Consider the following 69,124-nt stretch of genomic DNA (forward strand, 5'->3'; position numbering starts at 1 on the left):
CTCCCAGGTATCCCGGTTCCCCAAGCCCTGTGCCGGTGACATTGGCGCTGCCGGTGGCAGCAGTGGCGGAGCTGCGGTGGGCTCCGGTGCAGCCGGGGGTTGGCGAGTCCCGGTGTGCGGCAGCCAGCCGGCAAGTGACGGGGACAAACGGCTCGCGCTGGCGTCCCCGCGCAGAGGAGAGGCGAAGGGCAGCGCGGCACACGCCGCCTCCCCCAGCCCAGGTGCGGAGCCGGGGAGCAGCTGGCGGCAGTGAAGGGTGAGAGGGGAAGGACGGGGTGCTGGGCCCCCCACCCCACCCACGGGGGCTGCCCGGGATGGGGGTGTCGCGGTGAGGGAGGCAGCCGCGTGGAGACGAGCTCTGCCGCTGCCCTGGATTCACCGCCTGCATCCCTTCCCCCTGCTGCTGTCCCCAAACCGTCCCCGTTCCCCCCCCGCGCTGCCATTCCCTCCCCAGGCCATGCCAAGGGCAAATCCTGGGGAGCAGGATGGGCACGAGCATCGACCAACAACCCAGTAGCTGCAGGGGGGGACGAGACCCTGCAGACATCCAACAAGGGGGCTTCAGCACCCCCAAATTCCAGGGAGCCCTTCACATCCCAGCAGGTGAAGAGTGGGGAGCCCGGGAAGCAGGACGGGGGGGACCCCCCACCCCACCCTCCGCCTGGGCACGGCGCTTTGGAAAGCAATGGCGAAAACCTCCGGACTGTTATGATAATGCCTTGTGGGGGAGGGAGGGCAGCGCTGACATTTCAAAGAAACCTCCAAAGAAGGAAGCGGAGCACGGGGAGCCAGCTGGCCTCCATCAGCCGCATCCCGGGACCACCTCGGGACACCACCCGCCAGCCATTGCATCATTCACCTGCTCCTCCCCACAGCCAGTGCCCTGAATTCCAGCCCTGCTGGCCGCCTGGCCCAGGCGAGCTGGCTCAGCACCAGTGCCCGGCTCAGGGATGCTCCCGCTGCCCCTGCTCCTGCCATGTCCCCACCACGGGCAGAGGATGCGCCAACAGAGCGGCATTATTGCTCCCAAACACCAAAATCCACCATTTTAGGACACCCCGCGCCGGAGCTGCTCTCTGGGCACGGGGGAGCTGAGCGGTGTGGCCACTGCTGGCCACACACAGAGAAACCTGCCCACCACAACACAGCAGCACCAGCCCCCCGCCTGCGGCCAGCCCCCGGGCCGGCTGGCCCCGCTCACTGCTCCCCCACCACCGCGGCGAAGCAGCCGGGGGTCAAGGTCCCCCAACGGCCCGTGGGCGCATGCCAGCCCTCTGCCAAAGACCGTGCTCACGTGGTGCTGTGGCCACCGTGGAGGATGGGGAGCCACCAGACAAAGCTGTGGCCCCTTTTGGGGACAGCAGCCCCAGGGGACGGTGTGGCAGGAGCAGGGAAGGCAGAAGCCACAGCATCCACCCGCGGCTGCACCGGAGACACCATCCCTCTCAGCATAGGGGTGTCACCCCACCAGTCACCCCAGTTCAGTGGCACAGGGGGCTCTGCTGGGCTCACTGGCTGCCCTGGGAGCCTTTAAGCCGAGTTCAACCCAGGAGCCGCTCTCCCTGCACCAGCTGCGCCATTTCACAGGCGTTAGCGTCCGGGGGTGAGCAGCGACACAGCACGTCCAACACGGCACCTCCACCGACACGGCACGTCCACCGACACGGCACGTCCACCGACACGGCACCGCCACCGACACGGCACCGCCACCGACACGCTTCAGGACTCCCAACAGCAGCTTGTGGTGGGGTCTCCCCCAGACCTCCCAGGAGAGAAAAGCTGGTGCTTTTTCTTGGGATAAACATCAAAGAAAAAACCCTCTAAACCCCCTCTTGCTTTTTCACACAGGTAAGGAGCAAGAGAAGGGAATAGCTGCAATAACTGCAGAACAAAACTTTCACTCAACACTGCTTTTGTTCCTCCTTCCCAAAGCTGCAGCTTGTTGAGAGCAGGACACCCCCCCTGCCCTTCCACAGCCCACCAAGGTCACGGCTTTCCAGCTCTTGCAAACCACAAACCGTGGTTGGGACGTGTCCCCAAGCGAAGCCCGAGGAATCCGCGCCGGGTGCACCCCGGGGCAGCAGCAGGGTGCTGGGGGGGTGCCGCTCTGTAGCCGCCCTTGGCAGCAGCTGAAGCTGCGAGAGAGTTAATTCTGCCCCGACTGGGGAGGAGCAGGTGAAACGGTGACAGGAGGGAGCGATTTCCCAGCACCAACCCACGCCGGTTCGGAGCATCCAGGGTGCCGGCAGCCAGCTCTGGGGGAGCGGGAGCAGCGACCCCCCGCACGCCTCGCCATGGGGACAGCCCTGGGGGGTGATGCCATGGGGGATTCCCACCGGCTGCTTCAGGACCTCCTCTCAACGGGGAGAGCCCCCCCACCACACAGGGCTGGTCGGATGCGCTGGGGGCGTTGGAAAAAGGGGGTACAGGGGGGTCCTCTCCAAGAGCAGACAGCAAGCCCAGCTCGGCCGGCTGGGTGCAGCCAAGCAGCCTCCAAGCCCCCCCAGCGTGGGGCAGACATCAGCTAATGGGAACCATTCGTGTGCGAGGAGGGGGGTCAGGCCCAGGCTCCCCACCCAGGCGCTGCAGCCTGCCAAGCCATAAATCTGAGCAGACCGAATGGGCAGGGGGGTTATGGGGAGCCCGAGCATCCCCCCACACGCACTGGCCGGGGTGTGATGCTGGAGCCGTGGGGCTCCCCTCGGAGCCAACACAGCCCCAGCTCCGCTGGCTGTGTGCCATGGGGATCCAACCGCCTTGTCCTCTCACGCTCCAACCCCAAGTTCAGCTGCAGCTCCTCACCATCCCCACCGCCCTTGGGGGGCTCACGGGGTGACCATGGCCCAGCACCACCCCAGCACCACGGCGGCCGGAGGAGGAGGAGGAGGAGGAGGAGGAGGAGGCAGGCGGCCACAGCTGCCTGCAACCCCCCTCCGAAGCGATAATGAAAACCCTTCGTCTGGATGTTTTACCCGCGTTCTCGGGGCGAACATCCAGGCAGCTCCCAAGCAAGGGGCTTGCATGGCCACCGGCCAAACACGCCCTGCGCGCTGGCCTCCTTCCACTGTTTTTCTAGCCCTTTCTTCACCTCTCCTCCTCCTCCTGAGCCACATCCCTCTTCTCCAACTGCAGCCCTTGAAAACCCTTTTTTTCCCAGTTCGCTGCAGTGCTCAGCACCCATGGGAAGGGACGTGGGGTCACCCCATTGCCATGGTCCCTGCAAGGGGCTGGCGGCTGGCAGAGAAAATCCACCCTCAGATGAGCAAGTGCAAACTACCGAGTCTTGTCTTGCAAGGGGAGCCCAGGGCAGGAGCAAATGCATTATAATGCACTAATAAAGCGGACCCTCCACACCGTCCCGCGGGGTGCAGGGGCTGCAGGGGGCTCGGCTCTGCCCCTCGGGCCAGTGCAGCATGTGCTCGAGATGCTATAGGGAAAAAAATAATGAATAAGTAAATTGAATTGTGCAGGCGCAGCGCGAGCGGGGCTGGCAGAGCCGCGGCAGCCAGGGGACAAGGCCAGCAGCTCGGCTGCTCCAGCGCCTCTTGCGGGTTGTCCCCAGCCCCGGCTCTGCCGAGCGAGGCCCCGGCACCGCGGCAGCTACTTCAGCCCCGCTGGATGACTCAAGGAGGGAAAAAGACAAAGCCAGCCCTGCGCGCTCCCCACAGCCCCAGCAGAGCCAGGCACGGGGTGTCCTGTGCCAGCCCCGGCCAAAATCCTGGGCCACAACCCGGTGGGAAATGGCTTGGCGTATCTGAATTGCCCTGGACTCATCAGAGTTACACGCCAGCCTGAGAGAGGGCAGAGAAAGGAGAAAAGGTTGCAGGGGAAGAGCAGACGGAGGCAAAGGTGGGATGGAGAGCTGCAAGAAACCCCCGTGTGCCCAGCTGGGCACCGCCAGGGCTCATCAGAGCCGACCGGCAGCCCCGGGCAACCCAGCGCTGGGGGATTTGCAGCCAGATCAGCCTTTGGGAAGAAACTCGCGGGCATTAGAAAACCACACGAGGGTGCGGAGCCACTGCTGAAGTTTTGTTCCAGCTGTGAAGCAGCCCAAGAGGGAGGATGCCCAAGCAGCCTTAGGAGGGAGGAGGGTGCCGGTCCCAGCGCCCATTCCCTCTGCCACCTCACCCCTATGACAAACCGCACACGTCAGCTGCCACTGCGGTGCCCAGGCGGGGAACACCCTGGGCTCACCACCCACCGCCGATGCCGGAGAGAACCTCCCTGGAGCCGCAGCCTTCTCCGGGGGCTTTGCCCCGCGCACCCCGGGCGGGTTTCGGCTGCAGCCAGCGAGCAGCACGGCCAGGCCAGGCTTTCCCACCCGCTTCTGCACGCACACGCTCCACACCGGCCCTGCGGGTCCCGTGGGAGCCGCGCCGGGAGGGAAGGCAGCAAAGCCTGAGCTGGATCCAGCCGGGAAGGCGCAGGGCGGCTGTGCCGGGCCCGCCAAGCCGGGGCAAAGTCCTCGCCAAGGGCGGCCGGCGGCTCCCGCGCACCCACAGCCCGCGGGGAGCGTCACCGCCGCCAAGGAGCCACAGTGGTCCCGAGCGGGGACATCCCGGCTGGCCAGAGTCCACGGGGATGGAGAGGAGCCCCCGCCGTCCTCAGCGCAGCAGCGGGATGGCCGGGAGCAGGGGGAAGTCAGGGGATTTCCAGAGAACAAAGCGGCTGCTGGCAGCCAGCACCGCGGGGAGGGCGAGTCCCCCGCTCCGCTCCAGCTGGGGTCGGGAAAATGCACAAAAAGCGCCGGGAGTTTGTGTTTTATCTCCCTGGCAACCCCGGCTCCATCACAGGGGTGGCCGGGCCAAAACGTCCTGCTGCGGGAGGCGGAGAGACGGGGGCAGGCGCAGCAGCATCCCGTACACATGGGGTGACATTTGGGGGGTGTCACAGTGGTGTGACAGGGGGGCCAGGATCTGGGGCAGAGCGGGTCACAATTCACCCCCTGGCAGCACTGAGTGCACGGCTCTGCTTACACCACATGGCTCCATCATCCCCCCTTGGGGACAGAGCCCAAATCCCATGTGCACGGCTTGTGCCTGGGCTTGGTGCAGCCACCAACACCCAGCCGGGGGGTCCGGGGGTGCCTGGGCAGCTGTGACACCTCTGCCGAATGTGATCCACTAATGCAGCCTCCAAACCGCAAGCCAAATCCAGACCTGGAGGGTTGAAACCTCTCGCTAAGCTCTTTAAGAAACCACTTCCAGTGGGCAGAAGTACCTGTCCTAAGCAATTGCTGGTACAAGGCGTCAAAACAAACCCGGCCCCAAGGCCTCCTGAGCCAGGTCGGGTCAGGAGCGGGGATTACAGCAGCGCTGGGGAAATCCCGCCAGGACAAATCCTCCGCACCTGCTTAACCCATCGCACACGATAATCCAGCATCATCCCGACGGTGATGGGCGCTGTGGTGCTTTCCGCGCCACGATCCGTGCCTGCCACATTTCCTGCTGCGCCCGTCACCGTGCCAGCCACCTCGGGTTCCTGGCAGCTCTTGGCCACCTCCAGGCACCGGCCACAGCAGACAATGGCCCACGTGTGCCACGGCCGGGCTCCTGCCGACGCTGCGCGCACACGGAAACACGCACAGTCACCGGTGCCACTGCGACACGCACACACTCACCAGTGCCATCGCGCGTCCCCTCCGTCTGCGCCGCTTGCCAAGCCGGCGGCTCTCCCTGTGGCTCTCCCGCAGCCGGGGTGGATGATTTCCTTCCAAGCCCACGGAGACTGTCATTGGTATCAATCATTAACAGCCAGGGCAGCTGCCGGCAGCCTTAACCCCCTCGGCACCGCGCCGCCGCGGGGCGAGCACGGGAAGGCGTCCACCCTCGGCTCGCGCTGGAAGCCGCTTTAACGGCACCGCAGGCCACGGCAGCCCAGCCCGACGGGTGCAAGGGGGTTTGCACGGGGCTCCGCACCCCATGGACCCACGGTCGTTCCTGCAGCGTCATGTTGCTCCGCAGCCCAAATTGCATGGGCCCCGGGAGCAACCCCGCGTATCCCCATCCAGCCCCGTGTGTCCCCAACCAGCCCCAGGGACTGAGTCCCACCCCTGCGGAGCCGGGGCAGGACAGGATCTCTCAGCTCAGGGGTCCCCGCGCTCTCTGAGCAGCTTTTCCAAGGAACATCAATGGCTGTAACTTTATCCGAGCATGTTTACAGCCCAGCTCTTGGCTCCCTCGTCTGCTGCTCAGCCGGCACACGGTGCTGCCAGCGCCCTGACGCTGGGGTCTCCCGCACGCCGTGGTACCCATGGGGCTGCCCACATCACCAGCACGTGCATCCCCAGGGAGAGGGGGCTCAGGCCCCCGGCGCTGCAGGAGGAGCACAGGGGCTGTCCCTGTGTCTCAGCTCCAGGAAGCGGATGGACAGATGTCCCCTCCCGCGCCCCACTGGCTGTGCCACCCCACCTGCAAAGGGGTTGAATGATTAACCTGCATCACCAGGAGCGGGTAGAGCCCTGCTCTGCTCATGCACATCCCCAGGGCACAACAGCACCTGGGGAGCAAACCCCTGTCCCCCAGTGTCACCCCCGCTGTCCCCAGAGCATCCCGTGCCAGGCTCCGCTGGTTTGGCCAGCCCGGGGCAGCCACCACGTCTCCCGCCGATGCAGAAGGACACAGAAGGGGCTCAGGCCCCGTCCTTGTCCCCATCCGGGCTCCCACAGCTCTGGATGTACTCACAGCCCGCGTCGGGTGGCACCGCAGCCCGGCTCCGGCGATCAGACACCAACAGAAAGGGAATTTTGCATTCGCAGCCCCAGCTGCGGCCCCGGGGGCGTCCGGGCTGCGAGCGCTCACAAATAGCCTTGGACAAACATCTGCGCGGCACCACCCCGCGCAGGCTGGAAAGCGGAGGGCTGCTGCGGGGATGGTTTTAATCATGATATAAGACCATCAAATGGCTAAAAAACCACACAGACGGGAGGGAGCTGTAAATAAGCGCAGACACGCAACTGATAAGAGCCGCTGGCAGTGGGGCTCGGCTCCTCGCAGCCGCACGGCTTTGGATTTCCCATTCCCCACGCTCACGCAGGACAAGAAGCCACAAGCTCCTTGTAACACGCCGAGCTGGGAGCGCTCGGAGGGCGCAGGGCCCGGGCAGGGTGCAGCGATGCTCCGGTGCAGGGTGGCTCTGCAGTCCCCTGTCACCACCGAGCCCCCCGGCACAGGGAGCGGGGTGACCCCAGCCTGGGCTCCACGGCAGCTTGTGCTGCTCCTTGCAGAGGCTTTTGATTGGTTTTGTCTAAACTACCGATTTTCCGCTGTCAGATCTCCCACGGGCAGCTCTCACTCGAGCGATTTAGCAAATGAGTGCGCTCATATGGATGAAAAATAAAGTCGTAAAAGCAGCACCCTGGGGTGCAGGAGGCGCGGTATGGTGTGTTGCTCTGCTAACACCGCAGTTTCCAGCCTGCGTGACCCCGGCAGAGCGCTGCCGGCACGCTGCCCGTGGGCGCTTGGGTTCGGGGAGGCTCTGGGTTCGGGGGTTTTGGCGGTTTTGGCTGCCCCCCAGCTCACGAGCTTCACCGCGCCGCTGCCAGCCCTCCGAGTGACTCACAGGCTGCTCTGCGCCCCGACATCCCGCCGTCAAGTCCCGACACATTCGGCACATTCCTGGCATAGCCGGCTGTGCCTTGCCGGCGCCAAGCCCTGCACCTGCCGGAGCAGCGAGGCCGGGGGGACGCCAGGAGCACCCCGGGCTTTGTCATGGTCTGGTGGCCAGGACGGCCCAGGGTGGCCATGTGTGCCCATGGGGATTTCCCCGAGGCAGGAGCAGCTCAGCTCTGCCTCCCGTGCCACGGTGGAGCTGGCCCGGCCGGCCGGTTGTCACCGCGGGCAGCCTGTCATCCGCCGCCCCAGTTGCCTTCCTGGTGCAATGTCACCCTTCCCTTACGTCGGCATGGGTGTGATAGCGGCGTATGGGGAAACTCTTCATTTTTAGATCTGATCCTGTACCTTCGTGGGCCTCGGAACAGCTTGTAACCGAGCACTGACGCAACAGCGCACGCGTCGCGGTTGTGCAAGTGCGTTGCACCAAACAGCTCCCAAGGACGGGGCCACCAGCCCCCTCCAGCAGCCACTAAACCCTCAGCCTGGCCGGGAACACACAGCAATTCCCTCGCCCCGATTTCATCGCCATCTCCAGCCCAGCGTACCCCGGTGCGGCAGGGCCATGGCACAGTCAGGCACAGCTCCCAGGTGAATCACTGCTCGTTTCCAGCTTCCCAAACACGTCCTAATTAGCACACAAAGCTGACAGCAGCCCGGGGGGCAGCTGCATGGGAAAAGCAAGAAATTTACTGGGGGAAAAGCAGAGGCAGCTGCAAACCCTCTGCACCCTTCCAGACGGGACCCTCAGGGTCTGCCGGGGTGCTGCAAAGCCAGCACGGGGACAGGGCACACCTCTGTGCCACCAAACAGCCCTCGTCTCGCTCCGTGTCCCCCTCCCCGCGGCCACCTCCGCAGCGGCACAAACACCCCGGGCGAGTTTGGCAGCGCAGCGCCGGCTCTGCAGAACGAGATCTTCTCCTGAATGAAGTTTAGTCACCGTGGGATGTTTCCAATTGGAAATCAGGACAGTTCCAGGCTGAACACATGCCAGCTCTCCACTTCCCAGAAATCCCATTTGCAAGTGAGCCTGTTGCCAGTTCCCCGTTCTTCCCCCAGCATCACATAAATAAACGCGCCCCGGCCCTCCCTCTGCCCCGGCGGGGAGATGCAGCCTCCAGCCCCAGCCCCGCGGCCACGGCCGTGCCCGGGGAGAGGAGCCGGTGGGACGGGAGTCGTTGAGCCGGATTGGTGCTGGAGCTGAGCCCGTCCCAGCCCCGCGAGAGCACTTGGTGGGGCCTCTGTCAGTGGCGGCACAGCCAGGACGAGCCCTTTGCCAACACTCCTGCCCGCAGCATCCCCTGAGGATGCTCACAGGTTCCTCCCAAGGATATCACAGCATCCCCCCAAAGATGCTCACAGCTCCCCCGAGGATGCTCACAGGTTCCTCCCAAGGATATCACAGCATCCCCCCAAAGATGCTCACAGGTTCCTCCCAAGGATATCACAGCATCCCCCTAAAGATGCTCACAGCTCCCCCCGAGGATGCTCGCAGGCAGCCAGGTCAGGGGAGCTGCACCAGGTTTAGTCGAGGGGAGCAAGCACAGTGGGCGCCCTCTGTAAGAAACTGGTTTGCTCGGCACTGGGAAGAGCCAGAGGGTTGTGCCAAGTTTCCAAAAGGCAAAGATGGGCCAATACATTTGGGAAGAGCAGTCAGGAACCGGAGGGGTGGGAGATCCCTTTGCCCGGTGCCTGTGGCATGGTGGCTCTTGCTTTCCTATGGGTTTGGGTCAGGGGAAGATGTTCCACGTGCCTGGAGACCAGTGTCCCCAGCCCAATCTGGCCCAGGAGTCACTGGGAATCAAGCGAACAAACAAGAGATCATTATAAAAAACCTCAACTCCTAAGGAAATAGGTAAGTGGAAAAAAGCCACTTGATTTGCCCAGATGTGTCCTCCCTCCCCAAATATCTCCCTGTCCAGCAGGACAGAGCAGACACCGCGTAGGGACCACAGAGCTGACATCCCAGCTGGGGAGGAAGGGGCTTTTGCAGGCTCCAGGGAAGCACAGGGAGGCATGGCAGGGTACAGCACAGTGGTGCTTTAAAGAAGTCTTTCTTACAACATCCCTTTAACAGAACAAAGCAGGCGAGGCAGCTGGGTCTCTCCCCCGGGAGCACAGGTGATTTTAAGCAGCGCTACCAGGAGATCCCAGCATTATTCCCCAGTGGACTCAGACAAGGGCAGGGATACAGCTGCCCCAGGTTCCAGAGCAAGCCATAGGGCAGGAGCATGATCCCTATGAGCCATGAACTGCTGGGTGGGCAGGATCCCACCCGCATCCCGGCTGGAAGCGGAGCTGTGTACGGAGCTGTGTACGGAGCTGTGTGTGCACTCAGCTGCCTCTGCCCCACTCCCAGCCCTTCCAACCTTATCATGCCGCCACACCTTCCATTTAGCTCCCTGCGAGGAGTTTAACCCCTGGCAGCGCACAGCCGGGCTTTCCCGCGCACTGTGCCCGCGCCCGATGGGACGCACGGTGCAAACGCCTCCGCCGTGCCGGCAGCCAGGGCTCACCAGCCGCCCGAGAGCCGCTCTGCAGCCGCCCCACAGCATCGCCTGACTCGCCGGAGCAGCGCGAACCCCTCCAGCATCTCCATGCCCGGGGGCTTCTTCCTCCATCCCCCCGGTCCCATCTTACCCCCGCCAAGGGCCAGGCTGTGAGGACAGGGCGCCCACAGCCGGCTCAGCCTACCTGCTCGCCAGGTGCTGCCGGGGCCGCGGCACCGGCCATGGGGAGGGTGCTGGGCTCGGTGCCAAGGCTGGGAAGCTCGGGCTGGCAGAGAAGGGGGAGAAGCATTGGCCGCCGCCGAGAGCCGCCACGTCCGCGCACGGCAGGGTCGGCCCGGCTGATAAGCCAGGTCTGAAATCTGAAACGGCAGGTTGGCTCCTTCCTATATAAACAGGCGCTCGCGCACACACACCCCCCGTGCGCCGGCTCTGCCACTCCCGCTGCTCCCGGCCACGCCAGAGCCCTGCCAGCCCTGCGCCAGGACGGTCACACCGCCCGGCCAGCGGCCAGCGGCCACCGCCACCCGAGTCCCCGCCGGTGCCGGCACTGGTTCAAAGCAACACTTGACGCTGGTCACTGTCGTGCCTCAGGTGTATTTTCACCTCCCGGACAGCTCTGCTGAGTGGGCTCTGCTTTGGGACCCATCGGTGGGCACCGCCCGGCACCACCTGCCCGGTGCTGAAAACACCAATGTGGGAAAAGCAAATAGTGCATTTTTTTAACCTTGTAAAACAGGTTGGAGGGACTCAGCGCCACGCTGGATCATCTGACAGACTGCCTGCGGTCATAAAATATTTCGGGCCCCCTCTCCCAGCAGCGATGCCACGTGAACGACCCAGGGTGGGGGTGCCCGTCACCATCCCTGCCCAGCAGCACACGCGGCTGAGCCCCCCGGCTCGCCGGGTGGCCGATAGCCAGGGCACGGCCACATCGTGCCACCGCGGGACTTCCTGTGCCAGCGCCGCCACGGCCGCGCTTCCCCGGCGGGAGGAAACGCTCAGGAAGACAAAACCCTGCCCTGTTTCTCCCAGTTCTCACCCACAGCCCAGAACCGGGGCGGCCACATACCATGGGAGAGGCTGGGCTGTGCGCTCGGCTGTTTGCTTCACCCCAGCTCCAGCCCGCGGGGACGTGGGGATGGTCCCGGCATTGCCCACGGCAAAGGGGAGTCCCAAGACTTGTTTGCTTGCTGGGGACAAAGCCATTCTTTGGCATGGGGAGGGGCTCCACGGGCACATCCATGGGGAGCTCTGCATTGCACGGCTGCGCATGGCATCCCTGTGCTGGGGAGCCTGGTGCTCAGAAGGGGCAGCTCATATTGGGGACCGTGGGCTCTGCACGAGCACAGCGCTGGGTTCCTGGAGCTGGATGCCGCCGAGGAGGCTCCAGCTGGGATGCAAGGAGCCAGCTCCCCACCCCGGTTGCACAAGCGGCCCCGGGGCGCTGCCGGGCTGCGCACAAACAGCAACAGCCTGTTTACGAGCAGGCAGCGCGGGCCCGGCTGCAGGCACGGCATCGCCCCCGCCACCTGCCTCCGCAGCTCCATCACCCCGCGTCACCCCGGTGGGGGAGTGGGAGACACACCGACCCCCAGCCTGGCTGCACGTCGCTCCCCGGCCACCCTGCGCCGCTCATTCCCACCGGGACGGGCCACCAGTTGTCCCCGTGGTCCCCACCAAACCACCGCTACGGTGTAGGGCACAAGTTGTCTTCCTGGCACAGGCACCAGAACAGTGGGTCCACCGTGCTGCACCCCCAGCATCTTGCAAAGGTACTTTGGAAGAGCAAATTTGCCTTTGGAGAGCCCAGACTGAGACAGCCTCGGGTGGGGATTTTCTCGCCAGGGCCACCCTGAGGGACTTTGGCCCCACCGTGGGTCCTCCTGCCCCAGCGGAACAGCACCCCCCATGCCCTGTGAGCAGCCCCAGCGCCGGGCAGTGCTTCTGCACCAACATCTCCCCTCCCAGCTCCTCCAGTTCACACCGACACGGCCCAGCAGCCCCCAAAATCATCCTCCAGCCAACCACAAATCCCCTGGGAATGGAGCAGAGACCCCCCAGCAAGGTCCAGACTGAGATTCTGGGGGTTGAGGAGAGAAGCCGGGGGCTCCTCCCTAGGTATTTGGAATACACCACCTCTACTCAAGCAGATGATCCCACAGTCATCATTTTAGCCTGATTTTTTGTTCTTTTTGCACTTACATTTGCCTAAAGAGAAGCCCCCCAGCGCTGAGTGGGGGTCTCAGCCCCCACGCTGCATCCCTGCTGCCTCGGACCCGAGCATCGCCAACCCGCGCCTGAACCCAAGGTCCTGCTTATCTGCAGCACAAGCAGTCTGGTGATAAGGCCAGGGAGGAGATAAGGTTCTGCAGCCTCGCTGCTATCACAAGGTGTGCCCCAAGGCTGAGGGGCGCTGTGCCACCTCAGCACCCCCCGCGCCCCCCCCGGCACACACACAGCATCTCACTCTGATGAGCTTTAAAAGATTCATTACGCTTACACACACCAGTCACTGCTTGTTTCCAAATCAGACAATTCGTTTCATTCAGGGGAGAGGGGTGGGGGGAAAAGAAACAAAAAGCATAGACAAAATCAACTGATTTGTCTGGGGAAGCCTGGCAGCCAAGGTGGGGGGCCGGGCGGGGAGAGGCGCACACAACCCGGCTGCACTAGGCTCGCAATAAAAACTGGAATTGCTAATCATCGCTGCTCAGCCGAGCTGAAAGAAGAGATGCTGCCCAGGAAACCGAACCCACCGGCCACAGGAACGGGGCTCGGGGGTTTCACCCGGGGCTGGTGCACGCACCTGAGCCTTCCTCAGACGCCGCCTCCTCCTCCTCGCTGCCTCATCACAGCCCTGCCTGCCCAGAGCACCGCGCACACGGACACGGCAGAGCCCGCGACAGGAGGATGCAAACCCCCCCGGGAGGGGGGACAGCGGCTCTTGGGCCCCCCCGGTGCCTGTCCGAGCCCAGAGCCTTCTCCCTCCCACCCAATTCAGTGCCACACAGCGCCTGGGCACGGCGAGGGAAGGAACCGCGGTGGATTGGCACGCTCGGTCCCATTCCCAGGATCCACAACTGGGATGTGCCAGCGCGTGGGCACCCCCACCTCCGGCACAGCCAGCCTGGCCTTCAAAAGAGGAGGATTAGCGGAAAAAAGACCAAACCAACCCCCTCTCCGTGCATGTTTGCTTCCCAGCATCCGCGCCAGGCTATAAATACCCAGCACGCTCCGTTCCGCTGGGGGGTTTCGGGGTTTCAATGGGACTCGGGGTGGGAGGAAGGGAGGGGAGTGGGACACTCACTGGGGGACACTGCGGGGGACACGGGGACAGGACAAGCTGTGTCTTCCCCCGGGGCGATGTGGGAGCAGGGCACGGTGGCCGCAGGTCGGGCAAGCTGGACCCGGCCAGTGGCTGTGCCGGGGGGTGGCAGTGCCACGGGTGGGGGCTGGGACAGGGGGGACAAGCAGGGGAGAGGCAGAGGAAACCCCCGAAGGGCCCTGGCGGCAGCGGGCCGGGTGCCATGCTCAGTGAAAGGCAGCGCCGAGCGGCACCGGGGCAGCCGGCCAGGCTGGCGCAGCCGCCTCCCAGCGCTGCCCACCGCCAGGACCAGCAGAGCGGGAGGGGGCAAGCGCAGAGGAGAACCCTCTTTGGGACATCCCGCCCCAGATCCCTCCGTTCAGCATCCAGCGTCGACCCCCCAGAGCCTGCGGAGGAGGACGGGGCGCAGGGGGCGACGCTGGGGCAATGCTGGGGGCTGCAGGGAGCGCCCTTGGGTGGGGGAAGCTCTTTTAAGTACAGCCCCGCCGCAGGATTGCTACCTCGTTACAGAGCAATTAGAGACTAATTAGCCGATGGTAACACCCAAACCCCAATCAGGAAATGGGAGCGCAGGCGTGCGCAGGAGCACACGCACCCCGGGAACCCCAGAGCGGGGACACGACACGTCAGAGGGACACGCCTGGCCCGAGAGAGGTCACCGGCTCAAATCCCCGCCCTGCTGGCTCCGTGCCTCAGTTTCCCCACCTGTGACTGGGCATCCCGGTCCCAGCCGCTGCCCTGCTCCTCCATTGGCACAGCCCCCAGCCCTGCCCTCCACCGCAGCCCCCCCTGCACCCCAAAAAGCACCGGCAGCGGCTGTGCCCTGGCGAGGAGCATCCCCATCCCACCAGCCCCAGTCCTATGGAACTGGGGTCTGTGCTGCTCTGCTGCCCACAAGCATCTTCCCGTGAGCCCCAAGAGCCCATTCCCAGCGGGGCCAGGGCTGTGGTGGCACCCGGACCAGGGCCACCCTGTCATCCCAGGGACGGGCCAGTCCTGCTCTCAGCCACCCCAAACCCCCTGTGAGCCCCTGCCCGGGACGGCTCCTAACACCAGGTGAACTTTAACCACATAAATAACATTCCTGCTGGTTCCCCGCCGGCACAGCCCTTATCTGCGGTGGGCGAGCGCAGTCCTGTCCCTGTCCTCAGCCCGGAGAGGCCACTGGCGCTATCACTGTGCCCAAGGACACTGGGGAAGGGGACAGCGGGGTCACAGGCAGGAGCTGGACCATCCCCACCAGCACCACGAGCCCATCCCAAGCTACCAGAGACCCTTGGGAACAAGGGGGGCGACGTTTTACCACCAGAGCCCCCTGCGATGGCAGCAGGGGACAAGGTCACGCCAAGAAGAGGTTGCAGCTCGTGGGGAGAACAGGGACGGGATGCGGGGCGGCAGCGCTGACGGCGGGTGAAGGGCCTGGCATCTCCGGGGAGCGACGGGAAACGAGCTCCTTCCTCCCCTCCGGGAACTCATCACTGCGATCGCAGCTGAGTGTTGGAGCCCAGCGGCCGCGGAGCTCGCACGTAGCTCTCGAAACCCTCATCTCTCTGACAAGCGGGAGAGCAGCCGGCAGCCAGAGCCGGGGCTGCGGGCGGCATGAGAAAGGTCACCGCGTTTGCACATTCACAAAACATGCATTAAAAAAAAAAGGAAGAGGGGAAAAAAATCCCACACTTGCACAGTAGATCCAGCAAACACACACATCGGTACAGCCACCCTGCCCCAGCACCCCGGATTTGGCAGGCTGGCACCACGCAATCGCCTTTAAACTAATCAGGCACAGGCGAAACCAGCAGATTTATCTCTCCTGATTTGCTTTTCCTTTCTGGGCCCTGCGGGTGCAATCGCATTTTCAAATTCTCTGGAAGAATAGAGGCTAGAAAATGAGTTTCAGTGCATCAAGCAGATGGCCGGGGGCTGGGGCTCTAGGGGGGCCTCCCGCCCCCCAACATCCCCAGGAAGGTGCTGAGCGGCACCCGCTGCCCAGCCCTGGCGTGCGGCAGCTCCGCGGGTGCTCAGGGAGCTCGGGGCTCGCCGTGCGGAACCGGCCGAGCAGGGCTGGGAGGCGGCCGGTGCGGCCGGTGCTGCCAGACTGGTCTTGGCTGCTCTGCCGGGCGCCAGGCACGGGTGGGAGCCCGACCCACGGCACTTCATCCCCTCGGTCTGTGGGGCAGGTGCTCCCGCCCCGGCTGCCCCCCGAGAGGCATCGCTCAGTCCAGCCCCAGGGGCCGGAGCAGCAGGAGGATGCGGGAGGATGCGGGAGAATGCGGGAGAATGCTCTCTGCTCCATCACCAAGCAAACCACAGGGACAAACCCCAGCCCCAGTTCCCAACTCCGGTCCCCCAGGGGCTGGAAACACTGCAGGGATGGGGAGGGACGGTACCTGGTGAGCGGGGACGGTGGCAGTGGAGGGGGCAGCTGAGCCCCGTGTTGGTCGGATCCTGCGTCCCTGCTCTGAGAACAAAGGGCTGTGCTGCAAAGGCTCTGGTGAACAATTATCAGCGGGACTCCACTTAATTACCAGTGGGACTCGGGGGCTCTGAGCAGCTGAACCGCCACCCGGGTCCCAGGAACTCCTTTAAATAATGAGAGGAGAATCAAGCGGCTGTTTGGAGACATGGTGGGGGCACGGGGTGGTGGAAGAAAACCCCAAGCAGGGAGACAGGTCCGCCGGACACGCACAAAGGGGTCACCAACATGGCACAGGGGATCATGGACACGGCACAGGGTGTTTGGAGCAGAGCATTTGTCGACAGGATGCCAGGCGCACACAGAAGCCGTCTCATTATCCCCTAATTAGTGCCTTGCCAGCTCCTGCAATTAACACCCATGCAAACGGCTGTTGTTGAGGTAAACAGAGGGTTAGAAGCATCCTCGAGAGCCGGGGGCCCTGGCAGGGAGCAGACCACCCATGGGCACGCACTGAGGAGCAGGTGCTGAGCCTGGGGGGTCCGACCCACCTCCCCAAACCCCTCAGCTGCTCTGGGAGAGCTGGCAGGGCTGGGTGCTCGCACCCTCGCTGCAAGGCTGCCCTGCACCTGGCAGGGAGCAGCACGGCCCCGGCAGCACCGTGCGAGGCTGTGGCACTGCCCAGAGCATCCCAGGGCAGCGGGTGTCACTGGCACCACATGGCACGGAGCACCCACGCCCCACAGGGACAGGAGAGCCTTTCACCCCAGCTCAGCCCGTGACCCGGGAGCAGCCGGGGCTGGACTCCAGGTCCTGCCTCAGCACGGTGTTTATTCGAAAGTCGTCTCCTTTAGAAACATCAAAGGAAAAAAAACGCCCAGGTCTTAAATGGCCTTTCTCCAGCTGACCCAGAAACGTGGATCAAGAGCTGTCTCATCCCTTAATTGAGAAGTTGGTGACTTTGAATCGTTATTAAAGAGCTTTGGTGAACTCGCAGATTAAGGGCACAACCGGGCGCTGCCATCACCCAGCCTGACTCCCCGCACGCCGCGGCCGGAGCAGCAGCAGCTGCTGCTCCCGGGAGCGCTCACCGGGCAATTCCGAGCCAAGACTGAAACAAAACCAGAACCGCGCTGGAAACCAGGAGGGCCCTGTCCTGTCTGCACAGAAACAACCCATTTCTAGGGTATTTTCCAGCTTTGGGCTCTGGAAGGAGCGGGCAGGGCTGGGGGGGTTGGCATGTCCCCCTCGTTGTCCCTGCAGGTCCCCTCTGCCCCGCACCCCTCACCCGGGGATGCTCTGCAGCAGCACCATGAAATCAGGGGTGTTTTAGGAGAGAAGGGATGGCAGGAACAGGGACAGGGATCCCCACACACCGTGGTGCTGCCGTGGGAAGGGGCAGCCGGAGTGCGGCTTTCCCGGGCGGGTGCGGAGCTGCCAGATCCAGGGGAAAAGCCAGGCTTAAGAGGAGACGGCACATTCCTCAATGCGCTATTTCTGCCTGCTGCGGATTATCGTGTTTCAAGCTAAGGAAAACAGAAGGGGGGGATGCTACTACAAACGAGAGAGAGCAGCAGCGATGGAGCCGCGCTCTCCCCTCCAGCGAGCACGGGCGGGCAGGAGAAATCCCCAGCCCCGCGGGTTCCCAGGGGCACAGATGGAGCAGAAAACAACCCCAGAGCTCAGCTGCTCGGGGTCCAGGCGGCCGCACCAGCCTCCATGGAGGATTAAGCCCCACGCTGCCCACCTGGGGGGTGTTTGTGCCCAGCGCAAGGCCTGTCCACAGAGCAGCAGCGTGCACGGGCGTGCAAGGGGTGCACACACACACCCCCCACGCACACACAGTGAGCTGTGCTCGGCAGATGTGGCCATGCTGGTGCATCTTCCCGGGGTGGTGGGGAGCAGCGGGGGGGCCGCCAGAACCCGGCGTGGATCTCCCCCCGGCCTGCTCCTGCCCGTCCTCCTCTCCATCATCCCCGCCAGCCCGGCGGCTGCTCCCACTGGTTTCTATGGGAACTCAGCAGGAAAACATGGTTTCCAGCAAGGCCAGCGCCGGCCCCGGCAGCCCAAACCCTGGCAGCAAGCTGCCCCATCGAGGGGTTTGCCTGGGGGACCCCCACACCTGGCCCTGCCCTCTGTACCCCCTCCCCACGAAGGTGACGGGGTGCTCAGAGCCAGGACGGTGCTGGCGGCCCCGTGCAGCAGGGTGGGGGCCACGGCCACTGGTCACCGGAGGGGACGGGTATTGCACTCACTATGTGATTGCTAGCAGACGCTCAAGAATTTTAATGCCTCGGCCTCCCCTTCTCTGGGAGTCCTAATGCAGAGGAGGGAACCGGGTCCCTGGGGCCACGCAGGAAATTCTTGTCCTCTCCCAGTGCAGGGGACAAGGGGGACCAGAGCGGATCAGAGCAGGACAGGAGCTCTCCCTCCCACAAGGAAATACCAGAGCAGCTCCGGGATGGGAACCGGCGCAGCCACACGCACGGACAGAGCCCGGTGTGTGTGCGCATGTGTGCACACGCGTGTGCATGGCTGTGCACCACAGGATGAGCCATATGGGGAGCAGCAGTCCCAGTTCCTGCCCCGCGCTCAGCCCCGGGGATACACAGTAGGATGCACAGCGGGATGCATGGCGGGATGTACAGTAGGATGTACAGCGGGATGTACAGTAGGATGTATAGCGGGATGCACGGCGGGATGTACAGTGGCATGCATGGCGGGATGCACAGTGGGATGCATGGTGGGATGTACAGCGGGATGCACGGCGGGATGCACAGTGGAATGCAGACGCTCTTGACGTGGAGAAGTGGGAGAAAGCAACGGGTGCTGCTGATTCCCAGCTGCAGAGCAGCACGCAGCGCCGCAAACTGCGTTGCCTGCCTGGAAGGATGGATGTCTCCCGCAGCAAATGCCACCCCCGTTCCCTTCGTGCCCGGTCCCTGGCAGGCCTGCCCGCACCCCGGGATGGCCGTGCACCCCCAGCACAGCTCCCCTCCTGTCTCCTGGCACAGAGGGATTACACAGCTGCTCCAGCAGCCATCTGGAGGGGGGAGCCAGCCTCCCGCACCCAAGGGACCACAGCACACGTCACACAGGCAGGATGGCAGGGCCAGGCGGTACAGATCGAACCATGCACACAGAACAGCCCTCGGGGGGCGGCAAAGCCCCTGCAAAGCCGTGCTGGAGCTCCCTCCGCAGAGGGGCATCGCGGCCAGAGCGGGGTCCCCACCAGGCCCCAGGGGACAATGGCCCAGAGTGGCCAGTCCAGCCCCTTCCGCTGGGGTTTAATAGACTCGTGGCGTATTTAACATGCCCCATCATGTGATGAAGCAGAGCCTGCTCCTTCAGATCTCACAGCGGCGCAACAAAGCTGCGATTGACTGCTCAGGGTAGCGGCTGCGGCTCGCTCGCCGTCTCCGGCACCGCCAGACACCTCGAGGCAGGGGAGGCCAGGCAAGCACAGCATCTCGCAGGCTCAGCATCCCCGCGGCGGTTCGCTCTCTGCCGAGGAGGAGGAGGATGGCTCTCTGCTAACGAGCGAGCCCAGGGAAGCGCTTGGGTCCCTGGGAAGCACCAGGCAACATCTCGGGCTCCATCCATCACAGCCCGTCCTGGCTGCGACCCCGGCAAAGCACCAGCCACGGGGACCAGCCCCACATGTGGAGCTGGGGGTTCTGGCCCATTCGAGCAACCAGTCACGATCACGGGGGTCTTGGGGTGCTGTGCCGGGGCTCCAAAAGCCGGGTGTCTCTCGAAGCCTCACTGCTCCCCACCTGTGCACACAGCCGGGACCAAGCCTGGGGGACCCCAACCCACAGCTGCAGGCTCTGGGGACAGAAGCCAGCGTACAGCACACAAACACACCGCGGGGACAGCGCAGAGGATCCCCACTTCTCCTCAAAAGGGCGAGGGGGTGCAGGGGGCCTGGCCCCTGGGGCAGCCGGAGCTGCTGGTCCCCGCAGCGCACCCCGCTGCGGCCATGGGGTGTGCTCAGGGCAGCCCGGGGGGGCTGGGACCCCCGGCTGGAGCACAGCTCCCCCCGCCCTCCCCGCAAACAGCCCCCCGCGCACAGCCCGCCCGGGGCAGCCGGCCCCGCGGGGGGATGCTCAGCCGCCCCCCCGCAGCGCCCGGGAGGAGGAGGAGGAGGAGGAGGAGGAGGAGGAGGAGGAGGAGGAGGAGGAAGGGAACCGCGCTGCGGGCACTCACCGTGCGGGGCAGGCGGCGGCCGGGACCCCCCCGCTGCCTACGGGCGCAGCATCTTCCCGGGCAGCCCCAGCCCGATCCGGAGCCGCAGCCGCAGCCGGAGCCGCAGCCGGAGCCCGATCCGGAGCCGGAGCTGGGCATGCTCGGGGGCCGCCGAGCGGCACGTGACGCCGGGCTGGCACCGAGCACCGCGGGGGGGCCGCGCCCGCCGCCCCCGCCTCCCCGCGCTGCCCCCCGGCGCCACCTGGCATGGAGGGCGCCGCCCCCGGCATCACCTGCGGGAGCCGCCACCGTGCTGCCCCCCCACAGCAGCACTTGGGGGGCTGCACCGCACTGTCCCCCCCGCACACACCCCTGCATCCCTTAGGGGAGCAGCTGGGACCGCGCTCCCCCCTGCATCCCTGCATCAGGGGGACAACCAGGACTGCGCTCCCCCCCTGCATCCCTGCATCACGGGGACAACCAGGACTGCGCTCCCCCCCTGCATCCCTGCATCAGGGGGACAGCCAGGACCGTGCTCCCCCCTGCATCCCTGCATTGGGGGGACAGCCAGGACTGCACTCCCTCCTGCATCCCATATATCTCGAGTAGGGGAGCCCATTTGTTCCCAACCAGACCCACGGGACCCTCTACAAGGGGTGAGGCAGCACCCCCAGGCTCTGCACCCCCAAGAGAGCTGCCTGCAGGGAGGATGCAGAATGCAGGGGGCAGGCAGCAAAACAGCTCAACATCCTCAGCTTGTTCTCTGGAGCACAAAGGCCACCGCTTGGTGCCCTGGGCCAGCGATGGCTCAGGTAGGGCTGGCAGGACCCCTCCCCGGCGCTGTTCAGACCCCAGCCCCAGCCCAGTGTCTCCCAGGCTGCAGAGCCCGCTGCTCACAGAGGTGCTGGGGAGCTGCAAACTCCAGCCCCACGGCGATGGCACCGTGCCCTGATCCATGGCACTGCCCTGCTCCTGCCTGTCCCAGCTGCCGGGCACCGCGGGCAGGCTGCTGCCTGTACCCCGCTTGGAGCCTGCAGGGACCCTCCAGACTCTGCAGCCAAGCTGACATGGGGAGGGATGGGGGCTCTCCGGGAAAGAAAACCCAACATCTGCCCTTGATTCTACAATCCCCTCATCAGCCACGTGGCATTAGGGGCTGGGGAGGGGGTTTGCTTTCACTGGATGCTCCGCATCCTGCATCTCATCCCAAAGACGCAGACACAGCGGGGCCCTTTCTTCTGCGAGCAGGACCGGGGCAGAAAAAGAGCCCTTTTTAACCAGCACCGCTGCCCTGCAGGAGCACCCGGCTGGGCGCTGCCCTCCCGCAGCCTGTGCTGGAGGGTGCTCGGCATCGCGCGGAGCCAGCGGCTCCCCGCTCTGCAGCTGGGCCCTGTGCACGTGTGCAGCAACGTGCAGGGCATGCACCGCTGCGCCAGCCTCAATGCCACCTTGTGGGGGCTGTCGCAAAGGCAGGAGCCAGCGCAGCCACCGCCAGGGCTGAGGGAGCAGCTCTCGGGCAGGGCCCCCCAGCTCCAGCCCCAACCCTCTCCCTGCTCTGCTGTGGCGTTGGTGCACAGGGCACCACGAGCACGGATAATAACCAGCTGACCGCGGGGAAGACGGTCCCTGCCGTGGGGAAGCATCGCAGATGTGCTGCAGGCACGCAGCTCCAAACTGACCGGGAGCTTCAGCACCGCAGCCCTCACCCGGCAAACCCCACTCGCGGTGACGTTTGCAGCTGTGTGACTCAAACATGGGGCCGATTCAAGGACACCTTGGCTCTGCTCGGCAGATTAGACTGGATAATCCCGGCGCTATGCTCCAGCCCTCAGCCCACCTTGGGATCTTTGCTCTCGTTGGGTTTACAGCGTCTGAGCATACAGAGAAACCTCCATGCACGCCAGATAGGGACGGGCTCAAAGATCCCACCCGAGACACCCCCACCCAGCGGGACCTGGAGCCCCATGAGAGGCGACAACGGCAGCAGCACCTGCAGCTCAGCCCGTCTAGACACCAGCACCACCCTGCCAGGGTCCCGGTTCCTGGGCGGGAGGCGGGGAGGGACAAGAGGCGATGGGAAACAACCCACCGGGATGAACCGGGGTCTGGAAGCGATGCCTTGGGTCAGATCCTCACCGAGATCCAGTCCCCAGCAAGCACAGCCAGCTCTGCGCTGCGCGCCCCGAGCGGTGCGTGCCCCGGGGACCCCAGCACCCCCGAGCTGCCTCCCACGCGGGCTGGGTGCTGCAGGAACCGGGAGAAAGTCCCCCTGGGCTCTGGGGATGACGCAGGGCAGGGGGTGGCTGGCTCGCCCACACCACCCTGGAGCTCCCGGAGCCCTCAGAAGAGACATTTGCATCCAAAATGGTGACTTGGCGCAGGAGCTCATTTGTGCGCAGGGATGGGGCGAGACTCGCCTGTCCCAGCAGCACCGGTTGTAGCATCCAGGGCCAAGACGTAGCCCAGAGCCGGGTCTGGTCCCTGCTGACAGGGACGGTGACTCCAGCCTGGCCAGGCTGGGCTGGCGGGAGCTCCAGCCCGAGCACTCAGGTCTGGATCCCTACAGCATCTGAGACGTGGCCCTGCACATGGCTACAAACCCGACAGGCTGCAGGGTCCGTGCAGCTGCTGGGACCACGGGACCATCGCGACCACATCTGCGGCAGTGCGGGACGACCCACCACCCACCCGCACCTCAGCATGGACTCGCAGCACTGAACCCTGCCCCATCCTCGAGCCACCATGATGCTCCAAAGCCTCCCAAACCACATCTCCTGCTGGGCTGCAGCAGCCTGTGCTGCACTCGCCAGGATTTCGGCAGCAGCCACCCCTGGGCACAGACACGTCCAGGGAGCAGCATCCTCTGGGCTGCAACGGTGTCTGCGAGCAGGAGGTAGAAACTTCACCCCCCAGCCCCTTCTCACTTACTTGATGAAGTAGAAGCCCCCGTGCAGCGTGGTGTCCACCTCCCAGCCTCGGGGCAGCCCTGGAAGGACAGGACAGAAGCGGTTGTCACCTTCCCTCGCCCTGTGCAGCCCCTGCCCTCCCCATTCGTGCCCTGCTGCGGGTTGGGGTGTCACAGCAGAGCACAGCGCTTGCCCGAAGGATCTGCTGCCGGACGGTTCGCGATGCTCGGTGTCACACCAAGGCAACCACGGAGGAGACCACGCTCGCAAGAGGCAGCACTAGAGAAGGGCCAGAGCGCACAGGACGATCGTGACACCTGTGGGGTGTCTTGTCATGGTCGTCTCTCATACATTCAATCTGTGTTTTTAAAGCAGCTTGGGGCCCCTGAGCCACAGGGCAGAAGCGGGTCTCTCAAAAGCCCTCTGAGAACATGTCTCCAGCTGCAAACCCCACGGCCGAGAGACGCAGCATCATTTGGAGTCCCCGCACCCCTCCAGCCACAAGGCAGCTCCTGCTCGCCCGGCTTTTCGGGGTCCCTGTTGTGTTTCTGGAGGATTTGACCCCACAGCTCCAGATCGCGCTCAGTGTGTGGGGCGGGCAGTGGGCAGAGCGGAGCCGGGGGACCGTCCCTTACCGGTGCAGGAGAAGTGCCCGCTCTGGATGGCGTAGCCGGTGCCGGGGTGCACCCAGCTCGTGGACTTGGTCTCGTCGCTGCAAAACACACAGAGCGGGGCTGTCAGCACCCACGGGGGCCGCTTCACATTGCCCGGGGAGGGTCTTTGCAACACGGGGGCCTTTTCCGGGCAAAAGAATGGAAGGACAGGATTTTAGGGCAAGGGGGGAACAGCATCCATGACCCTAGGACAGCACTGAGCCCCGAGGAGAGAGAAGAGCAGGGAAAGGAGAGTGTGTGATAGGGAAGCAGGCAGGGGCTTGCAGCAGGTGGGACCCCTCATTCCCAGCCCAGACTAAGCCCCCCACCCCTGCAGCCCCCAACTCGCGCACGGGGCTCCCCCCGCACCCTGTCTCTCCCCCATCCCCACGGCAGCCCCCGCTCCGCGCCAGCGGCCGGGCAGGACCGTACTTGATGAAGAAGATGCGCCCGTCCCCGCAGACGCCGTAGGTCCACCTGCCCGGCAGGTCCAGCCAGTCGATGTCATCGGCCATGGGGACAGCGGGGGGGCTCGGGGACGGAGCAGCCCCGCGCTGTGACGGGGACAGCGCCAAACAGCTCCCGGTCCCCCAGGAGCGACCAAGCTCAGACCTTCCACCCGGACTCTGTTTGCTGCAAATAACCCAGGAGGGAGGGAAAAGAAGAAATCCCAACCGAACCCGTGGAGTTAACCCTGTGGGAGCCGAGGTGCAGAGGGCACCCTCCCAGCACCCGCCAGGTGACTCTCGGGGCCAGCCCGTCACGGCTTCCTCCACTGCCTACTCGCTGTAATTACCGTCAATTAACTCGGGGTGAGTAATTATGGAGTTGTTACTTCCCTCTCCCGTTCATTTTAAACAATGTCAAATTCTTCTTGCCGTCTGATCTCGCAGCCAAGCCGAGGCAGTATGTAGGGCACCCTGATCATTATCTGCGGCGCTTGCAGAGCTCCCCGATGGGGATTTTCTCTCTGCTCATTCTTAGCCGACAATTAAATGTCTTTTAAGGGGAAAGGTGGGGTCTGGGAGGCACCTGGGCTGGGTGGCTGTGAAGGAGGCAATTGGCCTCGTGTCTCTTTACAAAGCTTCTCATGGCACAAGGAGAAAGATGCTGGTTCAGGGGAGGCCTGAGAGCTGGGAAGGAAGGAGCTTGTGCACATCAGAGCAAGTCCCAGGTCGCCCCGAGCCCCAGGAAGGCTCTTTCTATAGTTCTTCGAACCACTGGGTGAGAAAAACCTCTGGTTAGTCCCAGCGAGCCCATCAGGACAGCACTGGATGGGACCCCTTGATGTCCTGGGTCCTGGGCATTGATTCACCCGGGGAATCTGAATTTTGTGGGAGAAATTCTCACCTGTAAACCGCGGGCCAAGCTCGTGTCCTGCTGTGCCACCAGCTCTATGCTCTGCGTTGGCTTTTCTGCAAGATTGGGCTGAGCGGGGACAGTGTCACCGAGCCCACCCGCCCGCTCACGTTCCCGCCTGTGAGCCCGGCCGGGGAGCTGAACCTGTTACCGACCACGGGAGCTCCCAGGGCTTTGATGCTGCAATGTGCCCCGAGATTCGGGAGGTCACGGCGTCACCCCGGGGCAGGCGGCTCTGCCTCCTCTGCCTCCTCTTCCTCCCCTGCCAAAGCTGGTGAAGAAACCCCAGAGCTTAATCCTCACGCCCAAAGCCCCGGAGCACACGAGCAGCGTCTCAGGGCAGCTCATGAACAGGCAGCTGAGGAAACAGCTGCCACATCAAGCTGTTTTCATCATGTTTTTTTGGGGGGATCCCCCACAGCCAGCCCTGGGTGAGAGGGGCTCATGGCATGTGCAGAAATAGTTGTATAAAGTCAAACACAGCCAAAGGTCTGTCCCTAAGATGCCCTCATCCTATTTCAGCGCTGGGGGAGGTTCTGTGGGGACAACCGCAGCACTCCAGGAAACAACAGGTTCCCCACCACACAGCTCTCAAAACCAACACTGATTTATTTCTATGGATGTGAAACAGAAACCTGCAGATGCCAGAGCCGCCCAAGCCCCCGCACAGCCCCGGGGTCCAGCGCTCGCGGCGCACGGCCCTGACCCGCCAGCCCAGGGCAACACCGCCCCAGTTCTTGCACACACCTCGAGGGCACGTGCGATGTCCATCACAGATAAGCTCATATAATCTTAAAAGATAACCCTCCTTCTGCAGCAACCCCCAGGGAGGGTGCACTTCCCTGGCCATGTGTATCCTCAGCATCCCCTCGCTTGTCCGTGGCCACCGCGGGGACCAGCTCATCCCAAGGACCAGCTTGTCCCTCTGACACCCAGAGCAGGGAGGAGAAGGAGCTTTGTAGGACCTTTGGTGAGGAATCCCGAGCAGCTCCAGGCTCTCTCTTGCCAGGTATATAAACCAGCTTTTATTGCTTTCCACGAGAGAATTTCCACCCCCCTATTTCTTCCTGACTTAACGCAATGGAAATTCGAAGGGGAAATACCAGCGGGACTTTTTGTTTTCATGTGGTTTAAAATCCTTTTAAAAGCTCCTTGCTCACAAGCACCCAGGTTATGGAGGGACAGCAAGTGGGCACACACCGAGCTGCTCTTTGCAAAACCGCCTGTATTCGGTGCACAGAGAAGCCCAGCAGATGTAGCAAGAAACAGCCCCAGCACAACCAGCATCTTCTAGAGCCGTGCCCAGGGCGCCGGGTCACCCTTGTGCACAAGATGCCACTTTGGGCAGGTGGTTTCACTCACCAACGTGCCAGGAGCAGCCCCAGCACCGCGGGGACTCCCGGCCACGGCGGGACGGGCGGAGAACAAAAGGCAAAGGGAGCAAAACACGCGGAAAAGGGCTGTGCTGGGCGAGCAACGGCGGGACACGGCACCGCGGGGCTGGCTGCGGCCACAGGGGTGCTGACACCCACTGTGGTGACACCCGTCGCGGTGACACCCACCGCTGTGACCTGCCCGGCCCAGGGAAGCAAACGAAGGCCGAGGAAGTTTCCTGCACCGAGCCCTCGTGGGTCAGACGTGAGGAATGCGACGAGACCGGGCGGTTCTGCACGGAAAGGGGTGATTATTGTCTGTCTCGCGCTGGTGCTCGCTCTGGGGTGACACAGCACCATGGGCGGGGGACACAGCACCCATGGGTGGAGGGACGGGTCGGGGGACAGTGGGGGGACACTCACCCAGAAGCGCCTTGGGGGCCCCAGCAGCGGATCCGGCGCTGCCGTACGGTTCTGGCACCACCTCCTGGACAAAAGCTTCCCCAGAAACGAGCAGAAATGCAGCTGCAGAATGAGTGAGCCGGGTACCCTGCTCCACCCCAGCCTGGTGCACCTCGAGATGCGCATTGTGACCCCCAGCCATTAAGACACAATCCGCCCCCGTAACTTCAGTCTCCTTGCTCCATTTACTCCCCAAAGGCCCCGTTTTGGGGCCAGGCTGGGGACACGATGGCCATGGCCCCTGTGCTTTGCAACCCTGGGGGGCAGGACACGGCTCCCTCCTGGCTTTCCCGGCTGGAACACAGAGACCAGTAACCCCCTCGGGTGAGACGGAGCTGCTCAGCAAAAAGCCTCATTGCTTCGTATTCTTTATGTCTGGTTGTAAACGGGTTGTAATTTGAGGGACGGTGCCAGGGAGCACCGCTGCTGGGAGCCGCTCGCGCATCCCGCCGATCCAGACACCCCGATGACAAGCAGATGTGTAACAGCCCTTTATCACCAGTCTCAGGATCGCATTTACCACCAGGCACAGCAACCAAACCCACTCCGAGAACTCCCAGCCCGCGCTACGGCAGCTCCATCCATGGAGCGGAGCCAACGCAAGCCCCCCAGCCCCAGGAGTGAAACCTCCCCTTGGCCACAAGCCCGGCTTAACCTCAGATCCGGCCTCCATTATCTCAGCAGCCTCACCAGCAAAGCCCGAGCCAAGGAGCCTGGTGCATGAGAAGGGAGAAGGTGCTGAATCCAAATGTCCCCACTGGGTCTTTGTCGCAGCACAAAGTCCCTGTGGGAGCCCCGGGCGCGCGTCCCAGCCCAGGCTGCTCCGTGTGTGCGCAGGGGCTGCAGCCGGCAGTGATTTTCTGGTTTCCATCCCTATTTTCCGTCTCTCGGGGCCGGGGAGGGAAGGCAGCCGGCGTTTCCCACGGGGCGAGGGGCAGCGGGGCAGGAAAAGCTGCTCCAGAGCCGCATTCAAGGTGTTAAACCCCACGGACCCACCGAGCAGCACATCCCTGTTTTCCAAGCGGGACCTTTATTTTCTGTGCTGTATGTATCAGTTCTTCGCAGCAGCTGCCTTCTCAAAAACAGGCTTTCAGATTTAGCTTAAGATGGCACCAGCCAGCGCTGCCCAGGCTGCGCCTGTGCCAGGACTCGCAGGAACTGGTCCCCAAAGCTCCCTTTTGCAGCTGGTGGGCTGGTGCAAACCTGGTCTGACCCTTGGATTGGTGACCTGGGCTGAGACCGGGGGCAGATGGAGCCTCCCCTAATGGGCTCTAATCCTTCATACCCCCAAGACTAACACACAGGCTTTTACGCGGCTTCATTTCCCCCCCGCGCCATAGAAACAGGAATAAACCTGGGATTATACGTGGGAATATACCCAGATTATACCCCAGCGCGGCTGGCGTTGTGACCGCGTCGTGATTCAGCGTCACCGGCGCTGCCGGTTTCAGGAGAAACTGGCTTTGATGGGACCAAACCAGCTCCGCAACAACATTCATTTGCAAACGGCGTTTCAGCGGACGCGACTCCAGAAATAGCAGCTTGTGTGCTCCTCGTGTGCTCCGCTGACAATCGAGTCCTGAACTGCCGTGGAGGAGACGCGGCCACCGCAGCACCAACAGGTCCAGAGGATGCGGTGAAGCGTGAACTCTGCCCGCAGAGCGAAGCGGTGCCACCGGATTTGCGCTCCGGCGGCGTGCGGCACGCTGCTGCGTTCTAAGCTGTTTCACTGAAAAATCAAAATGAAAGCGTTCAATTTTTAAAGCAGATTTTAGAGCCAGAAGAGGTGAATATGACTCAAAAAAAATGCAGTTCTTAATTATTATGTTCACCATATTCAGCTTTGCTCGCTGTTGCAGGTAGGAGAATGTTTTTCTTGTCTGGTCCAGCAGTTTCCTGCCCAGGACGCCCTTAAATAAACAACTATTGCCCAGTGTCAAAAGGGTCGTGCTGCAGGGCAGCAGCACAGCTCCGCGTTCAGCCCCGTTCTGAGCTCCAAGCGGCACTTTGCTTAAAGGCAGAAACCAAAACCACCAAGAGTTGAAAGTTCTTCCCCCAAAACGTCGCTCTGGAAGCGCCGTGATTGACCCATGAACTCATCGCAGGTTCAGAATCCCCATAATCCCTGCTCTAAATCACGGTGACCCCTGGTCTGGAACACAAGGAACAACAGACGCAGCTTCACACACCACCGAAAACCCTCCGCTAACGCAGTTAGGCTGGATCAAGCTGTGCAGGATTAAGCGCCACTCGGCGTTTGCTGAGCTCCGCACCAAACGCTTTTCTCTAATCATTAAAACACAAACAAGGGAACAAATAATTCACCACGTTACCGGCCGAGGTGACAGTCAGACCCAGGGATGCGTCCAGCTCCTCTCAGTGAACAATCCGACGTCGGGCACCTTCGAGTCACTTCTCACAAGGCGACACCTCAAATTTGCCTGAAAATACTTATAAAACCCCCTGAACTACCTTCCAAACCGCACAGTGTTCATATTCAAAGTGATGCCACCCAAGCAGACTAAACCCGCATCTCAATACTCAGCTCCAATTAGGGCAAGAAAACACGAGGGTCCCGCTCGCCCCAAGCGGGCTCCTCATCTGGATACAGGTAATTGCGCTTGTTCGCTTTGTATTTTAATTGAAAAGCTCCATCAGCACAGATCCTGCTTTGGAAGTTAATCCACAGGGGAGTGATGGCTTCTAAATTACCACCGCCTGCTCTAAATGCCAAAGATGATTAAATACATTAATACTCTCATAAAGCTAAACGTGACTCATGTTTTCACACAGCCAATCCAATGGCTCCTGGACGTTCTTTCAAAGAAAACCAATTTGGCATTATCTTGCAAATATCTTTATTACAATTTACAGATTAGTTCTGAATAGTTTTATTATGTACAGAAATATAACTTTAGATATAAAAACCCAACAAACTCGACACAAATCAATTAAAATCTGTATAAAGCCAACGCTGAAGGTTTTCTAACTTTCTCTAAATTATACAAAAATAAAATCTGATCATTACAGTTTTGATTTAAAGTTCAGCAAGTGTTATTTCCACTGTCTCACAGCACTTACACATGTACACGTAGGACACTTTTGTGCCGTAGGGAACACGGTGACAATGAAGCTCAGTTTGCGTTTGACGTGATGTTGGTGGAATTTAGTGTTCATTTGTACCTCTCTGGACACCCTGAAAGCACAAGCTGGGGGGGCTCCGCAAGCGGGGGCGTTTGGGGGTTAGAGCAGAGGGTTGAACCACTGCGGGCTGCAAAAAATCCCTTATCAACGGCTACAAGCGCTTTGGAGCTGGCGGGTTTTATCTCCTTTATACCCAGTTTGGCGGCTCTGCCGGTTCCAGGTGGGAATTCCCACAAGCACCAGGATCCCGGCTGCTTGGCCGCAGTTACAGAAGCACCAAGTTCTCCGGGCACGGAGAAGCAGGAGAGTCGGGGAAAAATGCCCATAGTACGTTTGTACTTATCGGTGGCGCTTGGACCACAAGTCAACAATCAACCTATTTTAAGTGCGTGTTTATGGTCCCACATGCTTTTTCCTAAACAAAAAAGAACAGCTGTTATCAAATAAGAGATGGGAAAATTAACTCCTAAAAATTAAAAGTTATTTCGCAGCATTTGAGGGTATGATTAGAATGATGATTTCACAACTAAAATGACCTTTTGTAGGAAAGGAGGATCTATTTTTTTTATGCCATGGGTATGAAAACCAAGGCTGCTGCATTGCTTTCAGGCAGACAAACTGCAGGGCTGCTTGAATTTCAGCTGTATTTTACATTTACACAACAACTCTGCTGTCGTTCACTGTTAACCCTCTGAATTCCAGCATTTTAACACTAACTTGTAGCAGAGAAAGGGATTTTTTTTCAATTCAATGAACATACTTCATGCAATAGGAATAAAGTACAAACCCAAACCCGATTGAATTTGAGATAGAATTACAAGTGATGGCCAAAAAGAGAAGGCAGAAAATCCAGGGAAGCTTGTAAAGCTCCTCTGTATCTGTTATTTTAATTAAAAATGGCAATCATTAATGAGGTGACAAATCGGAAGCGATTTTAGGTTTCTCCCTTACAAAAGGGAAACCATTGCAGTCAGTGGAATGAACCAAAGAGGAAATCATTTATCCAAACAGATGGGAATTGTGGGCTGTTTGGTCTCTATCCCGCCACAGCTCGTACCAGCGGGGCTGCTCCTCACCGCACCGACCCAACGGTGAAACACCGCAACTCACAACACAAACAAGGAGCGTTTTCCTTCCACCAGCGACCTCGGCGTGAAATGTTATTGTGGTACCAGATGAACACAGTGCAGATGCAGAGAGGTATTAATACTGGCTTTTGGTGAAGAACACGGCGATTCATAGCCTTAGATTTCTGTAGGTCAAAGAGAATTCTCCTTACAAGCACCAAAACAAGCATATCGGGTACAGGAAATATTAAGAGTTGTCCACTTCAATCCCTCTTCAGAAAGTAGAATCAATTACAGCAAAGTCAGTCTAAGATTAACTGAAGAACTAGGGCCTGGTTCCCTCTGCGTAGCCACCTGAACTCAGAACTACCACCACAGCCTTGACAAGTGCCTTGAAGGTTTATTATTGACGAGGACAAGGCCATCGACTGCCCTGCAAACAAAGAGGTTTGGTGCACCAGCAGCCAACACCCTTTGGAACAGTACTGCGGAAAATTAGTATGATTTAAATAGCAACAAACCAAAGGGCTTGTAGTGCACGAGTTCCCCTGAATCCCCCAGTGTGCTGGACTGCAATACTCACACATCACAGCCTCACAAGAACACTCAAACACCAGATTACATGCAAAACCAGGATCTTAAAAGGAAGAAATAAACTATCCGCTTCGCACAGTAACGTTAATGTTATCAGGTTACGAAATCCGAGACTTCTGTACAAGTTAGGGGAAATGGAGAACCACAAGAAAGTAGCACAGACCTCTAGAAACTTTAAATCAAAACTGCAATAACTTGGTTCTAAGCCTCATAAATATTTCCTTCAAAATAGGTTTTGCTTTTTCAAAGTGCAAAAATCCAACTTAAAGAGTCACTACTTCTCGACATACTGCAGACAAGGCGTTTTCGGAACGGATTCAACCTAAAGCAGTCAAGTGCTTCTCAAAAGGAATGCGATCATACCCCTCACCCTCGATGATACTCAAAAGGTTTTGTGAAAACGGGACACACGGGCACGTTCATCGGCTGAATATCAAACCGGGAAAGAGAAGCATTACCCTCCCGCTTCTCTCCCCATCTCAAACTAGCACATGCAGCTGCCACTTCTTGTTTGGATGCTCGGGGCCACACGAACACGGCCTGTGACGTTCTAGAAGAGTCCAGCGCTCTGGGAGTGGGTTCCTCGGAGCCTGTTGAGCACCCTCTGCCTGTGCTCCGCTGTGAAGCAGTATCCTATGGCTTCTTCTGTCTCCTGGATCCGCCTCTGGAACCTGCACCCGTCCCGCGCCAGCTCTTCCCAGGGCCCTTTACGATCCTCCTCGCTGCTTATGTAATACTCGGTCACTTTTTCTAGGAAGGTTACCTGGAAAAGACAAGTTGGTTAGTAAAACATTAGAGAAAATGAGCTTAATATTTATTTGCCTCTTTGGTTTTGATAGAAGTTATTAAATGCCTAAAACATCAAAAAGCCTCAGATATGCCACCAGCTCTCTGCACCACGGAGGCCAGAGCATATTGTGCCTCTCAGCTGTCATAGCAACCAGTTGTTGACTTTTCCCTTTACCAACAGTGCTTGAACCACCAGTGTTTCTAAACCATGGCTTAAGAAGCCTCTCTAGGCTGGGGGCACATCACAGCATTCCCTGTGAAATAACCCCCGGCATCAGCACTGGATTACCATCCCACACACACAGTCCCGGCAGGTTACTCACACCAGGACCTGCACTTGGGGCTACAAAGTCTCCTCCTGGCCAGCATTGCCGATGGCTGGAGCTTAAACAACAAAAAGGAAGAGTCATTGTTCTGTGGAATCGGTAACGGTGTGAGTCAGCCGGGACTTCACCAGGAATTCACTGTGCTACATATAAGGAAGCACCAACACTCATCGCTGCGTGACTGAACAAACCACTTCTATTTCCAGCTGGTATCACATTCCGGTGTATTCCAGGAAATGATGTCACGGCACTTGAAAATACGTATGAGAACTTCCACTCTTTGCTATTTTTAAGAACTATTAAGATTTTTTTTTTAAAAAAGAAACCTATAGGCTCAGGATCTAAATTTGACAGTATTTATTATTACCCTAAGGATTTAAGTCTGTTATCGAGCAATGAGCAAAAGCCAGACTCTTCCTACTGAATTATGTATCAGTTTTCATTTAGCTGCACAAAAGGCACAGCACTGAAGGACAACCTGCAGCCTCTATCAGCTCTCAGCACAGACCGATTCCTGCAGACAAGGCAAACATGACATTACAGGCAACCCCACTGAACTTGCTGCAGGGCAGGAAAAAACACGGGGAGGTACCAAAAACCTGCTGCTCCATCCCTACGTTCTGTGAACACAGAACCCCAGTTTCACACCCAGTTCATGTTAAAACAATGGGGAGTGTGGAGCGAGACAGTTTTTTGTGATACAGCCACCTTCCACCCTTCACAGAAAACATGAAATAGTCAGGGAAGAGATGAGCTACAGGAATAATCAGCAGGTGAGGACAGAGAACCACAAGAGATTGTGTGAAAACAACCCCCAGAAATTACCTAATTCTAGTGGAATCCCTGGAAATCACCTAATTGTAGCAGTGACCCTGAATTTCTGCTGCACTGCTTGTGACAGCAGGGCCATCAGACCCCCATCTGCTCATGTAGTGTCAATACATTTGCTAACTCGTAAGTGAAACAAAACACTCCCAGGTTTTATGACTTTACAAACAGGAACATTGCCGATTGATTGCAGGGTGGCAGATAGAAAACAGCAGGATAAATGACTTGATGGTTTCCTGGGAACGCCTTGGTCACGGCTCCGCAACCTGTTTCGCAGAGAACCTCATTAAGAATCTGCGTCCAAGCATAGGGAGCTGTTACATCAGCTTCTCCCTCCACGAGCTCCTACCTTACATCCTTTTTACATCAGTCTGAGACACCCTTGGGCACAATTACCAGATTTTGTAACATCATGCTAAACATTGCACCCAGATCATCGTTCTTTCACCATGTGAATAGATGACACAGAGTCAAACAACACATTAGTCAAAAAATTCCGAGTGTGAAGGTCACATCCCTGACCTGAACGGGGTTTGAGGTCAGGGCAGCAGGGACTGAGCTCAGCGGTGCTGCCCTGCAGCCTTTCCCACAGCTGCTGTCACAAAGGGACTCTTGCAGAACTGAGTATTTTCTGTTCAGATGGAAATGTAACAGTTTGTCAGGTGTGAACCCTGAAGTTTGTAAACACCACCTGCCCTGGGAAAAGGAGGAATGAAGTTCCCTGCAAGCCAGGCTCTCAATTAAAGGAGCAAAGCTAAGAATGCTAAACAAGCGCTGAAGGACTTTCCCATTCTGATAACGCATTCCAGCAGAGCGTTACCCTGGCATCAGGACCACAAACCATTTCTCATACAAATGTTCAAAGTATCAGGCAAGACTCAGACATCGCACCTGAAAAGCTATCTTGCACATCTGGAGCATCGTAAGACTAATGAGCTGACAGATTTGTTTCTATCATTTCCCTGAGTCCCACCAGCACAAGGTTTTTAATGCACAAACTCCTCCTAACCACACTGCAGTTTGTGCTCAGAAGCCTAGTTCCAGATTATTCTTTTTATAAACAACTACTGATTTAATTGTAGTCTCTTAAACTAAAATGGGAGCATTATATATTTGGTATTGAAACGTCAGTGGCTCAGTGCAGCACGTGTTAACCCACAGCAGCAGAGTTCTTCCCACTCCCAACCACATGTGGAACTCGAAGCAGGTTTGTCACAAGTCCTAACAGTCTCACAATGCTTGAAGTCTCCATTACACTACACACAAAGGTCCTAAAATATTTATCAACGGAAACAGGTACTTTCCAGAGGAAAAACTTCTGTCTCAATTCTCACCAGCTTCTCTGATGAAGAAAACCACGTTACGACACAAATACAGAAAGAAACATCTAACTTCAAGTCTAGAAAATAAAGCGATGTACCCTGTGTCACAAATTCCACCATCACGTGTGAGGGATGAGGCACACTCATCTCAGCCAAATAATTAGACCGTAAGCTCATGGGAGCAGGATGTGCCCACGGCTGGAATCCCGGCACAAGTGACCTCACCCGCTTAGCACAACGCGGTTTGTTGTTGGTTTTGTTTGTTTCTTTTTAGCATCCCCCCCAAACAAAAAACATAAACGAGGTATATACCTTTTTCCGCTTGGTACTCCCACATTTCTCCCCAGAAAGAACACCCGGCTGCGCAGAGTCAGCGACCCCACAGTTCTGATTCTCCAGCTGCACCCGACAGACAGTTACGTGACTACGCTCAGAAAGGACCAAACTCGGCCTCTCTGCTCCTTTTAAACCAGGCGTCCCTTTTTTCTCTGCTGTTTGAAAGGCTGCCGTGAAGTTTAAAGGATTATATGGATCATCTGAAGTACAAAATGAGTTCCAAAGTTTCAAGCTTTCTGCCTCATCCACACTACTACAGTCCCACTCATCCTCCTCTTCAGAACTCGGGTCAGCAGAGTCTGAGGTCTCCTCTGCCCATGAAGAATCCTCCTCCTCCTCCCCACCCGACATGTCCCTTCCCGGATCGCCGGGAGATGTCTGAATGGCCGCTGTGAAATTCTGAGGGTTGTATGGATCCAAACTGTAGAAGGAATTCCAGAGGTGAAGCCTTTCCCCGTCCTGGCTCTCAGCATCTGAATCCGAGGGGAGCTCTTCGCTATCAAACCCATCATCGTCATCATCCCAGTCTTCCTCGTCATCTGCACTCTCTTCCCCACTGGAAACTCCCCCTATGATATAGTCTATTAATTTATTTGCACAGGCAGGTCTGGCTGAAACTGGGAAGTTTTGCTCTGTTTCAGAGTCCTCGTCATCCTCTTCAGTCAGGGCATCCCCCTCGAGTGCCCCCTTCTCAGTTGAGCCCCTTGTCCCCTCCTGCTCCAAGGTGCCACCTCCATGTTGTCTCCCCACATCGCTCGGCTCCTCGGGCCGCTTCAGCTCCTCGGCATCACACAGTCGCCCCCGCTGTCCCAGCTCCTGCTGACAAAGGCCCTTGTGCTGCTGCTCCTCTTCCAGGCTGTGGTACCCGTGGTCCGGCTCCGGCACGGCCAGCCCGCCGCTCGCCGAACACCATCGCTGGAGGAACGCCAAGCGCTTGTTGCGGAGAAACTCAATCTCGGGCACAGCGCCGGGGCGGCCCGGCCAGGGCTGCGCGGGGAGCTCGGCCCGCAGGGGCTGGGGCAGGTGGCTCTTGCCCGAGCTCCAGACGCGGCCCCACTCCGGGCCCGGCACACGCGGGTCACCCCGTGGCGCGCACACGGACACCAGCCCGGCCCCCCACAGCTCCGCCGGGGGCTCCGCGCCGCCCTCCCGGCTGCTCCCCACGGGCTCCTCCGCCCACGGCACCGTCTTCTCGGGCCAGTCCGAGGCGGGCGGCTCCAGCAGCAGCAGCGGCCGCGGGCCCGTGGCGGGGCCCAGGGCTCCGCTCAGCGCCGGGCCGGGCAGCAGCCGCTGCAGCAGCGCGGGCAGCGGGGACAGGAGCTGCGACATCAGCCGCAGCCACGAGAAGGGCGGGCTGGCCTGCGGCGCGGCGCCGGCGGGGGCGGCGCTGGGCCCGGCCAGCTTAGGCCAGGCCGCGGTGAGGCCCAGGCGGGCCCAGCCCGGCCCGGGGCCCGCACGTTCCCGGCCGCTCGGCTCCATGGGCGGCGGGCAGAGGAGGCTCTTCAGCGCTCCCAGCGGTGCGGTCGTCGCCGCGGAACGGCGTTCCGTGGAGGGCTGGCGGTGCGGCGGGGGCGGCAGGCGGCGGGCAGCGGCTCCGCGGCGGCTCTCGGCTCCATCCTGGTCCCGGTGCTGGTTCTGCTTCTGCTGCGGGCGACGGCGCAAAATGGCGTCGCCTCCACCCGGCCGCGGGCGGTGCGAGCCCTGAGGGGCGAGGCGCGCACACCGCGCAGGCGCCTGCCCGCCTCCCGAGCGTCACAGCCCGCCGCCACCGCCCATTGGCGGTCGCGGGGGCTCCGCCCGTTGCGGGGGTGTGACCAGCGCTGAGGCCCCGCCCCCCCTCCGCGTGCGGATTGCATCAGCCGCGGGGTGCGGGCGCCGCTCGGCAGCGCCCCCTCTGGCGGCGCGGGGGAGCGCGGGGGCGGCCCCGGGGGGACCGGGCGGGGGGACCCGATCCCGGTCCCGGTGCCGGGCAAGGTGGCAATAAACCGGGACAGGGCGGGCCAGGGGCAGCTGCTCGGTGTCGCGGAACCCACCAGCCAGCGGCAGCGTGTGGCTATGGAGCTGCTCCGCACGGCTGCCCACGCACGTTGGCGTTAATCAGCCATTAGTTCATGTGTTTCAGTCCTCGGGGTAACGATGGCCCACGGAGAATTACCGGGGAGATGACCTGGAGGGGACTGGGGTCCCCATGTGTGCTTGGGGACCAAGGGAGCGATGTCCCTGCCCCCCAGGGCTCGTCCTACTGGGCCCTGCTGTGGGCAGATGTGCAGGCAGAGGTGCAGATGTGCAGGCAGATGTGCAGGCAGAGATGCAGAGGTGCAGGCAGGGCCCACGCACTGCCCGGTGCGTTTCATCTCCTTTATTTTCACGCCACCATGTCACAGGCAGGAGCGTCCCGGCCGCGGGAGGGTGGCAGCTCTGGCAGCCCCAGGCTGCTTCCCCCACTCCAACTCCCGCCAGGTACAATATTTAAAACTTTTAATATAAAGGTTAAGTTCATCATTCTCGATCCTGAGAAACATTTTGTCCGTTTACGGAGCTCTCGCTGTAAACAAAGCACCACAGGCACCAAGCCCGCACCCCGGTGCAGGCGTCCCCGGGGCCGGATGGCAGACGAGGAGACGGGTGTCCCCATGGGGACGGGAGGGGTGGCCGCGGTCCCCTTCCCATGGCATTGGGGGGTCAGCCCCACCACCCTGCTCTCCTCTGGGAGAGAATTCCCCGGGATGGGAATTGCCCAGATGCGGGCAGGATGCTGGAGATGGACCCAAGCCTGGGGGGTACACGCACCCCCAGCCCAAAGCCAAACCTCCGCGTCACCCCCTGTCTCCCCTCTGCCCCAGTGCCCGGCCACATGCTACTCGTTATTAAAAAAAATTAAAATACACATGTCCCAAAGGAAGAAATACCCCCCCAAGCACCCCACAGGTTCTCCCCACCCCTCCCTCCCCGCGTTGCTCCCTTGACACAAGGTAAACTTAAAAAAGACGACACCCGCAGCAGCGCCCGTCGGCACCTGGTCCCCCAGGGCACATCCCGGGGCGGGCAGAGCCGCGGTGACGGCGCTGCCGTGTGTCCCCAGCCCCGGCGGTGGCACCTCAGAGGGTGCCGTGGCCACGGGACCCCAGGGCGAACCAGCCCATCTTCTCCTGCGCCAGGTCCAGGTCCCGTAGGCGGATGCCCACCTCCCCGAGGAGGATGTTCTCCCAGAAGCCTTCCTCGCTCAGCACGCTCAGGCGCAGCTCCCGCTGCTGCAGGTCCCCCCGGGGGATCCCGTCGTAGACCAGCTGCGGGGCAGAACGGGGTCAGACCCTCAGCCTTGGCCCCCCGGCCTCCCCCAGCGCCATCGCCATCACACGCACCATCTCGTTGTAGGTGGGGTTGCAGGTTTTTCGGGCCACTTTGGTTTTCCTCTTGGTTGTTTTCTGGGGGTCGGGCAGCAGGTAGGTCTTGACGTAGGGGTCAGGGTCGTTGCCATCCTGCAGGGGTGGCTGTGGGCAGAGCGGGGGGCACCCCATGAGCGCTGCGGTGGGGTGGAGCCCCCACCCCGCTGCTACCGCACACGTACCAGCCCTCGGATGTGCATCACCATGATGAAGAGCTTGTTGTTCTTGTAGGAGATGGAGAGCTTCACCTCCCCACCGACCTTCCCCAGGGGCCGAGCCCACGTGGCATCTGGAGAGGACGGGAGGGGTGGGGGTGGGATGGGAGCCCCCCAGAATCCCCCCATGCGGTGCCATCTGCCGGGACCCCCGCCAGCCCCCCTACCTGCCGCCTTGGGGGTCGGGTTGGTGCCAGCCGCCTTCTCATCGCGGGGCAGGGGGTGGAAGAAGGTGTAGATGAGGTCGCACTGCGGGGTGAGGAGGTGGCGTTAGCGGTGCAGCGGTGACCATGTCCCCCGCCATTTGGGACCGGTGCACATGACAATGTGCACAGTGCAAGCACTGATGCTTTTCGTGCATGGTGCACGCTGTGATGCTTTACGTGGTGCATTTTCCCCCAATGTTTCCCACCCCATCTAACCTCACCGGTGTCCCCAGCACCGTCCCCATCTCTCAGGAGGCAGTAGCCCCGCTCCGTCCCCCTGGGGCCCCCCAGCTCCGCACCTCCGCCACCTCAGGGGCTGCGTGGATGAGGTGCCAGATGTAGCCGTTCAGCTCCTCCTTGCGCCGCTCGGCCACCGCTTCGCCCCGCGACCGCCCGATGACAAACCTGCTGGGGAAGCTGCGGGGACAGACCCTCAGCAAAGCCCCCAGGGTGGCGAGGCCCCGGGGGTCTACGGGGGTCTGTGGGTACCTGGGCAGCAGTGAGGAGGGGAAGAGGAGGCGCAGCTTGTTGTGCAGCTCCTGGAACTCCTCGAAGGTGCGCTGGATGAAGGTCACCTCGCCCGGGCTCTCCCGCTGCACCTTCACCACGTAGATCTGCAGAGAGATGGGGCTGTGACACGGGCTGGGGACCTGCCCTGAGCCCGTATGGGACAGAACCGCTCGAGTTGTCCCTTCTGTCCCCACTCACGTAGCCCTTGCTGGGGTTGCAGACCCTCTCGTGGCGGCAGAGGAAGACGTCGCGGATCCGGCCGGACGTTTTGAGGGTGTGTGTGCGGGGGGCGAAGGAGAGCGTGGGCCGGGCGTCGGAGCCCGTGAACTTCATCTGCGCCAAGTTGTGGATGAAGAAGTTGAGCTTGGTGGCCACGCTGCCCAGGCTGGACTCGATCAACCTGCAACGAGGCCACCAGGTGTTCTGCACAGAGGAGCCCAATGTGCCACAGCCTCCGGCCGAGGGCTCCCCCATCCTCTCCCGCCCCGTCACCCCCTGTGTCCCCTACCTGGTGAAGTACGTGGTGGCATCAGCATCAGAGTCCTGCGGCCTCAGGGCATCGTAGACATACTTGAGGTCCTCCAGGTCGGAGAGCTCGGGGATGCCACAGGACAGCATCTGGGGGACAAGGTGGGGGGTGAGGGCGGGTGGGGGCAGCAGGACCCCTCTGCCATGGATGCGGGGGACAGGTGTGTGACCCCCCAGCTCTAACCAGCCCCAGCAGGTTGAGGAAGAGGTGGGTGTGCTTGCGGATCAGGTTGTAGGCCTGGCAGCACAGGTCGACGAAGTCGTGGAAGCGGCTGGAAGGCTTGTCCCCCCCGTTGATGACGTACGCCATGTCCGACGTGAAGACGAACGGCGCCCGGTCCCTGTGCACATGAGCACGGCCGGGGGTCACCCATCGTGGGGACACGGAGAGGGGGCTTCACCCCTGAAATCACCCCCCAGGGATGAGCCCAGAGCCGGGGGAAGGAGATGCCAGAGGCATTTCCCACCTCTTGATGTTGCCGAACATCTGCGCATGGCCCAGGAACCGGCCAAAGTCGATGTGGAACATGTGGCCAGTGGTCTTGAGCATGATGTTGTCATTGTGCCGGTCGCAGATCCCCAGCACGTAGGTGGCCACGCAGCAGCCGGCACAGGAATAGATGAAGTTTTCCACAGCCTGGGGAGAGGGAGGGAAGGAGCAACCAGGCATGGAGAAAGGCTGGATTTGGGGGGTCTTGTCCCTGGAGGGGGACGCAAGGAGCAGTGACCCTGCCGGGCTCCTCCTCACCTTCTCGTACTCGTCCTCCTCGGGGTTGTGTTTCTGCAGCCAGTCGGCCAGCGGCCGGTCCTTGAAGGAGCCCGTCACGCCGTGCTCCACCTGGATTTTGCGTAGGGTCTCGGCGTTGGGGATCATCTCCACCATGCCTGGTGGCCGAAACAGCAGTGTCAGACCCAGCCATCACACCTGGGGGGACACCAAAAACCCAGCCCCCCTTTGCCACCAACCCAGAGTGACAGCCTGCAAAGCCACGTTCCCACGGATGGGCTGGTGGGGTCAGACCAAAGGCAGATCCCAGCTCCCCACCACAGCCCCAGGGCCTCCTGTGCCATCACCAGCCCAAGAGCACCATGTCCTGAGGCCGGGGGACACCGCGACACCCGGTCACCTCGTCCGCGGCCGGTGGAGAAGCAGCGGAAGATGACCATGCGCATGTCCAGCCCCTCCTGCACCCAGATCTTGTTCATGATGCGGATCATCTGCAGCGTCAGCATGTCCTGCCGCAGGTCGTCCCCGCACTGCGAGCCGGTGGAAGAGCCGTCAGAGCCCGGGGACAGCGGGGACAAAGCCGAGGCAGCGCTGCGTGCGCTGGGGCAGCCGTGCCGGGGGCTTGGGCAGCGCTGGGAGGACAAGCTCACCTTGAAGATGACTCGGATGTTTTCCCCGAGGGGATCTACGTTCTGGAAGGAGAGCTTCAGAGGGACGGCGTTGGAGTTGAAATAGGAGCAGTCCTGCCATGGGAGGAAGGCACAGCCCGTCAGGGTGAGCTGGGGGGGGCAGAGGAGCCCCTGACACCCCCAGCTCCAGCACTCACGCGCGGCACGATCCCCTTCACCAGCAGGCTGGGGCTGAGCGGCAGCCGGCACGACCCGTTGGCCTTGAAGAACTGCGTGACGTCCTCCAGCCCCTCGCGGAGGATGCCCTGCGGGGTGGGGATGGGGCGGGGGGCTCACACACAGCCCGGCACCCCCTGCACCCCCTCCCGCCTCCCGGCACCCACCTGGCGTGCAGACGGGGCCGCATCCCGCACCTGCTGGGCCAGGCGGGCCAGCGTGCTGACCAGCAGGCACTGCCGGTCAAACTCCTCCCGCAGCCCCTTCCCGCAGCAGCACAGCAGCGCTGCCAGCAGGTACTGGTACCGGATGCTGAACTGGGAGTCCTTCAGCCCATCCTTCAGCAGCCTGCACAGAGCGGGGGCACGGGGGTCAGCTGAGCCCCAGGGTTCCCTCCCGTGCCGCTGCCGGTACCCCCCAAACCCACCAGAAGAAGTAGTGGGTGATCTTCAGGTCGCAGATCGCTCGCTTCATGAGGAAGCGCACCAGTGGGCTGTCCAGGTAGCACTCGTACTTCAGCGCCTGGAGGGGGGACAGTTTTGGGGTACAGTGAGACTGGGATGCACCCTGTGCCGTGTCCCATTCCTGGCATGCACCCCATGCCACATCCCGGTCCTGGCATGCACCCTGTGCCACATCCCAGTCCCACCACACACCTGGACCAGCTGGGGCAGGTAGTCCAGCAGCTCGGTGTCGGAGATGGAGTCGATCCACCGCACGGCCGTCCTCCTCACCTCCTGGTCCGGGAACCTGCGGCCGGGACGGGTGTCATGGGGACGGCATCCTCGGCATCCTCCCCCATGGGGAGGGCAGCGGTGCCCGAGCCCGCATCCCGGTGGCACTCGGTGGCTTACGTGGCGTGCAGGAGCCCCAGGGCGTCCTGGTGGCTCATGGACGTCCACTGGCTGAGCAGGGCGTAGATGTCGGGCAGACAGGCCCACTCCCAGCTGGGCGCGCTGGCCAGCAGCATGGGGAGGGCGCCGGGCGCCGCGTGGCAGTAGTAACGCTTCTCCCACAGCCGCTTGTGGTCGGCATCCATCAGCCTGTGGCAGCGGAGGGACAGGGGGACACGGCTCAGGGGCTGACACACTGGGGATGGGGTGTCCCTCTGCCCCCACGAGGCACAGCACTCTGACAAGCCACTCTGAGCCCTCCCCATGGCCCCCCCAGCGCTGCCTGTGAGAAAGAGGAGTTGATGGAGAGCAGGATCCCACCAGCACCCCGAGCTCACAGACAGGTCTGTGCGGTGCTGCAGGATGCTGGGGGCTCCCCCACATCCCCACCCTGGCCCCAAGGGGTAGCCAGGACCCTGGCCAGAGAGACCGAGCTGCTGCAGGGACAGCCCTGGCTGTCCCCCCGCCCAGGGACCCCAAACTGGCCTGGCTGGCCCTCCACCCCAGGCAATTTTTGCAGCAGATCCCGGTGCAGCTGCCGACATCTGATCCTGCCGTTTATAGCCAGGAGAGCAGACACGGGGGGACTGAGGACAGGCAGCTCTGCCCCGCGCCGGGCTCCAGCTCAGCCGCAGGTCAGAGCCCCCGATCCCCCCTGTGCACGCCGGGACAGGGCTGGGGTAGCTCAGCGAGTCCCCCCCGCCAGGGTGACGTTGCCTCTCCCCCCGAGCTGCTTACCAGTAGAGCGATTTCTTTTGCATGGCCTCCCGCAGCACGCGCTGGTCCTCCTCCCCCAGGCTGCCGAACTCGTACTTGGGGCTGAACTCGGCCGCTGGCGGGCTGGTGAACTTGACTTCGAAGGCGGAGGTGGGGAAGTCGATCTGGGGAAGAGGCAGAGGGTAAGCAGGGACAGAACGTTGTGAGTGCCCCCAGCAGGACCCCCCGCTGCCGGGACGCACCTGCAGGATGACACTGTCAGGCTGGTTGAAGTTGGGGGCGCTGGACCTGGCTCTGGAGTTGTCCTGGGTCGCTGGCCACAAGCCCAGGAGCTTTCGCCCACAGGTCAGGACCCTGGAGGAGAAAGGGGCTGAGAGCTCAGCACTGGGGCAGGAGGGCGGCAGTGCTGCAGCGATGCCGTCCCCACGCTGGGAACCCCCCTGTCCCGCTCTGGGGATGCTGGCGCGGTCCCTCGCCGTGCCCATCATGGCGGGACACCCCACGTACTGCCTGAAGTTGAAGAGGGGGGTGGTGACCCAGCCCAGGGCCTCAGGGACCCGCCGCTGCTTGTTGGCGTCAGAGGAGCTCCCCGGGGGCGGGACGGGCACGGCGAACAGCGTGACGCTGAGCAGCGTCTCCCGCGGCAGCCGGTTCACCTGGACGGGGAAGCAGATCCTGCAAGAGAGCAGCCGGGGCTCAGCCGTGCCGGGGCTGCCAGCGCCCCACGGAGCGGCCAGCCCCGCGTCTGGGGTGCCAACGGTGTCCTGAGACAGCCCAGCCCAAAAAATGCCTTTGCTGCTGGCACCGGGGGTGCCACACGCCCCCTGGCACGGGACAGAGGTGCCACGTCATGGGCAGACACCCCGGGCAGGCCGCCGGGTTCAGCTGCTCGTGTGCCCCCATCCTCCTCTGCTGCTCTTTGTCCTCAGAGGTGGCCACAGGGCACGGGGGCTGCATGGGGGGCTCCCACTGCACACTGACCTTGTCCCATGGCTGGAGGGGCCGCGTGGGACCCCAGGGCTGAGGGTCCTCTCCGACGTTCCCAGGGAGCCCAGGGCAGCAGCTACACCCCACCCAGGGGGGGCAGGGGCAGGGATCACCCCACCGAGGGGACGGGCACGGCTGCGCTCCCTGCCGTGCCGCCGACCTTGTCCTCGGGGGGCACCGGCACCTTCTAAAATTATCCTCTTCCCCCCCCACCTCCCAGTGCCGCTGCGAATGCCCGGCTGGCACAGCCCCCCCGCCTGCTCCCGGGCTATTTTTGGGAGCAGATTCCCTTTTCCGGGTGCAGACACGCAGGTCTAGGGAGGGCAGGGCTGGCGTTGGGGCTGCTGCTATTCCCGGGGGTGACACAAGAGCTTCCGACACCCAAAAACCAGGGAGAGGTGCGGAGAGGAGTCACTGAAGCCGGGCAGGAGGAGGAGGAGGCACCGGGGACCTGCCCGTTCCGCGGCCGGGGTGCTGCCTTACTGCTGGTCCCAGATGATGAGGTGGAAGAGGTATTTGTAGACGTGGGCTTTCCTGGTGAGCAGGGGGCTGCACAGCTCCTTGCCGCCGTGGCTGAGGGAGCAGGAGAGGTAGAAATCTTCATAGCTGCAAGGGGAACAGGTTTGGTGAGCCGGGGGGGGCTTTGCCCGGGGCAGGGCAAGGGGTGCCCGAGGGCTCCCCCCACCATGGGGTGGGGAGGATAGAGGTGCTGCCCCTCTGCGCCTTCCCCAGGCTTGGGAAAGGCGCTGAAGCAGGGAGGGGGCGCAGAGCCGGGAGCCCCCGTCACCATATGCCACCGCACATACCATCACACGGGGGGGCTGGGGGAGGCCCTGCCATGTGGCAGGTGCCGAGCGACAATCCGGGGAGGGCTGCGGGGTGCCGGAGGTCAGGGGATGCCGGCATTTCCCAGGCTACCCGCTTTGTTCGGAGCCAGTCACCAAGGGGAATACATTAAGGACAGGACAAAGGCGAGGGGTCCCCGGCGGGGCGGCTGCTGCTGGCGCCGCTGCCTCGCACGCCCCCCCCACGGCGGGCGCCCGCTGCCCAACCAGGCCCCCGCTGTCCCCCCGCGCGGGTACGGGCACCGAGGCACTAACAAAGGAGCACGGCGTGGGGCGAGGGCAGCCTGGCTCTGCCGCACCAGGGCCATCTGTCACCTCCCCGGGGCAGCGCAGAGCCCGGCGGGGATGCTGCAGATCCCCGGATTCGTGGGGATGGGATGGGATGGGATGTAGGAAGGGATGGGATGGGATGTGGGATGGGGTGGGATGTGGGCTGGGATGGGATGGGAATGGGAAGGGATGGGAATAGGAATGGGATGGAATAGGATGGGAAAGGATGGACTAGGATGGGAATGAGATGGGATGGGAATAGGAATGGCATGAGAAAAGAATGAGATGAGAGGGAAGGGAAGGGAAGGGAAGGGAAGGGAAGGGAAGGGAAGGGAAGGGAAGGGAAGGGAAGGGAAGGGAAGGGAAGGGAAGGGAAGGGAAGGGAACACAGCAGAGCCCGTCCCACCCGCTCACACCCAGAAGGTCCAGCACCAGCTGGCTCTGAGCATCCCTCACCACCAGCACCCCCACATTCCTGCCCTGGGTTATCTCTGATTCCCTCCACACCTGATGAATATATGGGACAGGGACACGCTCCCCAGCCACCCCGGCGAGGGACCCGGCTGTACTGCTGAGGGCTGGGAGCCCCAGCACAGGCAGACGGGGGCTGAGCACGCTGCGGGCAGCTGCCCTTACCTGGCGGCCCAGGTGATGGGGATGCGGTGGGTGCCGTAGACGGTGAAGGCGAGCGGGCAGGAGAGCAGCCGAGCCTCCTGCGCCGCAGCCTGCTCCCGGCTGCCCGGCACGGCCGGCTGGAAGTCGGCGTTGAAGGTGCTGCAGTAGAGCTCCACCAGGGTGAGGATGGCGGCTGTCAGGCTCTCCACGATCCGCTCTGCAGGGGGGGGGGACTGTTGTGAGACGGGGGGTGCTGGCCCCACCGGCCCCACACTGTCCCTTTGCACGAGGGTCGGGATGCTGGAGGGACCCCAGGATCAGACTGCGGGTCAGTGTCCCCGGGCAAAGCGAGTGAGAGGGAGAATTTCAGCTTTCCCATTTACAACCACAGAATCATTTGGGTTAGAAAAGACCCTCAAGGTCACCAAGTCCAACCCAACTCTGGCACTAGACCATGTCCCTGAGAACCTCGTCTATACGTCTTTTAAACACATTTTGCAGAGTTCATGGGCAGGAACAACAGCCATCGCCTCCAGAAACCCTCTTTTCTTCACCAGAACAGTTTCAAACACATTTTTGGCCTTAATAATTGAAGGGGAGGGGTTTGAAGATTAAAAAGCACCAAGAACTCAAGCCCAGAAGGGGAGGAGAAGAACAGAAATACCTCGATTTTCCCTCTTGGCCAGAACATTTGGATCCTGTTGAGGAAAAAAAACCCACAAGAGCACCATCAGAATGAGCCCCGCGCTGCGGGGGGGCAGCTCGCCAAGAGCTTTACACAACCAGCTCCCAGCTATTGAGGAATTTTCCATGTGGTGCAGCGGGAGGAGGGAGGGAAAGAATCAGATGTGAAGTTGTTCTTCCCCTTCGCACCTCCTGGCCGAGCCCCCGGGTCCTGCACCCCCAGGACCAGCCCCCTCTGCCCGTCCCTCACCTTCTGGATCTTGGGCTGCATGCGGGACGGGCAGGGCGGCATCTGGTTGAGCGCGGCCGTGATCTCCGGGGTCTCCACGGCGGCCAGCGCGTTGCAGATGGCCATGACCGACTGGATCACCCGCTCCGCCTTCAGCGGGAAGTCTCCCTGGGGGGAAAGCGGGGTGACTTGGGACCCCCGGGCAGCCCAGGGGCCGCCCCGCAGCGCACACATCATGCATGGGGAGATGCACCAGCCCGTGCCTCAGTTTCCCCTGCTTTCACAGCCTTTCCCCTCCTCTGCTGCATCCTTAGTGCTCCGTAACGAAACAAGGTAAAAGCGTGCAGTAAGTAAGACAAGGCGGCCCCAGAAATGCCCCGTCCGTGCTCACCTCGGCTGCCAGGAAAGCGTCCACCTCGTTGTGGAAGGTGTCGAAGAGGAGACTCAGGGCCTGTCTGAGGGACAGAGGGCAGAGCTCAGCCCGGCCAGGCGGGTACCCGGGGCGGGGGCCGGTCCTGCCGTGTCCCCCCTACCTGCTGATGGTCTGTTTGATGGGTCTCTCCTGCAGGTGGATGTAGTGGTTGAGGGTGGACGGGCTCTGGTCATCGCTCGCCTGGAGATGGAGAGATGTTGTGCCAAAACTGGGCTGCACACGTGTGCTCCCACACCGGGGAGGTGTCATGGAAGGGTTTGGGTTGGAAAGGACCTCAAAGATCATCTAGTTCACCCCATGCCATGGGCAGGGACATCTTCCACCAGACCAGCTTGCTCCAAGTCTCATCCAGCCTGGCCCTGAGCCCTTCCAGGGATGGAGCATCCACAGCTCCCCTGGGCAGCCTGGTCCAGCACCTCGCCACCCTCATGGTGAAGAATTTCTTCCCTATATCTAACCTAAAGCTACACTCCTTCAGTTTAAAATTCTTATCCCTTGTACCACCGTGACACTCCATGATAAAGAGTCCCTCCCCATCTCTCCAACGGGTCCATGTCTTATTCTGGGAGTCCCAGAGCTGAACACAGAGCTCTGCAGAACCACAATATCCTCAGCTGGAAGGGACCCACAGGGACCATCGAGTCAGAGGCATCCCCAGCACCCACCGTCCGGGCCAGGTCGCTGCGCACCCCCTTCCTCTTCATCAGCTGCAGGCGGATGTCGATGTCGAATTTCCTGCAGTGCTGGATGTACTCGTGGCTGCCCAGCGCGTGTTTGCTGCGCGACAGAAACGTGCTGAGCCCCCATCCCATGCCGTGCCCCGAAACTCCCCCTGGGGTGCCCCAACCCAACAGCGCACGGCCCGTCAGTGCTGCCCGGAGCTCGGCCGCCTCGCCTGCAAACGGACGTTCGTGGCAAAACTAGGAAACCTGAAGAATAAGCCATTGTTTTCCCTCCTTCCCCCGCACCCTCCGAAGAGCCGTGCCCAGCCCAGCCGGCGGGACGGGGCTGGGAGCGGGTGCCGATGAGCCCATCGTGCCCAGACCTGCCCGTGGATGTGTGGGACCCAAGGATGCTCCAGCTGACAAGAGCATTGAGATGAGCCCCGGAAGGGGGGGACAGCCTGGTCCCCCTGTGCCACCACCACGGGCAGCCCCCCCAGCATGGGACTCGCTGAGCTTGCCACCCAGACCCGGTTTCTTTGCTGGCTGTCGGGGAGAATGAGCTGACTCAGGCCTGGTCAGCGCCGCGGAGCCGCGGGCACCGTGCCCAGGGCTGCGGGAGCTCCGGGCAGGACGGCGCTGCAATGGCAGGACGTGGTGGGGGGGTGGGAGAGGCACTCCCAGGAGCTCACGGGGCTGCAGGGACGCAGAGTCTGATTAGTTTGTGGCCAGCAGAGCTGTGTCCTGCCCCGCGGCCAGGAGGGTCATAGAACGATGGAAGAGTTTGGGTTGAAGGGACCAGCCACGCTGCGAGGAGCAGCGCCGGGCTCCGCGCGGGTCCCGCTCGGGCTGTCCCTGGCTGGGCGATTCCCAGCCGCCCCTTTAGGTCCCGCAGCGGCAGCTCCGGGTGGCAAAGCTCCCGCAGATCCCCCGCGGCTCGGCCAGGGCACGGGCAGGTCCCCAGCAGCGGGAGCTGGCTCGCTGCACCCACCCACCAAGAAGGACAGACGGACACTGTGTGCCTGTGCACACATGGCTGCTGCACCGTCCTCTGCAGAGAGCTCCCCCAGCCGCCAGACCCCAAACCCCCACGGAAATACATCCTCTCTGCACAAAAAGCAGCAAAATGGGGAGCGCAGGAGGGATCTGTGTGGGTCGCATTCCCCATCACCCACCCCTGGCTCTGCAGCCGAGGGACCCCATCGCAGCTCTGATGCTCCCGTGCCCCCTCACACGCTCTCTCCCCCAACATGTCCCCTTTCCACCTTTTCCTGCGATTAAAACCGCAGGCCGGGAGAAGGGGGGCTCTGCTGCTCCGCTCAGTGACACGTCTGTTATTAATACTCCTCCAAAGAGCTTTTTTGGCAGCTCCCTGGTTTTCAAGCACGGGGGGGTCAATGTGATGGATACCCTGCCGCTGGGAAAGATGCTCCCAACATGCTGCTTTTGGCAAGAGAGCATCCCCGTGGCTCGGGAGGCAGGAAGGGGAGTGGAGCGGCTCCCGCTGTGCACGCCGGGCTCAGCCCTGAGCACCCATCCCACCCGGCACGGGGTGAGCGCAGGGACACCGCGGCCGCGTCACGTGTGTGCGTGTCCCCGAAACAACACTCACTTCTGCAGGAACTCCTCCAAGCCGCAGATCTTGAGCACAAAGTCCTCGACGTCCACGGCGTGCAGCTCGTCGTGCGTGTAGCACAGCGCCTGGTAGATGAGCAGATCCACGGTGGAGGAGCCTGCGGGGAGAGGGAGCAGCGTCCTGAGCCCCCAGCATGGTGGGACCCCCCCAGATCCTCCACCCAGGGGTTGCTGGGGTCTGTCCCTGCCGCACAGCACCCCAGGTGACCCCCATTGCTGCGAGGGGACCGGACAGGTAGGTGCATGGCGAGGGGCACTCACAGTCGCAGGTGAAGGTGAGGGCCTCCCGCAGGCTGTCACACACCACGGTCACCTTCAGGCTGACGCCGTGGCCCAGCTGCTCGGGGCTGAGGTTGACGGCGCTCCACACCAAGCCGGTGAGGGAATAATCCTTGGTGCTGTAGCCGGACCGCAGCCTGTGGAGGCAGAGACGGGTCAGGGATGCATTTCCCCACCCACCAAAAAACGCCTTTTTGGGGGCATTTTGCAGCGGGATGCTCCAGCCTCAGGGTACTCACACGTCCAGCATGTGGCAGAAAGCGGCCACCTCCTCGTCCCGCTCCTCCGACACTTCGAAGAGCTCGTAGCCGTTGGCAAAGGAGTGCGGCCGGGGGGCGACCTGTGGGGCAGAGCATGAGCCCATGAGCTGCTGTGGCGTCCTGGGGGGGTACAGCCCACCGCCCGCCCAGGATGGGGGCTGCAGGGCCCCCGCTAGAGCATCGGGCACCAAGAGGTTGCTGGCCACGGCCAGGGGACACGCAGCTTTGCTTGGGGACAGGGAGCAGCAGAGCGGGGTTTGGGCCAGGGGGCACCCGCTGCAGGACACGTCACCCATGTCTGCACATTCTGCATGGCTGTGAGAAGGGAGACCCAAGGACTCCCAAAAATGGGACATTTCCAGGCAACTTCCAAAATCCCCAGCGGAGACAAGGGATGGGCAGAGACGGGCCCGGGGACACCGTGGGACATGCAGGGACAGTTCGCAGCCCACTGGGGCGCTGCAGTGGAGCCCGTGCCCGGCCCCCCACGCTGCTCGCGGGGCAGGCGGCACCGCCGTGCCAGGCTCCCCCTGCACACGGGGGTCCCCATCGCTCTTTCGCAGGGAACAATGGTCCCACTGTCAGAGCAATTAACCCAGCCAGCAGCTAACGGGAGGCAGAGAAAGGCAGAGAACACAGCAGCCGCTAAAGACAATTTTAATGCTCTTTTATAATTAGTCGCTGGCACCGGGAAAGCCGGGAGTGACTTACGCAGCCCCCGCCAGCCGCCCCCGGCTGCACCGCGCGCTCCCCGGGGAGGGGGACCCTGCAAGGAAGGCGACTTCTCCGGTTCTTTATCTCCTCTTGCCGGAGCAAAGGAAAGGCAGCAAAACCACAGGCACCCACAGCCCCACTTGCATCCCAGCCCCACGTCCAAGGCCGGGAGAGATAAACCCTCTTACCGGGTCGACGGAGATCCTGTGGTTCTTGTTCAGCGCCAGATTCTTGCGGTTGCCGAAGCGGGAGACGTACGTCCGCGGGGGGACCTGGGGGGGCATGGTCTTGCTCCGCGCCACCGGCTTGCCGCTCGATTCCTTCTCGAAGATGCTCCTGCCCTCCTTCCAGCCGCGGGCGGCTTCCCGCAGCACCTCCGACTCGTACGTGGACTTCAGGTTGAGGCAGGTGATGGCGTCGTTGATGCCGCCATAGTCGGTGATGCCGCCGTAGTCGGTGACGCCGTACGGGTCCTCCTCGGAGATGCGGCGGCCGAGCAGCTTGCCGTGAGCCCGCTCGTGGGCTGCCGAGAACATGTTGATGTCCCTGGGCTGGGGTCCCTTGGAGGACGGGGGGGATCCCTTCCCTGAGCGCTGGTTCCCCTCAGGGCAGCTCCAGAGGGGGTGTCGGGGGGGCAGCGGGGGTGGCAAGAGCTTTTTGGGGGAGCAATCCCCACCGTTGTGGGGCGAGGTGCCGTTGAGCGGCTCCCCCAAGAAGTCCCCCCCCGAGCCCTCGAAGATGTACAGATAGTCCCCAGCCAGGGGGCCCTTCAGCCAGGGCTGGGGGTCCGGCTGCGGGGGGCTGGGGCCGGGGGGGGCTCTGGGCGCAGGGGGACCCTCGGGTGCCCGCGGGACGTTGCAGCTGAGCGCGGGGTCGGAGCCGGAGAGGCCACGCGCCGCTTTGATGCCGTCGCAGCCGTTTCTCTCCGTGGGGTCGTCCCAGGAGATGAGGGGCCGGTCTCCCCGCTGTCGGGCCCGGCTCTCCTCCTTGTCCTTGTCCTTGTCCTTGTCCTGCCGCAGGCGGGACAGAGCATCGTACTCCATCTGCAGGGCCTCGGCCAGCGCCAGCTCCCGCCGGCTGATCCCCACCGACTCCAGCGACTTCCAGTGCTCCCCATCGCCGTGCGTGGCGGACATGGCTCTGGGGACAGGGACGTCGTGGTCCCCGAGGTCAGGAGAGAGGCATGCTGCGCCGCCCGGCACCTGCGCGGGAGACAGGCACGGGTTAATGAGTAACAGCTAACGAAGGTCGGCTAACGAGGGTCAGGCTGCTGGTACAGCCCTTCCTCTCTGCAGTGGCAAAAAGGAAACACAGGGTGTTTCAAATAGATGGACTTGATTTCAAAGCACTGTATTAATATTTCACGATGGCAACGTTACAATTATACAAAAAATTACAAAGGGTTTAACGAGTTTTCAAGTTTTAGTAACCTTTCTATGAGTGCTCTACATTCTCCATCTGCTGTACAGATAACATCGAGACAACAGTTGGATTTGTCCAAAACGCCTCTCAAAGCGTCTTCTTGCCCCGACGCCATCGCTGCCGTGATTCTGGTTTTGGGGTCAGCCAGATTAGCCGCTGACAGTGGCACAAAAACATGGGCTTTGACAAGAAAAAGTCACGGGGTGTAACATCCGGAGATCCTGGGGGTCGAGAGTGTCCATCTTCGTGAAGCACCCTGTGCTTAGGGGCTCAGCAATGCGACATGTTAAATAAAGATGTTGCTGCTGCCTGTCCCCCGTGACCCCACGGTCCCCAGGCAGGGCTGGGTGGCCCCACAGCAGCTGCCGGGGCTATTGCTGGAGCCCAATGTATTTTCTGAGGACAAAATAAGCCGCAGGGAGAGGGGCGGCACTTGCAGCTGGAGGTGACTCAACCTGCAACCCCGCACGGGCTGCACATCGCGGCCGATGCACCGGGGTTTGCCCAAAACGCAGCTCTGAGCCCCATTGCTAATAGGGGACCATCGCAGCTTTGAGGAAAAGCCAGCAAAGCTCGCCCTTTTTGAAGCAGAAAGGAAAAATGAGAGCACCGACCAGCCCGGGCTGCTTTGGTGAGCAAGAAACAGCACATGGTGAGGGGGACCTGGGCATCACCGGCAGCCCCAGCGCCCTCAAATGGACCTGCGGGACCCCCAGTCTGCCCACAGCCCCCTCAAACGGACCCGTGGGTCCCCCAGTCTCCCCACAGCCCTCTCAAATTTTCCTGCGGGACCCCCAGTCTCCCCATAGCCCCCTCAAACAGACCCGCGGGTCCCCCCAGTCCCTCCACAGCCCCCTCGAACGGACCCGTGGGACCCCCAGTCTCCCCACAGCCAGCAGAGGCCAAACAGCCGGACTGGAAACCGCTCCCGGGCCCCCAACCAAAAGCCGGGGAGGGTGGTGACGGCGGGGGGGCTGTGCCCGGCCAGCACCGCGCTCCCCGGGGAAGGAGCTGTCGCCTCCTCCCCTCTTCCTAGAAAAATAAACGACCAAGTGGAAATCAAACAGAAGAGCGGAGCGAGCCCGAAGCCCCCGGAGACGGCCGGCACTTGGAATCCCCAGAGCCGAGAGGCAGGGGAGTGTTTTCTGGCTCGGGATCCCAGCACGGGGGGGACACGGGACCCTGACCCCAAACCTCTCACTCTGCAGCACGACGCTCTGATTTAGGGCAAAAGGATGCAGCTGCCCATTCCCGGTGACTGCAAGTGTTTCTGCTGGGGACACTGTGGGACTGCAGGACCTTTCTCCGGTGCCCATGGTGGACGGAGTCCATCCGGCACATGCCCCTCGCATCCCACCCCACGGAACAGGGCAATCGCGCAGCGGGCTGTGCAGTGAGCACCTCCCGGCACCCCCGGGGAGCAGCACCATTGTCACCAGGCTGGTTCCCGCTGTCCCCTCCCAGCCCAGTTGCTGATTATCACCCACAGCAGCCCCGGCCACATCACCCCCTCCCCATCCGCAAACGGACCCTCCTGACTCCAAGGCCGTGCAGGACCAGATGGCTGCTCATTAGCCACAAACACATCTCCTGCAAGCGAGGATGGCACCGGGTGGGTTTGTCCCTCTTGCCATCACGGGTCCCCTCTTGTGCACCTCACTCAACCAGCTCCTTTGTGCCTTCTAACTAGAAAAATGGCTTTAGGGGGGACAAGATGGAAATGTTCCCTTCCCCGTCATTCCGGTCTCTGCCAGCAGCTGTGGGCTTTTCCCGGAAAAACAGAAATCCCAAAAGCTGGCAGCGCTGGGCTTCTGGAAGCCGAACAAAGAAAATCTGCCTTTAACCCAAAAGCAATAAAACCAAACCGATTTTTGTGGCTGACGAAGCCACAATCCCATTCTCATCTCCAAGACAAGCAACTGCATCTCGCTGACGTTTCAAGCGGCGAAACGCTCCCGCCTGGCCGAGCGGAGGCTCCGGCGTGCGCGGGTGGGACGCGGCAAACCTGGTCCTGCCCCCCAGCTGGACCGAGCGGACGCAAACCCACGTCAAACAGCCCCAAACCCCCCGAGTCGCCCCCCGAGTCCTGGGCTGGGGTTCAAGCAGCACCTCCCGCTGCGGGTTCCTGCGCCCGGGGGTCGGTGCGTGGCCGCCTGCGTTTCCACCAAACGACCCTCGACCCATCAGGACCCACGCGGGTCGTGGGTCAGGTCTCAGCACGGGAGCTCCCGAGGTAGGAGCTGAATTGCAGAGTAGCAGAGACAAGCAGATATTTCCCTCTTTAAAATACTACTACTGAAAACATAGGCGTAATTTGCTGACTCCGAATTTCCTGGCATCTGACGTGGTCACGTCAGCCTCAGGAGACCCATCCAGCTTGGGATCCCACCTTTCCGAGAAAACGCTTCGCTGTGCCAAGCGACGGCGGGTGCAGCCAGGGGCACACAGGACAAACCACTTGTCCGCTGGAAATCCTTTGCCCTGAGCCCCCAATTATGGTTTAACACAATTTTATTTCGAGGGCGTTGGGGCAGAGGATGCGCAGGGTCCCCATAGGGCTCTCCCAGTGTCTCCCAGCATCAATGGGACAGGGCAGGATGATCCCACCCTTGTGCAAAAAGCCGAGCGTCAGGTTGGGCCAGGCTGGGGTGGCTTGGGGGGCTCAGCACCACGTGTAGTCACCCTGCGCCCACCCCTGCTCAGCGTGGGGAGGGATAAGGGAATCCAACGGCAAACCGTCCTGCTGGATCCCCCAGCGGAGCGGACGCTGCAGCGGCGCCGTGCCCAGCGCCGGGAGCCCGGGCAGAGCCGCCACGGCTGGTGGGGGCTTGTTGTGCACCCCCAGCTCTCCCCATCCCTCCCTCCCTCCTTCCCCCGTGCAGGCAGCTGCGTTGGGAGCAGATTGAAACGGCTGAAGCATCTGGGCAGACATCAAACATCTGAGGACAAGGAAGCAAAGCGAGCCCCGGAGGGGTGTGGGAGCGGGGATGGAGGTTATGCCTATCAGGGGAGACAATTCACACCCTTTTATAATCCAGCGGAGGGAGGAGCGGCGGTGAGAAGGATAAAGCACCAGCCTTCACCTCCGGGGCTGCGGGTCCATCCATCCATCCTGCCGCTCCGGCTGAACAGGACAAGCCGCTGCGTTCCCAGCGCGGCCCCTGCCCGGCCAGGGGGATGGCGAGGGCTCCCCTGCCCTGGGGACACCGAGGGGGATGGCGAGGGCTCCCCCGCCCTGGGGACACCGAGCTGAGCAAACACCTCGAGAACAGCCAGCGCCACTCGCTTCCAACCTGTTGCCTTAAGGCAGGAGGAGTTTCTTCCTCTTCAAGCCAATACGTCTCCTATTACTAGCAGAGCAAAGTCCAGTTCGGTCCGAGCTCTCCCGAGGAGGCAGGATGTGGAACTGGCTGGTGCCAAAGGCTCTTCCATAATTTCTCTACGTATTTCCACCCTCAGGAGGAAATCCTGCCCCGGGAAGACGGGTCGGGTTTGGGATGGGAAAGTCCCCGACTTGGGGCAGCCAAAGGAGGGAGCTCTGCAGAGCCAAGTCCGCAATGGGGACAGCAGAGGGGACAATGGGGTGTCACAGCCAGGCGTGGGGAGGGGGATGTCAGAGCCCCCTTTGCAGCGACATGTGACAGCCCCGTGCTCAGCTGCTCAGGAGATGCTGAACCTCACCCAGCCCTGCGGAGCACTGGGCCGTAGGGAGGACCGGAGTGGGACCCTCCGCAAAGCCACGCGCCGCTGTGTCCCCCCGTGTTCCCACGCGGCAGCTCCAGCGACGGGGCCAAGACACCTCACGCCTCCTCCGCCCCCCGGCCCTGGCGCACACCCGCAGTCGGACTTTCCAAATTACTCAACTCGCGCTGCTTCAGCGCCCAGCACCCGCCCCCGGCGCCAGGTTTGCTGGGTGCTCGGCCTCCCCAGGGGATGCCGGTGGTCAGGCTCTCGGCGGCGCGGCAGCTCCGGTGCTCGGCTCCTATGCAAATCTTGCAGATCTGCGCTTCCTCCGCAGCAAGCGCCCGCTCGGCATGGCCGGCTGCACGACGGCGCCTGGAGCGTGCACCCAGCTGCACGGCGGGCTGCCGGCAGCATCCCGCACCGGGGCTCGGAGGGGCAGCCCTGTATCTGCCCAGGATGGGCGAGCGATGTAACGTACAATGGCCTTGGTGCATGTGGCTGCACCAACACCCAGGGAAAGCGTCCTGGTGCTGGGCTGGGCTGGCACAGCGTGGAGCACACGCTGCCCTCTGCCCCACAGCCCAGGTGAGCCCCGAGGGACGGATCCTGCTGCCTCAGGGCTCTCCCCAACACAGATGCTTCCCCAGCCGAACTGGCAGGGTGCACTGAGGACACCCAGCAGTCGAGGCCCCCCCATGGCCACAGCACCTTGTTGGGAGACAGGGGACCTGCTGGCTCCACACTGCACACCAGACTCAGCCCAGTCTGCCATGGGAAACAACTTGCACCACTCAGCCCTACCCTGCCCATGGAATTTATGTGCTATGGGAGGGAGCCACAGCCCAAGGACACGCCACAGACACGCAGCTCCTCCCGAGCACTCACACGCAGGGAAACACCTCGCTCGGGAAGGGGCCATTGGATGCTGCTGCTGCTACAGCCCCAGTGATCCCTCCGCTCGGCTCAGGGGTCCCGCGGTCACAGCCGGCGTGCACGGCCGTGCACACACCCTGTGTGTGCATCCAGGCAACGCTCGCACACACACACAGCGTCGCTCCCGCTGCAGCGCGCAGGCTGCACGGCTGCTGGGCTGGGAAAGCAGCTCCTCTGGGCTCCCGGCAGCGGATCCTCTCCCCGGCTGCGCTCCTGTTCAGGAGGGTGCTCGGGGGTGAGGTGGGGCAGGCGCCCGCCCGGGCGGTTATCCCGGGAGAGCCGGGTGCCCGTTTGCCAGCCAGGTTTCCCACAGCTCCCCGTCCCTCCCGCTTTGGGAGGAAAAGATTGATTTTTCTGATCACGCTGGTGTTAGTTCACCCCAGGCCTAGATCCTGTGAGCAACTCCATTCACGCTTGGCCTTACACACATGAATAGCTGTGGTCACGTCGATATACCTCCTTTGCTCAGGGGCAATAGCTCGCATAGCTCTGGAGTTCACTGTTAAACACACGCGTGAGCATTTCTGCAAGTTCAGGAGCCGCGGAACCGCAGCAGCGGAGCATCACAGCTTGCTGCAGCACAGCAGCATCTTCACAACCGCCTTCTGTCCCCACGCACCCAACCCAGACCCCCGCCTGCGCCAAGGCTTGGCTGGGATGAGCTGACCCTTCCCGCACCAGCTCTGGCCTGTCCCTGTTCCCATTGCTGTCCCCATCCCTGTCCTCTTCGCTGTCCCACCGAGTAGCCCCTGACATGACGGGAGAGAATAGAAACCCCAGCTCTGCCTCTCCACTTTGCTGATGGGCAACTTTGCAATTTGATGGGGGCGGCTTGATCGTTTTGCTCACAAAAACCACCCGATTCCCCCTCCAGCCCGCACCCGACGCTGCATTTGCAGAGCCCCGAGCCGCGCTGCGCGCTGGGGGTGCAGCGCCCGGGACCCCCCCGCTCCCCGGCTTTCGGGGTCTCCAGTCCTGGGCGAACACAAGGCTGGGCTGGGGCTTTCGGGCAGCGCTGAGGAGCGACTCAGAGCAGCCGCGGTGGAGCTCCCACATCTCCTCGCAGGAGATGAAATCTTTTATGCATATATATATATATATAATTTTTTTTTAAAGGGGAAAATCCCGGCAATTCGCGGCTGTTGGGGGAGCCGGCCTGCGCCTGCTCCTGCTCCCACCGCCCGTCCCCCCGCACCCGCCGCGGTTCCCGCTCCCCCCGGGGCTCAGCCCTACCTGCTCCGAGCGGGCTGCGGCTGCGGCGGCGGCGGGGCCGGGCGGGGGCCGGGCGGCGGCGGCGGCGGCGGCGAAGGAGGCGGAGGAGGAGGAGGGAGCGCGGCGGCGGACAATGGAGGGGCGCAGCGCGGCGCGGGGCCATCTCCCGGCCGCCCGCCGCATTGCACGGCAACGGGCCGGCCCCGGTGCTCCCCCCGCCCTCCCGCTGCGTGTCCCCGGGAGCCCCGGGATGCCCCGCAACCCCCGATCCTGCATCCCTCCCATCCCGCATCCCCCCATCCCGCATCCCCGCGGCGGGACGGCCGGTGGGCGTTGAGCTCCTGCTCCCCTTGCCCGGCCACGGCACCGGCCCCTCCGTCCCCCCAAAACACTGCAGCCCCACGCATGGGGGCATCCCTGGGGCCCCCATCAGCACCCACCTCCCGCTGCTTCCCACTGGGGTGGTACCTGCAGGGGGGCGTGTGCTCCCCTGTACCCCAGGAGGGTGCTGAGACACTCCACTGGAGCTGTGGTGCTCCTGCTGGTCCCCAGCCGCCCCGGGTTAGTGGGGACACTGTCCTGGCCAGGGGAGCGCAGCAGCAGAAACGGCTGCACAAGCACTTTGTGGGCAACAGATGCGCTGGAGCCCTCGCAGCGGTAGCTGTAATTTGTTTTTGCAGGCAGCTGGCCCTGCCAGGCTCTCGCAGCCGGGGTTGTACCCCCCCGAAAGCCCAGCGCCGCGCTGGAGAACCACGAGCCGCACTGGGAGGGCTGTGGGTCACAGCCTGTGGTTTGGGGTTAGCAGTGGCACAGCCTTATCCCAGCCTCCCTGGGCCCTTGAAGATTCCCAGGAGCTGGGAGGATGGAGGTTGTTGTGGGGTTCACCACACCATGGGGGGGAATCCAGCGCTCGAGGGTCCCCCAGTGCAGCTGGGCACCCCCGGGCCTCATCTCCCACCAGGCCCTGATGGGAAAATGGCCCACATCAGCACCACATCTGCCTGCAAAACCCCATGGGCTGCTCCTGCTTGCTGTCAAAAAATATCACCCACAGCTCATGGACAAGCTGCAAGCGGTGCTGCCGGGAGACCGGGGAAATCCTGCTAACTGAACACACCCCAATACCCCCTGTGCTGGGATGGATTACTCCCCATCCTTCTCTTCACACTTTGCCTGACGCCCGTTGAAACACCCCAGGTTCCTCCGGCGCTGCCCTCCCACCCACACACCCCGTACTGAGCTTTGCTGCGAGGGGGCAGAGACGAGTGTACCCCAAAAACTCGTGGTGGGGGACCCTCCTCTGCTGGGTATCCCCTGCCTGACAACCACCTGACATCTACGGAAAGACCAAGGTGCAGGATCCACCGGTGCTGCTTGTGTCCCAAACCGGGTGGTAATCGGGGAACCGACTGAGTGTCCGGGGGGTGCAGGCAGGGGTGGGGTACAGACAAAACCGGGGTGCAGGCAGCCGTTCAGCCCGTGTGTAGCCAGATGTACAGGCAGAGCAAAACTCCGAACAAGAGCCCGGATAGCTCAGTCGGTAGAGCATCAGACTTTTAATCTGAGGGTCCAGGGTTCAAGTCCCTGTTCGGGCGATTAAGTTTTTCCTGCTTTATATTTTTTTTTCGTTCCCTCTCAAAAGCCTTTTCACCAGCGGCAATAGCGGCTCTTCCCAGCGCAGGGTCCTGGTTGCGCTCCTGAATTGTCCTGGAAAAGAAGCGAAAAAATAATAAAAGAAAATAAAACAATATCGGAATGAAAAAAGCAGATCCGCCCGAACAGGGACTTGAACCCTGGACCCTCAGATTAAAAGTCTGATGCTCTACCGACTGAGCTATCCGGGCTCTGTGAGCAGCCTTATCGGGACACGTCTATCAGGGCGCGGCAGCATGGGGGCAAGAGTTATTCTGTGCATTGCGGCGGGGGGAGCTCGCACCGGGCGGGGGGAGCTCGCACCGGGCCGGGAAGGCACCGGGGGGCTCGTACGAGGCCAGGGAAGGGCTGCGACCCCGCGCCGGCTGGGCAGAGGGAGGCGGAGGAGGCCCCGCACCGGGCTGCGGGAGCGGGGTGCAGCTCTGTCCCGTGCTGAGCGGTCACCGCGGGGCGGGGGCTTGCACTGGGCCGAGGCGACACGTGCTCTCTCTTTTACCGGTCGGTCCTCCAGCGCCACACGAGGGCGCGCTCCCCGCACGGGAATTCCGCGTCTTCTCTAGGAGCAACTTCCCGCGCGCTCTATGGTCCCGCCCCGCCGGAGCGGAAGCGCCGGGGCAGCCATGTTGGCTCGGAGGGGAAGCGGCGGCCCGGAGGCCGCTAAGATGGTGGAGCGGAGGCCGCGGGGGGCATAGGGGGATCCCCCGCCCACCCCCGGCCCCGGGCCCATGGAGCAGCTGTAGGGTGAGCCCGGGGCTCGGGGGCGCAGCGCTCCGGTGCCGGGGAGCGGGGCGGGGGGAGGCGGCTGAGGAGGGCCCGGGGGGCGGCAGGAGGGGCCCGGGGGGCACAGGGACACCAGGGTTGGGCGTTTACAGCCAGGGGAGCGGTTACTGTGTCTCACTTTGGAGGTATTTCTGTTGAAAAAAAATCATCTTGCTGGGCAGAAGAAAATAAATGAAGCGTCAAAAACGAGTTGAAAAGTTCCCCTTTGACTGAAGAGACGGAGCTTCAGTGGCGCCATTCGCTCGGTTGTGCTGGAAACAGCAAGAGCTCCCAGCTCCGAGTTGTGCCGCTGCCCTTCAGAAACAGCTCCCAAACTTCAACCGTTACTCTAATTGTATTTCTTGCCGAACGCTTTTAAGGACCGGTGCCTGTTGTCTGACATCCCGTGGGTCGCAGTTCCTGACGCTTCCAGTGTCTGCTCCAGTAATAAAGGGAGATGCAACAAGTGTTTCTGCATTATTGCATCTTTTCCAGAGCACACACTTTTTCCCCCATTCCCAAGCCTTTTCATACCCGGTAGTTACCTCCAGCACTAAAAACTTTGGCAACATTTAGGATAAAAGTTTCAGAGGAATGTGGTATGACCAGACAACAGCAAAGAGCTGACGGGGGCTGTTGCCATGTGTCATCTTTCACACAGCGATTTTGTACCATAAACCCAACCCTGCTTCCCCAGAGCCTGCGCGGTTTAACGGTTGGAAGTTGCTGCTCTGCCAAGTCCAGTATTAGCAACAAGGAAGTGTTTTCAGGGAGGGATTAGTAACTCTTGAGATCAGCTGTGTTACGTCTCACACATTAAACAGAAGGACTTTAATAGATGATCTCTAGGCTGATCAGTTCCAGCACTCCTGGGACAGTGCAGAGGTTCGGACTGTTGTGCTCACTGGGTTAAAAAGAGTCAAAATACACTCTCACCTGTCCAAAACGTCAGTTGGACAGAAGCAGTTTAACAGATGCAGGTGCTGAGCTCTGTCCTGCGTTAACCGGTTGTTGGGGGCTGCGCGGGAATGTGCTGATCAAAAAGGGTCAACATTTATATCCTGAGTGCTGAGAACAAGACTGGTGCAGGGAGCGATTACAGAGCCCACAGCCCCAGCAGAAACGTCCGCTTTACACTCCCTGCTGTGTTTTCACTTTGCACAGAAATTAAACACCATATTCTTTCATTGGAATGAGACTTTAAAACTGAACTGGAATTAGAAGCTTAGCTACAACTTCTCAGACGAGAAGCCCGTGCCCCCTGTGCTCACACCCTCTGGGTCTGTTGAGATCTTTAGTTCCAAACCTTGTCATCCACAAGCACCATGTGCTAGTGGGGGTTTGATCTCTTGAGAGCAGGAACTTTTCCTCACAAACCGGGTGGACAGCTTGTTCTTGTAGCCTGTGTGACCATATCAAGTGTTCCAATGGAACAAATTGTTACTTCATGACTACGCTGTGATTCATGGTTTCCTCCGAGTCATTACTTTGCTCCAGCATAATTTTCTTATATATGTAGCTCCAAAGCTCCAGGAGGCAACAGCAGTAAGTTCACTGGTGCTTCCTTCAGTTGGCTGCAAATTAGGTTGTGGGGTAAGGTATTGGGCATAAAATAGGGGGGGAAATTGCAGGGGAAGGGTAAATAGGGCTCTCTGAGCAAGAAACTCCTCAGTTCTTTAGGAATTTCCAACAGAGGGTGGTAACACGAGTGGGATTTTCTGTCTTGGCAGGACAATGACTAGTGGCTGCGGCCACAAAACTTGTGGGCATCTGCAATCCAGCCGTGTTTTAGAGCGTGCGCGCTTGGGCAGGCAGCATTCAGTGATCTCAAGACTGATTCCTAATTAAAGGAAGTTAATATTACTAAGAATCTAAAAATACAATTTATCTGTAAAGATTGGAGGCAAGGCACAAACTTGCCTTTCTCTAATAAAACCAGTACTGAAACAGTTAAAGTGAGCTTTAGTCGACTCTCAACCTGGGGCAGCAGAGCCTTTCCAGGAATGCATTCTGTCCCTTTTTCACACCAGCTCAGCTCTTATCAGCGCTGGGTGGCTCTGTTGGGCGACTCCCTTTCCTGAGATGAGCTGGAGCCCGCGCTGCTTTTTGAAAGAGCCACTCAGAGCATCCACAGGAAGCTCCGCTGCCCAAGGACACCGGACTCCTCTTGGCAGGAGCGAAGGGAGGCTGAGGCGGCTGCTCCCTGGCCTGCTGATCCACACTCCTAGCAGAGCAGTTCAAGGGTGGTGAGTTATTCTGCAGCAGGTACAAAGTTCGGCTCAGCTTGGAAAGGGTCCTGTGGGGCAGTTTGTGTCACAATGCGCTCAGCATTATCAAGTATAATGGATACCTTAGTTAAGATTTAAGATGCTGGTAGAATGGAAGTGGTTTGAGCTGTTGTAAGTCACTTACTTTGAGTTACTGCCTAGATCTGGTCACTATCGGTGTTATTTACCAAACTTGAATATTTTATATGTTTTAACCAGTCTTTCATAAATATTTAGAGATATACTTGATCTTTGGGAATGGTTTTGTTTCTGATTTTTCTTTAAGAGAAATGTAGTGCTACAGGAGCTCTCAGAAGCGTCTACCAAAGTCCCTTCTTATGCTGGGAAGGGGTGGAGAGCAGTTAGTGTTCAGTGACCCGAGCTGCTGTTCAATCCAATTTTTTCATCTCCTGCTCTGCCCAGCTTGCCCAGCAGCAGCCACAGGGCTTGTTTCAGAACTGCCTGCAAAAGTGCAACCAAATTCACATTGAAATGGAGATTTTTCTGTTAACTGGGTCTGGGGACACACCACAACTTTATTGGTTTAAGCTTTAGTGCTGAGACTAAGAGGTTAAGACACAAGTTCCTTCTCCAGCAGGTTCAAGTTACTTCTGTTTTTTTCTTTTCCAGTGCCTTGTTAATGTACATCAGCCTCTCTCTTTAAATATAAATAAGTTTTCAGGCCTTTTGGGCAGGGTAGATTAAACTGAATTGTGCTGTGACCATGAGTCATTCCAGCTCGTTCTGCATATGAAGCTGAGTGCTTGGGATGGATACTGAAACCAATTCAAATAGCTGCAGGACTTCCCCTTCTGTTCCTTTCCAGGAAAGGCTCATCTCACCCAGTACTCAGGACTGTTTAATTCACAGCCTGGATCTATGGGATGAAGCTGCTGCAGCTTCAGGCTGTCAGCTCTTGGAAAGGCAGGTGGGGAATGTGTTAATATGTGTTAATCATCGTAATCAGCACTGACTGCTCCTCCTTTTAGGGGTCGCTGCCTTGGGAAGGTTCCAGTCTGGTTAACTGTGACTCAGCTGCTGTTCCCCCCACCCCCGCTCTGACTCGAGGGTTTCACCATGTTCAGAGTTTGCAGCTCGATGGAAACTGGCAGTTCTCACTGTGCTGAGATGGGCAGTCAGAGCATCCTCAGTGCCACAGCACATCTGTGCCGGCTGTTCTCACACAGCTGTTTGCAGCTCTGGTAGGACAATCAGATCGGTTTGGACAGAGCAGGTGGGGGACACGGTAACATTAACATACCGCAGTCATTTAAGATACACACGTAGGGCTAATTTTAAACACCAGTTTCCTGAAGCTTCTAAGAAGTGGAAGCGGTTAAACTCAAGACCACGTCTCAGCTTAAGTGTGACATGAATCTTCTCGCTTGCAGGTCTGTGCTGTAAACAGCTCATCACTGCCACAATGACATCTCCCAGCTCTGCCCAGCCTCCAGCAGCCGAGAGCGCCTGCCGGCTCACACTCGGACAAGTTAACCAGGTAACTGTGTCTCCCACGTATCTTCACACCTTTCTTCTCACTACAGCAGTAATTCCATCAAGTCAAAACTCTCCAAGTACATTTACGTAAGAAGAACTTAGCCTGATGGAGAAGGGGTTTTATCCTGAATTGTGTTGATTTATGGACATTTTAAAGGGGGAAGAGGGGGAAAAAAAGGTAAAACTGGCCTTACAAGAGATTATAAAACATGTAGTTTTGTGCTGGACCCATACTTAAAGAATTCCGCATAGAGCATTCCTGCTAGTGCTGGACTCTGGCAGTTGTATTGGAGCTTTCTAACCTTGTGTACTGGACTTTTTCTAGTCAGCAACACATCCCTGTGGCTTTTCTGGCCTCAGGTGAGCGTTGAACATGTAGTGCTCCTCTAATTGACTATTCCTAGACTGTCTCTGGAACAAGAAGTAGCTGCAAGCCAAGGTCAGTGTGGCCGGTGTGCGGTTTGACTATAATAGACTGGCTGTGTCACACCACATTGACAGCCAGACAGGAGAAATTTGCAAACAATAACTGGAGAAATCTGCTCTAAAAATCAGGACAATTTCTCCAAGACAGGCATCCACCTTTCCAGAGCCAGTTTGCTGTAAAAAACATCTCCACAATATGAGGGGATGTGGCAGGAATGGAAATAAGCTGATGGGAAGCTGAGAGATCCTCCTATTTGAGGCTTAATTTAGAAACTTTGAACCGTAGCCAAGTCCTGTGCAGAATTGATGTATATGCTTATTTATTCAACTCACTCTGCGTGAAAAAAATAAGCAAATGGGCTCTGGCATTAGTAGCAAAATATTGATTGTCAACACTCAGTGTCCCAGGCAGTGCCGAATAAACACTTTCATTTGGGCTGTGCTGTAGTAGCTGCAGACCCATTTTAAAGTGATCAAGCTAACTGGGTTGCTTTTTTAATCAGAAAGACATAGAAGGAGTTACTTCAAAATCCATTTGAGAGTGGTCATTAGAGAAATGAATGAATGCAAACACATAATTTCATCTTATTAAAAAGATGTGCTGACACAAGCACTTATTTGAGTTGTGCTCAGCTCTTTCCTAGTGAAAAAGCTGTTTTTGAGAACGGGAGTTGGGGCTGGACATGAGCTGTTCTGTTTGGGCTTGAAAACACATTCAACAAACAGAATAATGAGAGAACAGGCAGAGCAGGCACATTCACAGAGAAGATTTTTGGTTTGTTACCAATATGAGAAAAAGAACAGACACCTTGCCAAGAGACCATCTGATAACCAAGTGACAAATTCCATTTATAACAAGCAACCAAAACCTCATCTCCTTACCTTGTGCAGGAAGATGGTGCTGCAGCTCAGGCTGCCCCTTGAGGAGACACTGTAGGGTCACAAACTGATTCTGCTCCTTGTGAGAGGAAGTATTTATATGCCTTTCTATAGGCAGAAGGGAGGGGTGGGTATGGGACACAGGTGAACCCAGCTAATGCTGAGAGGTGAAGCCCTTACCAGCTGGCACAGACCACCTGCCTTGAGCCTAAGCCCTGTAAAAATGTAGGGAAAACAGCAAAGAACATCATGTGCTGAGGTCTGGGCTTTCTGTCCTGTGACAGATGGAAATATGTCTCTGTATGAGCCTCTGGTGGACAAGAATGGAGGAAGAGATTTGGTGGTTGTACTCCCAGGAATTGTTAAAATTCTTGTGGAATAAATGAAGGGGGAAGAAGCTGTTTAAAACTTGCTGCTGTTTTATATGGCATCATCTGTCTCATCTGCTGCTCAAAGCTGCTTGGGCATGTGGGTGAAACCTGAAGGGGTTGTGGAGCAGTTGGATCGTTCCCAGAATGCTTTATGTTTTATATAATACAGGTTCTGATCTTTGGTGTTAATTAACCACACCTTGTGGTTAATGCAGTGTTATTATTACATGCCTTTTCATGGATCGTAATAAATACATATTCCCCAAGGTCTGTACAGAGCAGACCTGATGTGTTAACAGCACGAGCTGAGCAGATGCAGCATTGCTCCTGCAGCACTGCTCCTGCAGCGCTGCTCTGAACGCACCAGCCTTACCCGAAACACCCGAAACGAGTGGTTTGGTGAGTCACTGCCTGGGACTCCAGACCAGGCTCTGGGGGTGAATGACAAAGTTAATGGGACAATGAGTGATTAAAGCCTTTACAGCTGGCCGCCCAAATTCCTTGGCTCTTTTTTTGTCTTGTAATTGAGTCAGAATGATTGTGCTGATTTTCAGTCCTTCTAACTTCTTTTTAAGCATTTGTCCATGCAGATTACTTGTGAGAAAAGAACACCAGCCTTCATCGGGTCAGCCTGGGGCAAGCAGAGTCCCCCACCACCTCCAACCCAACCCAAGCAGTGATCAGGGGCAGCGGGACGCAGTTCAGGGGCAGCGGGACGCAGTTCAGGGCCAGTGGGACACAGCCACGTGTGTCAGGGTGATGTTCAAACAAAACTCTGCACTTTTGTGTTTCAGGTGCGACCCAAACTGCCACTTCTGAAGGTTCTGCAGGCTGCGGGCGCCCAGGGTGAAACCTTCACGCTGAAGGAGGTGGGTTTGGTCTCCAGGCACTGAAATGGTGCCTGTCCCTGTGTTTTGGGACGTGGCTCTTAGTGGGGAGGGTTTGCTGTTAATTTTTCTGGATTTTGAAGCCTTATGTGCAAAATAAGGATACCTTCCCCACAGGGCTGCTGTGATTTAGTCGGTCATAAATTGTCTTAAGAGCCCCCAGAGGAACTGGAATGGGAGTGTGAAGTATTAAAGAAAACTACTTCTCCTGGAAAATCAGAAACATCTTGAGAGCTGGGAGAGCCGGCAGAGCCGCTTCCCGAGCGCGTGGGAGGTTCTGTTCGATTGTCTTGCTCTCTGCTCAGCACATGAAAGCCTTAAAGATTGAAATCTAGTTGATATTTTTCTTTAACTTGCCTTTGAAATGGCTTGTCAGCTGAACCTAAGAGACCCCGTGAATTCATTTCTTTTAAGATTAAAATGCAATATGTGTACAAGATTAAAAAAATGACACTGTGATTTACAAGAGTGTCCTGTCTGTGAAGAATTAAATGCAGTGGTTTTTCATTATGAATGTGTCAAATATTCCTGCAGAGCCCTGTGACTTATTTTAAACACTTATGCATTTAAATAACTTATTTAGCTCCTAAATTTTTTTGCAAAAACAAATTGAATGGTTTAAATGGGGAGAGTTGAGCATTAAATGCAGGTTACTTGTATAGATTAACATTTTAACTCAGTTAAATCACTTTTTCTGCAGTGGAAGGAGTAGTGTTAGCAAGTTTTTGGTGACACTGTTGTTCAGCAGGGTCACTTTGGTGAGTAACAGGGCTGGAACCTGCCTGTATTACACTGAATACACTTGGCTTTCTCTTCTTGTGCTCCGGATCCCTCGCTGTAGCTCTCAGAGGATGTTTCCATGTGTTGTGCTCCTCATGCAGATGTGGCTGATGGAACGTTATGTATCCACAGGTGATGCATTACCTGGGACAGTACATAATGGTGAGGCAGCTCTATGACAAAAACCAACAACACATGGTCTATTGCGGAGGAGATCAGCTGGGAGAACTGCTGGGGCTGGAGAGCTTCTCTGTGAAAGACCCAAGGTAGGAAAAGGTGACATTTAACGTACATGGCATTATAGAGGTGCTTGTCGTCAGGATGGGAGACTCTCGGTGTCACTTTCTGTTTGCTGTCACATAAACCTCTGTGAGTAGCAGGTGCCCCATTCAGGCGTTTATTGCTGAGGCGTTTCACAAGTTTGGGTTTAGCTCCTTTGTTTTGAAGAGCCCGTTCTGAATGTTCAAGCAGTGAACTGCTCGAGGTGACACCTGTTCCCCCTTTTATTTCTGTAGCTTCTTAAGGCCCTATCCTCACACTTCAGCTAAAATCTGCGTCCTTCAAAGTTCGATCGCCACAGCCTTCTCTCTAGCAAAGCAGTTAGGAGTGGCAAAAAAGGCACTGCATTTCCCAGCCCTTCTCTGGATAATGAAAATATCTGTTCCTGGTTTAAGAAAGCTGGGTAAACGGCTTTTTCAAGCAGTGTTGACATGTTCACACGGTCCCCTTCTTCCCAGAATCCGCATGTCAGGTTTGTCACAGTGCGGGCAACTATATTCAATGTAGTGTTGATGTAACTTGGGTAAGTGATGATACTTAAAAAAGAGAAATGTCTCGGAAGTTGGAACAAGCTGTTAATGAAGGTTTTAACAAGGCAGTCTCTTTGAGTACGTGTCTGTTCTGTGTGTCCACCACCAGTAGCTGTGATACGAGCTCAGGTGTTGAGTGACGTGGCTGCTCTGTCTGGAAGCACAGCTGGCAGAGCTAAATACCGCGGCTGTACGGATCACCGTGACTCGAGTGTCCCCTCCAAATCGTGATTGATTTCTCAGTCCTTTCTTGGTTTCATAGCACACTGTGATGTCTCGGTCTCATACTTTCATAGTCTTAAGACTGACTATAAGAATGCTGGAAACCCAGGCTAGATCTGCAAGCCAAAGAGGTCTGGACTTTAATGAAACACTTGAACCTCTAAAGGTCACTGTTACATTCCCAGCTCATAAGAGGAATCAAATCTATATCAAAAGTCTTTCAGTCATAACTTTATTCTTAAATTAATACATTTATTCATAAATTTATTCTTAAATTAATCTCAGCTGTCGGCTTCCTTGCAGCCAGTTCTCGTTGTACAGCTGGTGATCTCCGTTTGAAAAAAATCTTCAAGCATGCAAATTGTGAGGGAGCCACAGCGGGAGAGCGGTGGAGCCTTGTGCTGTACTCCCGCGGTCTCTGAGCAGATAGTACGGACTCAGTTCTTCACATGGGCTTAGTCTATTTTTGCACAAGTAT

General features: G+C 60.1%; 3 protein-coding genes across 3 annotated transcripts in view; 1 reads left to right on the forward strand and 2 right to left on the reverse strand.

The window, feature by feature from the left end:
* Positions 1 to 29,646: 29,646 nt before the first annotated feature.
* PPP1R15B (protein phosphatase 1 regulatory subunit 15B) lies at positions 29,647 to 36,888 on the reverse strand. The gene is made up of 2 exons (XM_080358497.1): positions 35,182 to 36,888; positions 29,647 to 32,367 (listed from the first exon to the last, which is right to left on the reverse strand). Exons 1-2 carry the CDS (start codon positions 36,682 to 36,684, stop codon positions 32,155 to 32,157), a joined length of 1,716 nt encoding a protein of 571 aa, XP_080214623.1. The 5' UTR covers positions 36,685 to 36,888; the 3' UTR covers positions 29,647 to 32,154.
* Positions 36,889 to 38,303: 1,415 nt separating this feature from the next.
* Positions 38,304 to 51,981, reverse strand: PIK3C2B (phosphatidylinositol-4-phosphate 3-kinase catalytic subunit type 2 beta; the record flags this gene model as incomplete). The annotated part of the gene is made up of 32 exons (XM_080358487.1): positions 38,304 to 38,492; positions 38,568 to 38,696; positions 38,774 to 38,880; positions 38,974 to 39,055; positions 39,312 to 39,429; positions 39,502 to 39,626; positions 39,721 to 39,922; positions 40,031 to 40,140; positions 40,235 to 40,391; positions 40,518 to 40,687; positions 40,799 to 40,935; positions 41,178 to 41,307; positions 41,428 to 41,520; positions 41,604 to 41,711; positions 41,790 to 41,970; positions 42,050 to 42,144; positions 42,279 to 42,372; positions 42,477 to 42,665; positions 43,254 to 43,396; positions 43,475 to 43,586; positions 43,740 to 43,907; positions 44,703 to 44,825; positions 45,971 to 46,166; positions 46,614 to 46,647; positions 46,884 to 47,030; positions 47,254 to 47,317; positions 47,396 to 47,475; positions 47,961 to 48,072; positions 49,570 to 49,690; positions 49,854 to 50,008; positions 50,111 to 50,211; positions 51,034 to 51,981. 32 exons carry the CDS (start codon positions 51,979 to 51,981, stop codon positions 38,304 to 38,306), a joined length of 4,920 nt encoding a protein of 1,639 aa, XP_080214613.1.
* Positions 51,982 to 60,289: 8,308 nt separating this feature from the next.
* MDM4 (MDM4 regulator of p53) overlaps positions 60,290 to 69,124 on the forward strand; it is a 16,831-nt gene continuing 7,996 nt past the window's right edge. Inside the window, 5 exon segments of the mRNA XM_080358194.1 lie at positions 60,290 to 60,490; positions 64,167 to 64,273; positions 66,743 to 66,817; positions 67,748 to 67,881; positions 68,353 to 68,366. Coding sequence (XP_080214320.1) covers positions 64,199 to 64,273; positions 66,743 to 66,817; positions 67,748 to 67,881; positions 68,353 to 68,366 — 298 coding nt within the window. The 5' untranslated portion in view covers positions 60,290 to 60,490; positions 64,167 to 64,198.

The sequence above is a fragment of the Nesoenas mayeri genome (assembly GCF_963082525.1).
Source record: "Nesoenas mayeri genome assembly, chromosome: 23".
Lineage (NCBI taxonomy): Eukaryota > Metazoa > Chordata > Aves > Columbiformes > Columbidae > Nesoenas > Nesoenas mayeri.

Coding starts and splice junctions, on each gene's coding strand:
- PPP1R15B (XM_080358497.1), bottom strand. CDS start 36,684: ATGGAGCCGAGCGGCCGGGAACGTGCGGGCCCCGGGCCGGGCTGGGCC. Junction 32,368..35,181: donor GGAGTACCAAGCGGAAAAAG/GTATATACCTCG, acceptor TGTCTTTTCCAG/GTAACCTTCCTAGAAAAAGT.